Consider the following 72089-nt stretch of genomic DNA (forward strand, 5'->3'; position numbering starts at 1 on the left):
GCATTGTAGTAACAAGGTAACATGTTAATGTTAATGAGAGCTATCCTCAAGCGTGAATGGGAGAAGATACCTCAGTTCTTCCCTGCCTTCGGGACATTTTCAACTGACCTTTCCTGCTGTGTGGAATTACAGACAGTCTTTCCCATTCCTTTTTATTTCTTGTATTATCCAGATATGACACCTATTCCACACTAGAGTTTAAGGCCATGAGAAAAAAATCTATTGGGAAAAACATAAAGGGGAAATGTGAAAATATTTGATTTATTAGGTTAGAGCTGGTATAATGAGATGAGTTTTGTTGGTCTTATGCAAGGGGAAATGGTTAGCCACTTTCTACACCACTTGGATGTGCCCAAGTCTATGGGACCAGATAGGATACATCCCAGGATGCTGAGGGAGCTGGCAGAGGTGATCACTAAGCTACTTTCCATTGTCTGTCAGAAATCCTAGATAACTGGGGAGGTCCTGCTTGACTGGAAGTTGGCAAACATGATGCCCATCTACAAGAAGGGCTGGAAGGACATTTCTGGGGACCTATGGACCTGTCAACCTATCCTCAGTGCCGGGGAAGATCATGGAGCAGATCATCCTGAGTGACAACATACAGCACATACAAGAAAAACATGCAATCAGGCCCAGTCAACATGGTTTTATGAAAGGCAGGTCCTGCTTGACCAACCTGATCTCCTTCTATGTCAAGGTGACCTGTCTAGTGGATGAGAGAAAAGCTGTGAATGTTGTGTACTTAGATTTCAATAAAGCATTTGATACCATAACCCACAGCATTCTCCTGCAGCTCATGGCCTGGTTGAGTGTACCTTTTGATAGATAAAGAACAGATTAGATGGCTGGGCCAAAAGAATTGTGGTGAACAGAGCCAAACCCAGTTGGTGGCCGGTCACGAGTATTTTTCCGCAGGGCTCAGTATCTAGACCAGTTCTATTTAGTCGTTTTATCAATGATCTGGGCAAGGGGATTGAGTGCAACCTTAGTAAGTTTGCACACGACACCAAGCAGAGGAATCTGGACCAGCTGGATCATTGGGCTGAGGCCAATTGTATGAGATTTAACAAGGTCAAGTGCTCAGGGAAGAGTGACTGGAAAACTGCCTGAAAGAAAAGTCTCTAGGGGTATTGATCAACAGCCGACTGAACGTGAGCCAGCAGTGTGCCCAGGTGGTCAAAAAGCCACCAGCATCCTGGCTTGTATCAACAATAGTGTGCCTAGCAGGACTAGAGAAGTGATTGTCCGCCTGTACTCAGCACTGGTGAGGTCACACCTTGAATACTGGGTTCAGTTTTGGGCCACTCACTACAAGAAAGACTTTGAGGTACTATAGAGAGTTCAGAGGAGGGTGATGAGGCTGGTGAGGGGTCTGGAGCACAAGTCTTATGAGGAGCAGTTGAGGGAGCTGGGGCTGTTTAGCCTAGAGAAAAGGAGGCTGAGATTGAGGAGACCTCCTCACTCTCTACATCCACCTGAAAGGAGGTTGTAGCATGGAGGGTGTTGGTCTTTTTGCCTGAGTAGCAAGTGACAGGACAAGAGGAAAGGGCCTCAAGTTGTGCCAGATGAGCTTTAGATTGGATACCAGGAAAAATTTGTTCACAGAAAGACTTGTCAGGCATTGGAACAGGCTGCCCAGGGAAGTGGTGGAGTCACCATTCCTGGAGGTGTTTATAAGGTGTTTAGATGAGGTTCTTAGAGACATGGTTTAGTGCTAGATATTATAGTTATGGTTAGACTCTATGATCTTGAGGGTCTCTTCCAACCAAAATGATTCTGTTAACAAAGAGAACTTCCTTTCTTCAGGCCAGCAGCAATAACAAATGTGATTGTGTGATGGTTTAAATTTAACAAACAAACAAACAAACAAATGGACGAATTAAACTCTTGCATAACCTTGGAATTCCTGACAGAAATGTTGTTCAAGCCAATTGCTGTAACTCTGGAGAAAGGGTATGCATGAAGAATTTATTTATATTTGCATGTTTGAAGCATTTACAACTTTTTTCTTTTGCCATTGAAAACCAAGGAGACAAAAGATACTACATACATTTTTCCTGAATGTGATGTTGGTAATTACAATTAGTGAGCTTTTGCTTTTTATGTAACAGTCAAATATACTGTTTAAAATGAGCATTGTTCAGATCAAATGAAAAGTATGACAAAGCTGAACTGTGTGAACATATTCACATACTATCACAGGCTTAGGCAGTTTCCAGAAATATATTTGGCATACAAAAAATTTCCATTTACTTCAGAAGGGTCAAGTAGTGTTCTACAGAGAAGACACTGCATTTTTATCTTCTTTCTAAATGGTGCAGTTTCAAGGTCGTGATGTAACATAGAGCATTTGATACCTGCTAAAAGAGTAATATGATTACAGTGTGAAACAAAACAAAAAGAAACATAGATTTGTGTGTGATTGTAAATTCTGAATTCATCTGGTGTCATTAAAAATATCTTTAAAGTCGATAAGCCTACAGATACTTTCAAATAAGGGATGATTCATGATTTTATATCAGAACTGATGTTAATAGTTTAATGCAAAATATGGCAAACAACATTATTACTTCACATTCATTGAAAACTGACAAATATTTTTTGAAAAATTAAGTTTTTTCTCTTTACAGCTAAAACCTTTACAAAAGTTCTTTATAAAAAATGAAGTATCTGTTCTCCTAAGTTATTTATAGAGTAATTTTGTTATGTAATTATCATCTTGTAAATGGTTAATAAAGTATGCTGTGTGTTTGATATATAAAACCAAAGGTGCTCTAATTATTTCTTCAGTAATATTTATTAGTTTTTATTTTATGTCTTAGTATTTTCTTTAAAATACTTTCCAGTTATTATTTATGCTTTTTTTTTAAAAAAAAAAAAAAAAGGAAAGTACATAAAATTAATTCCTGCAAAAATTCTAATGGACAGAGATTTTATTAAGCATCTCCCCCATAACTTAGAGATGCTACTGCAATTTCATGTGAAGTGAAACTGAAGAAAATATTCATGTGAAATTTTAAGAGGTGAAAGTAGTATTTCTTATTCTTCTATAATAGATGAAATCCAAATGGTTTAAAAGGTTGTTTCTATTTCAAATCCAACCAGTCTAGGAGTCAGCTGTAGATTCTCTTGGATTATTTTCAAAATTTCCTTATTTTGTCTAGGTTTGAGATATCATTAAAGTAGATTTTCATATGGCAATTTTGCTAACACTTCTTCCTGAATCAAATTAAGATGGAAAATATGAAGATATACAAAGAAAGTATATACTGCCAATAAGGACACACACAAAAAATGAACAATTTATCATGTAAACAATCACAGAATCACAGAATTTTAGGGATTGGAAGGGACCTCAAAAGATCATCTAGTCCAATCCCTCTGCTAGAGCAGGAACACCTAGATGAGGTTACACAGGAATGTGTCCAGGTGGGTTTTTAATGTCTCCTGAGACAGAAACTCCCTGGGCAGCCTGTTCCAGTGTTCTGTCACCCTCACCATGAAGGAGTTTCTTCTCATATTTAAGCGGAACCTCCTGTGTTCCAGTTTGTACCCATTGCCCCTTGTCCTGTCACTGGTTGTCACCGAGAAGAGCCTGGCTCCATTCTGTAGCTTTATGTAGTTTAGGGTAGTAAGCACCATTAGTCTATAAAAGAGTTTTTAGATTAATAAAAAATTAAGAAAATAATTATGAATATTGTCAATATTTAAGTTGGAAAGTTTGAGAGTAATAGAATTTGAACATTAGGGGTTAAACTTTAATCTTTGGGACCCTATTAAAGGCCTGTTGGTGTCTATTCAAAATCCTACAGAATTTGCAAAAGAATGGCCAAGAAAATGCATACTTATGAAGATGTATCTAAATCTGATACTAAATCTGAACAGTAATTTTATATAGGAGGGTCATGTAAGTATATTTAAATCTCTAATATATAATAAATTTTGAAGCAAAAATAACTTCAAAATCACATGCCAATACATCTTAACAGAACTCTAAAAAACACCATGCTACTGGAACAGTGAAATTCAGATAGGCAAGCTGCAAATACCAAATTGAAACAGAGCAAGGTCTCAACTGTTTTTTTCCACTTGGCTGAAACCTCCACTGGAGAGTGTTCGTGCACATGTCAGGTAAACAAATGTTAGCTGATAGGATTTTAAAGTAAACCTGCTTCATAATGATCTCTGTCTCACCAGAGAGCAAGAATGAAATAATGTCTTGCTTTAATTTTCCATCAGAGTATGTAAAGGATCTGTCTCATCTTTTTCATTTAAAGTTTGCCTTCAGTTTCAACTAATTTTTACATTACTGCATTTCTTACAGCAGTGCACAATCCTGTTTGCTTAGAATGCAATTAAAACAAGGAAGGCATTTTGCTAATGGTGCTGTCTTTCCTATTCTTTAGTATTTTACTTCCTGCAACTTAACTATTTTAGTTGTTTCTTCCTTAAACTGGTCTCATGCAGTTGCACATTTGAAAGGACTGAATGGTCACAGCAAAGCTTGGTTTGTGTTTAGATAATAGATTTGGTGTTAACAGTTATTTTGAATACTAAAGTCAATAATACTGCCCCAAGTTTAAGAACTGTGTGGCTAAAGAGTGCTTGTATGAAGATTTGAGATTTTTGCTTCAAGTTTGAAGATGTTGATAAAAGCAATTGTTTATAACCCACAACCATAATTGTAACAAAAAAAAAATATACTTGTAAAAATGTAGCCGACAGAACATCATGGAAATGTGTTCCAATATTATATTATTGAGAATAATCTGAAACTTTACCAGTTTTACACTAAGGGCTGGACATTTTATGTTTCCAGTAAGACAAAGGCAATGCATGTGGATTCTGATACCTGCATTTTGTAGAGAGAACTGGAATGTTGTTATTAAACTATAACATCTGTGTAACGGTCTTCTAAAAGTATGGACATGAATATTATTACCTATATTTAAAATAAAACTGAGAATTATGAAGAAGCATTATAGAGTGTAATTGAATGGATTTACAATACTTAGCAGATTTCCTTTTGCACAGTTTCACATACATGATCATACACATCTATGTATGTGCCTATAGACACAAAATATGATGGTTGGGGAGACTACTACAGATCAGTTTTGTATTGTAAAAGTCCAATTAACAGCATCATTGCCCATATTTGTAGCAGCTTTGGCTGTAATTCAATAATATCTCTGGATTTACTCCCTAAGCGGGGGCGTCATGCCTAGTGAAACTCAAAACAGGAACGAAGACAAGCAATAATTGTATGCATGCCCCAACAGAATTGTTCTTATGCAATAAGTTACCCCAGCAACCTAGTTTATGGTGTTTTCAAGTTCAGTGATTATTTTGCGCGGTGCTTGAGGCAAAGCACTGCCCAAGCAGAGAAGATTCTCAGCAGGCAGCTCTGCAGGTTTGTCTCCAATCTGGGGGTAGGGCTGTATCCTGGTTCTCTAAACATCACTACACTTCTGCGCACTGAGGTCAGTCCTGTATTGCCTGTTGATACCTAAAATACCTTGGAGGCTTCATCTGACTAAATCTGCTTGGTGAAATGGAAAAAGAAGGTTATAATAATTTGCATTTCACAAATGTTTTATACACAGAATGCACCAAAGGCATGGGAGGAAGTGAAATAAAACCAGAATAGGAGGAGTATCATAAATGTAAGTAAGTGTAAGAAGCATTACCTCTTTCTTTATGGAAGAAATATGCTGGTGACTGGGAAGGAAATCAGTGAAGCTGAAAAGTAACTAAAGTCTGAATAAATGTATCTTCCAAGGTGTCAGAAGCAGTGACTTGGGATGTGCACAGATCATATGGGACTTCTTCAAAGGCTGGAGGATAAAAGTTGAAATACAAGAAGTTAATGTAGTAAGTTTTAAGAAACATTTCACATGCCAAGCAAATGTAACCCCTTCATAAAGCCCTCTACATTTTCTCAGAAATATTCCTGAACATGTAACTACAATATTCAATGACAATGATTAAGTAAAAATCTGTTTCTTGAACTATAAATCTAATAAAAACAAACAAGTAAACAAAACAACCAACCAACCAATTAGAAAAAAAAAAAGAACATCAGAGGAAAAATGTCTACAAGATCACCTAGCCGTTGAATAAAGTTAATCCAGAAAGACTCTTTTTGCAAGAATGGAAAAGTGCTGGCACTCCAACTGAGTGGAAACAACAGGCAATGCAATACCAGAAATCAGGTCAGATAAGTATCATAATCAGACTTAGACCAAGACCAATGAATGATGTCGAGCAAAAATCAGAACATGAAGGTCTGAAAAAAATGTGATCCAGAGGTAAAAGCCACAAATTAAGGTTTAGAGCAAATATAATCTCAAGGCCACCTAAAGCCTATTCTCAAAAAAAAAAACCCCTATTATTCAGGAAATCCTCAGTGCTATTGGGCTGAAAATCAGACTAAATTTCAGGAGGTGGAAAACTGGTTGTTAAAATCAGTTTTGAAAATCCTGCTTCAAACATTTTACTGTGTTTTTCTGAGGTGATGACCTGAAAAGATTCCAAACACTGAAATAAAAATAGGAGGTTTAGACATTTTACACATGCAGTTTTGCAAAATGGGATGTAGCACAGGTGACAGAATTACTTGATGAGGTCAATTATACTCACTGGAGTATCATAGCAGAGACACTTGCAATTTCTATTTTTCAAGACAACACTCACTTCCTCATTCAAGGTTCTCTAAGGCACATTACAGTCAGTCTCTATTATATCTAACTAGAGCTGACAACTGTAGCACTAAAGCTACCCACATGCTCTAGTCGCAGGGGTTTTTGTGTAAGGACAATTTTCAAGCAATCAGAAGTTTAATGGAACAGATGTCTGAATTTCTGTGGTATATTGAAGATCATAGGTATTATTCACTGAGAAGATACAATTCATATCTCACCCATTTTTGCCAATTTTACTTGTAATTTGTTGTAGCCAATTTAGAGTGACAACAACCTTCCTTTCCAAAGAAAAATCTTCTCTGTAAAAAGACTGAAGATCTTTTTGTTACCTGTGTTATTATACAAAATTTAACAATAATATGATATAATGAAAAGAAGCCACATGATCAGAGAGGGCAGAAAAGCAAAATGAAAACCCAGTTCTGCTTAAATAAAACTTAGGCCTGGAATGACAGTATCCAGGCAAAATGTAGTGTAAAAAAATAGGCATTAATGAAAACTACCATAAACAGCATAAACATGTTAGTACAACTTTCTATAAGGACTGCTCTGAGGATTGCTTTTTCTACCACAATAAGCCAACTGATGCAAGCATTTTAATGGCATCACACCATGGCATCACATCATGTTTTATGGTCTTCTCTTTCTATTCTGATAATATCCTACAATTTTAAACACACAGGCACTATAACCCTAATAAGATATAAAAATCCAAATAAGGTATCCTAATACCTATATATAGGATATCCTAACACCTGTGTTCTGCAATCCTAATAAGGTATCAAAACTTGCTAGAATCCATCTATACTGGCATCTTGCCTGAGAAAATGTGCAATGTTACCAATAAGAATGAAATAAATCTTCGAACACGGTTGCATTCAGTGCTGAATTTAAACTGATCATGCTAAGATGCAGATTTCTCAACAAAGAACACTTTTCTGTGCATTATTACAACTCCATAACTATTACAGCTTTACAGCTCTACAACTGTAGGTTGGAGGCTATAGTGTGGAGGGTGTTGGTCTCTTCTCCCAAGTAACAAGGGATAGGATAGGGAGGAAATGGCCTCAAGTTGCACCAGGGAAGGTTTAGATTCGATATTAGGAAAAAATTCTTCATGGAACAGGTTGCCAGGCATTAGAACAGGCTGCCCAGGGAAGTGGTTCAGTCACCATCCCCAGAGGTGTTTAAAAGATATGTAGATGAGGTTCTTAAGAACATAGTTTAGTTTCAAAGTCAGGTTAATGGCTGGACCAAATGGTCTTGAGGGTCTTTTCCAATCCAAATGATTCTAAGATTACATTATCTATGTGCCATGGTTTGTAAGAATAAAATGAGAAAAAGTGCCACAGTCCAGGGCTGTATATCTCCTTAAGTTCAAATCAGAACAGAAAACAAAAACTAGCAGCAGACTTTACCACGTACCAGCTGATGACTTCAAGCTTGAAAGAGTTTGGGAAAATTACCAGCAGTAGCCAGCTTAAATCCTATGGTAAAAAATTAGTACACCACCTCCTCTCTCCATTTTGCACAAAACCTCATGTTTCAGAAGCAAATAGCTATGATATTGCATTTGTATATTAACATAGAACAAGCTGAAATTACAACACGTACTATAAAAATAACAAATAAGGAAAATTAGCAACAGTGTCCTCATATGTTGGACAAATTCACTCATATGAATTGTAGAAGTCTTAAATGTTCAATTAGCAATGAGTAACTCTCTAATGACTATGATATCATGCTGTAAACTAGCTAATGGGTCCTAATGAGTGAAAAAGTTCACTGGAGATATATATGTATTAAGAAAATCAATAGAGACTGTGGCACCTAAATGAGTTTCAAAGTACTGCGTTCCAGAAATATGATACTATTAGGAGGAAATCACATTTTAAAAATAGTTAGCAGGGCTTTTTTTAGCCATGTAACTGCTCTATGAATGTTCTGGTCCTGCAGGTCTCTCTGTGGAAAGATGGGGGTGACAGGGCCAGTAACACAGAAGAGGAAGGTCTGAGCCACTGGGTAAGCTGCAAATGTGCAGGATCACAATCATGCTCACGCCCCAGAGCCCTGCCAGTGGAATGCTGCTCCATTTCCCTGGTCCTCATCCAGCCCTCTGGAACAGGGCACAGGTCTTCCCCTCTCTAAGGTGCTTGATGGCATTTGATAAGCCAAACCATGAAACTTGCAGCAGGGTTGAGCTGGTCATGTCCAGAAGTGGTCACACATTTACTGCTTCATTCTTAGAAGGAAAAGGGCACTGCTACAGGATTATTAATTAGCAGCAATAGTCACATTAAAAACGGTCGTCTGATGACCAGTCATAACATCATTATTCACTTTAAATAGAAGAAATATCCATTCAGCCTCTCCAAACATGTATAAATGGGAATATTTCAGGTTTCCCAAGGGTTCCTTTGCTTGCAGCTCTACACAGGCGATGTGGTCAGGATACCTAAAGACCTATACCCAGTGTTAGGCAGCCTCACTTATTACCACCCTTCTATTTGTGAAAAAGTCTCCAGTATTTTGTCCAATGGAACTTGCCAACCCTGTGTTACCCAGCCACTTTTAAGCATTCAGTTTAAAATAAAAATGCTATCGCTCTGTCACCTATATAAACTAAGGGTGGCAGAGACAGTGTATACCTGGGAGGAGTGGCTGACACGCCAGAAGGCTGTGCTGCCATCCAGCGAGACCTAGACAGGCTGGAGAGTTGGGCGGGGAATAACCTAATGAAATTTAACAAGGGAAAGTGTAGAGTCCTGCATCTGGGCAGGAACAACCCCAGGTTCCAGTATCGGTTGGGAAATTACATATTAGAGAGCAGTGTAGGGGAAAGGGACCTGGGGATCCTGGTGGACAACAGGATGACCATGAGCCAGCACTGTGCCCTTGTGGCCAGGAAGGCCAATGGCATCCTGGGATGTATTAGAAGGGGGGTGGTTAGTAGATCGAGAGAGGTCCTCCTTCCCCTCTACTCTGCCCTGGTGAGACCCCATCTGGAATATTGTGTCCAGTTCTGGGCCCCTCAGTTCAAGAAGGACAGGGAACTGCTGGAGAGGGTCCAGCGTAGGGCAACCAAGATGATTAAGGGAGTGGAGCACCTCCCTTATGAAGAAAGGCTGAGGGAGCTGGGTCTCTTTAGTTTGGAGAAGAGGAGACTGAGGGGTGACCTTATTAATGTTTATAAATATATAAAGGGTGAGTGCCATGAGGATGGAGCCAGGCTCTTCTCGTTGGCAAACAATGATAGGACAAGGGGCAATGGGATCAAGCTGGAACACAAGAGGTTCCACTTAAATTTGAGAAAAAACTTCTTCTCAGTAAGGGTGACAGAGCACTGGAACAGGCTGCCCAGGGGGGTTGTGGAGTCTCCTTCTCTGGAGACATTCAAAACCCACCTGGACATGGTCCTGTGCAACCTCACCTAGGCGTTCCTGCTCCAGCAGGGGGATTGGACTAGATGATCTTTTGAGGTCCCTTCCAATCCCAAACATACTGTGATACTGTGATACTGTGATACTGTGATACCTGAATTGTACAAGAGTGTTTATCTTTTGCTTCAGAAGAAGTCCTGCAAATACCCACGTGTCTTACTCCCTCCTTTTAAACATCTGTTCAAGATTATTTGTTGTGTTAAGATCACTATCCCCCCTTTTCCAAAAGTTGCAACTCTCAAGAACAGTACATTTAGAAATAGGCCTTTTAAAATATTCTGAGGAAATTTCTCCCTGAAAACAGTGTAATTTTCATCAGGTATTAGAGAAAGGCAAACAGATGTTCAAAGTATTGTACGGTCTAAGAAAATGTTGAACATATTGATAGATGTAGTAACAAATTCAGCCTTAAATAAGTGGAACCTCCCAAATAATCTTGTTAAACTTCTGTTTTATTCTGGTAGGCAATAACAGGATTTAAATACAGAGTGCTGCTGAAACTGTAAAACACACTTCAGTGCCAGGGGAAGAAAATGTCATTACTACTCAATGCAAATCAAGGGAGAGTATTTAATTAGGATCACTTCATCCTTTAAGGAAATAAAAGAAACTGAGTCTATTTCCTTCTGCATTTCTTCTTTCTGCCTCCCACCATCAATCCTTCAAAACCATTTTTATCAAAAGCGTGGTTTAAATCCACATCGTATGCTTTCACAACACCTACCTTACACTTATCAGCCATTTTTAAGCTTCTTCTAAACAAAATAGGGATGATAATTTCTGACCAGAAATGAGTTCCTTATTAATATGTAATCTTGCTTTCTCTTCTATCTTCTCAATGGTCAACTATCTTGTTTTCTGTTCTGTTATTTCTTTTTCAAGTCACAGCATTTCACAGCCTTGCTCTCAAGGCTATATTCCACACTGTTAAGATCTTATTATATCTTCACACTGCAGATATAGGAGCTCTTCAGATTAGGTGCTATGTGTTAGCCATTACAATAAATTCAGTGCCTACTGCTCTGCACCTTTTGTCACATAAGCTCTTTGTCTTAAAATGGCAGTCATCTTCATAGATCTTTTATTCTTTAACATTTTAGGACTAACACAATAACTAATTATTATGCCACTGCAGGTATTACAACAGTATCAGATATATTTTATAACAGCTAAAGTTATTTATGTATTAATGACTATCAGAAAACACTCACTAGACCTTCAAAGGAATACTATCTCAATACACAGGCATAGGATCGCTGTAAATCTTTTCATATCTCCCTCATTGTAATTATTTATTTTCCTTTTATTCTTTTCCTTTCATGCTTAAGTTCTGATCAGTTCTGAGTAGTTGCTTTCATAATACTCTTTTCTCTCCTTTTCTTCTGTAGAAAGGAAAACAAATAATCCCAGAGGCCAAAATTTCTTTTCATGTTTTCTACATCACAGAATCAAAAAAAAAAAAAAAAAAGAAAAAAAAGAAAGACCATTGCTTTGGTATGTATGAACACTTCTGTTGAACATCTGGGTTGAAGAACACATGACAGAATTTGGGTTGAGGAGAAAATACAGGTCCAGGTTTTGTGCAGTATTGCTAAAACATTCGGTATGGTTTTACCCAAAGGTTGCTTTTTCATAAGCATTGAAGTAACAGCACAGTCACTACCACCAGTTAGTACCATTATTTCCATGTCCAGGAATTCATGAATTCACTGAAGCTTATCTTCCTTAGTAATATGCAGTGCTAAGTATTAATACATGACATCCCAGAACCACCTGAAAGGGAGACTGAATTTAATGTACTTGCCTTTTAAAGTAAAAGAAAAGCAGGAATTAAAACATTCTAATACATCAGAAAAACTCAATATTGTGAAAACTCGGGACACACATGAAGGCTGAAAGCCAATGTCCAAATTACAATAGAAGCCTAATGTGAAGCTGAATTTGTGCAATATTTTTCTAGCCATAAGATATTAAAGCTACTACAAGGACACCAGTGTTTAACTGCTGTCATATTTTGGTTTGCCAGCTGGTTAGCTCAGAAAAAGTTATTTAATATCTGTTTAATCTAGGTGGAGCTGACGAACTTTTTCTAGATTATGCCTGATGTCATCTAGTTTGTCAGGCCTTGGCTAGACACAAGACTATGGCAGTGCTTAAGTAAAAAATTCTGAAAGACCATAACTTCTTTAGTAATCTCTACAGTGGGAACTTCACCTCCAAGGTGGGTGTTGAGGGCACCTGTAGTCAGAGAGAGATCCTTTGGGGCTTGCACTGAGCCTGTGATTTCTGGTTTATATCCAAAGTGAAAGAACAAAAGTTTGAGATGACAACAGTGGTGCCCAGAACTAATTTCACATGCAAGGAAACAGTAGGAATCTCTTCAAGAAGTCAAGACTATGTTCCTGAATACAAACAATAAGAGCAGATGCATATATTTCTCAGGATTCATTTTTGGCTTTGGAGGAATCTTGTTCTGATACAGTATTCCAGGAGCCTTGCTGATGTCCCAAGGGTGCTTGAACAGCATATTTTTTCTGTGTAACACCTTTTCTGCCAAGCTGTGTCGCCTTGTACCTTTTCTTTTCCACAGCACCTTGAGCAAGTGAGGAGCACAGATCCCTTCAGGGCAGTTTATCCTCCTGCCTCACAGTAGCAGGGGCAAAGGACGGTCAATTCTTGGGTATATTTTGTGTCAGCATTTCTTTGCAGTTCAGTATATTCATGCTTTTATGCCATAGTACAATAGCTGGCATCAACAAATGAAATACTATCAGAGTATATATATAAAAGAAAAAATAATTTCAATATCTAGCGCGTAATCTAAATTTTTGCTGAAAATCCTAACAGGTAAAAACCCACTTTTAAAGTAAGCTTTCAAATGGAGATGAGTCTTATAAAAGAACATCAGAGAACAGTGATAGCTCCTTCCTCTTCACTCAGCCATGTGAAAGTATTTTTTAATTATGGAGCAAGTTCAGCCTTTAGCTCCTCAACCAATGTCGGTTATTCTTCCCATTTTCTTCTGTAGGATCATATTGAGCAGAGGTGATGTATAGATAAAATTTTATTTTATTCACCTGCCTATATTATCCAGAGAAGATCAAAAACTATAAAATGGAAGAAGAGGGGAAAAAAAGAACAACCCTTGGAGCTCTTTGAATTAAGTAAAAAGATAGAACAGCAAAAACTGGGTCTAAAACAATAAAGTACAACTCTCTCCAGGCAACAGATCTGAGAAATACAGACAACAGACATTTTTCTTAGGCAGATAAATTTAAAAAAATATAATACTCTGATGAAATTTATAAACGGAACTCTTGTAATTCTAGTGCTTTTATTGTTAATTCAAAGTAACCTGTGTCTAAATGGACCGGTTGTTTTTATTTTTATTATTTTTATGAATAGTGCAAACTAAAGTGCAGCTTGCTTTCTTGTTTATCTTATCTTACGTATCCCATGTAGTGTATATGGCCCTAAAAGGATTATCTGGAACAAGAAACAACTTGTCCCATATAAGTCATTAGGAATATTGTTACTCCTTGAAGAACCGATGGAACAGGGAAAACAAGGAGAGTTTGCAATGGAAGTCCATCTTTTTAACATAATTTCTACACATCTCACTAGCCATCATCTGTGGTTTCAGAGCTTTGCATTTATTGACAGCTCAAGAAATTAATGGGTTTCAATGTGGTATGTCAGTATCACTCCTGTACAAAGTATCTTCTGGATAAAGACACTGCAAGAGCTAAAACTGATACTATGCACTTATCTCTGAACTACATTGATTGCTTTTACCTTACCTGCAGTATTCATTTCCTCTGTGCAAGTGTGGTTCAGTGTGATTTCAGCACGTGTTGATTTCCTATGAGCTGAACTATTTTTAACAAAGTTGTATTGCAAACATATTTTAATTACTATTCTACAAGTGAAAGAAAAGAACAAATTAGGAGCAGTTTCTGCATCATAGCCACAAGCGGCCAAGCAGATGTACCCAGCTGTACTTCTTGAAGAGTTTATGTACCTCTCTGTCATTCTGGAAAGTATTGGTTAGAAAGGAAACTAAACAGCAACAACACAGACTGATCAAATACTAGCCTGTCTACACAGGACAACAGTAACTGTGCCTTTTTATTGCATCAATGTATTATTCTTTGTCTCTCTGTTGGTCCCTTGTGTCATTATATTAGGTTGAAAACTTCTGAAAGATTAAATAAAACCATGACCAAAATGCCTAGCATCAGTGCAACATCCACTGTACAGTGTACACATTCACAATAAAGTATGTGTTAGTAAAACAAGAATTCTTAATTACAGTGATTAGCACAGTATAGCACAGTCAGTCTGTGCTGCAAATCTTGAGGAAAGATTTGCTGAAGGACCAATTTTTTTTTTAACCTGGGATGACATAATTGTATAGTTTAAAGAAGCCCAGATAGCAGCAGCTTCTGCCTTCATCTATAGCCTATATCTGACAAGCCACAATGTGAATGTGGCAGATATCATCAGAGCCTGAGAACATAAATCACTGCTTGAAGCCCTGCATTCAGTGTTAAAAAGTAATGTTCCAGAGATGTCTATCATAGCTGTATACTTTTTCATTAATACCACAAATTTGCAAATCACTCCAAAAGAGAAAATGTTTTACTTTATTGCAGAAAAGCTATTCCGTATTTTATTGTCAACAACAGCAATAACAATTTTGTAAGTTTGTTTTCTATTCTGCTATCACATCCAAAATCGTGACTACACCAGACTAGTCAACACCATCCTAATAGCAGTAAATCCAGGGGTAAAATTTTCACTGCAACGTATAAATCACTTCTTTAACATCCTTATTTTGAGCCTTCCCTCCAAGATGTGGCTACAGTTCACTTTTCCCACCTGTCTGCCACCAGATGTAGTTCAGTTGCTGTGAAATGTGTGTAGCTGAGATTATTGACAGCTAGATCAGTTATTATTTCTTATGCAAAACTCAGTTACCTCAGCAGAAGTACGTGAATAGAGCTAGTTCTTACTAGAAGCTTAAGAGTCTGAATAAATGTTACAGCTTTCTCTGTAAAGATATACTTAGTCCTGTCTTAACATTTCACACAAAACAGCTAGTTCTGTCTCATTTGCCATCCTGACATGCAACCAGTTGGCAAATTAATTGGTATTTAGGGTACATCTATTCTGCAGTCCAAAAGTGTGACTGCTGATGAGGCAGACACATTTGATTTACCTTTTAGAGGGAAGGAAAGCTAAGTGACAAATGTGGCATCAATCTTTAAAGGTGCTTCAAGGGTAACGCCGAAAACCACATACTTGAAAGTCAAACTTCAGGACACTGAAATTCTTTTCCAGAAATATGAAAAAAAAAAAAAAAAAGAAATGAGTTAATGATCACTGGTATCAGTATGACATACTGGGACATAATTACCACTGCTTTTTTAGATGGAAGTCATAGCTAGTATAGCCACCAGAATTTCTGAAGAAATCGCCTTGTACATGTGGGTAAGCATGAGCTAGCTGATACTCTGTAGCTGAACTTTCAGTAAAGTTTTCAGCTTTCATCCTCAAAAAAGGCTGGTTCCAAAGGTGTTACAAGAGAAGAGAGAAGACAAGCCCAAGAAATAATAATGTATAATATCAAAAATGTGAAATAAAATATAGAAAGAAATGGTTATTTTTATCAAAGGGGAGGATGCCACAAGATTGTTACTGAGATCTATGCATTTTACATATTTATAGATAAACAGGAAAATAAGACAATTAGATAGGTGACAAAACTTGCCAAAACTTGGGGCTTACACTTTCCTCACAAGGGGAGGAGGAGGAGCAGGTGCCAAACTCTTCTGTCTGGTGACCAATGACAGAACCTGAAGTAATGGCAGGAGGAGATTTAGGTTGGACATTAGGAAAAGGTTCTTCACCCAGAGGGTGGTGGAGCACTGGAACAGGCTCCCCAGGGAGGTGTCATGGCCCCAAGCCTGACAGTGTTCAAGAAGAGACTGGACAACACCCTTAGACACATGATGTCAATTTTAGGGTTGTCCTACGCAAGGACAGGAGTTGGACTCGATAATCCTTGTGGGTCCCTTTCAACTCAGGACATTCTATGATTCTATGAAATATCAAAGGCATGAAATGGATTCCATAGAAAAAGAAAAAATGCACCAGGATACTTTATCGAGAAAATATTATGACTGAAGAAATACAGCTGCAAGGTAATAAAATTACAAATCAGGAAATATTCCAACGAAGTTATCAAGAAGCAAGTTTAACAACCACCTAACCAGGCGTACATACATGAATGCACTCAAGTTTTGCCTGTAAAAGCAAGATTCTCGCTTGCAGATTCAGTCAAAGTCGTAGATAAAAGTTCCTTAGGTGAGGAAGCTAGAAAGAAAATCTAGGGTTTTATTCACCTGATTAGATACAAAGAAAGAAGCTGCAATTACCATGGGGAGTACTGCAGGGCTTCTGTGATTTCCCCCCAGTGAGTAGCTGTGATCCTGCAGGAGTAACCCTGCCAAAGTACACCTGTGGCACTGGCTGCATCAGCACTTCTTCCAGGCACTTCACTCTGCATCCTGCCCTGTGCTTTTAAAGAGCAGGGTAAATGTGTGCTTTGCCAGACTGCTTGCTTAGCTGGGCTGAGACATGTTTGGCATTGCTGATTTACCCAAATAGTGTTTCCAGTGCCAAACCCCAGAGCTCAGCTTCCACCAGCTGAATTCAAGCAATGAATCAAGCCTATTAAGTCTCTCCAATACAACCAGAAAAAAGAGTAAGAAAGTGGGTTAAATACCCAGTAATGCCATGGAGAAATAAGAACTCAGCGCTGAAGCAAGTTGTTGCAACTCATGGGAACATTTTGCATTAATATGTGGCCTTAATGTCTTGTTTTGTAGTCCAATACTGTAAAAGAACTGTATCACCCTCTATTGAACAGTAGCTACAGAAAATAACAAAATACAAATGTTTCTCTATACACTACACAAGAACCATCTGTAAGTCATATCAGCTATTTCCTTTCCTGGATATTACAGGCTCTACTAAGAAGGGCTAAGAGCTCAATCTTTCCCTTTCAGCTTCCTTTAGAGCAAGCCAGCTGCCTCATGGAGCTATCAGCAGGGTTTATTTTTGCTGGCTTGGATGCAAACCTCTAGTTATTAATACGGGAGTGAGCTCTGCTAGCTGACAATTTAAGATAAAGTAAATTGGAAGTGACATAAAGGAGCATGTGGGTGATAATGTGCGTCACCGAGGTTCTTTTCTGACATCCTGAAAGGTCTCTTCTGTATGGTCGACACTAGCAACCTTTACCAGTGACCCTGTGCTATTAAAGGGTAGGCACTCTCATTGATTTGTAAAAGTGACAGATGCGGCATGTGGTTGTAAATTAGCCATGTGAAGTCAGTCTCCAGAGATTTCCAAGCTGCTTTTTCCTTTGCAATGATTTGTGTTCTTCCATTTGCCAAGCTGCATGAAGTGGAGCACTTAACTCTTTTTCACTAGTCATTTTGTTGTACTTTTTTTTTGTTTGTTTTTTTGAGTGCAGGTTTTTATGTTTTCCTTCTCCCACTCTCCCTAAGCTGTCGTGATCCATAGAGATAAACTTCTGCTCCATTATTTTTTAAGATGCTCTTATTTTTCTTATCACAGTATTTCTGAAGAAGGTGAGCCAAGTCATATTAGGATAAGCTGAAATTTCATTCAAATCCTTAAACCCTAGTTTTTATTTCAAATGTGTATATATGTATGTATGCATAAATATGTTCATCAGTTTTGCATATAATAGAATGTCTGTTCTGGGGAAGACTTAAGCAAAGGTTTTGTTAACAACTGAATTATAGCTGTTGCTCACATACACTGCAAACACAGACTGTGTGAGCTTCCAAGTATCTTCATCTCTCACACAGAAACCCAGCTGTGACAGAATTGCCCAACTCAAGATAGGGCTAGGTCATCTTATATAGTAACAATTGCATAATGTGAAGGATAACAGGAAATAAATGTTATTTTCTAGGTTCAATCACATGATTTGCTTCTGTCTTCTAAAACGTATCTACAGTGATCACATGAAATTAAGACCTATGGGTGACCTGCAACCATCACATGGGCCATCCCCACCAGGCAGACATTAGTTAGAGCACATGATCTGCCTTCTCTCTTTAGTCTGCTTGAGAATTTCTTTCCATGGAAATTCAATCATGCCTTTTTAATGCTGATTTTAGATATGCAATTGCATTGTAATTTATCTTCTACAACAAACCAGAATTTCATTTATGTAAAGATTAGCTAGATAATCAACCTCCTAATAATTAAATTTAGGGCATCCAAACACTTATCACAAAAAGTATCTATGTTCCACTGCTACAAAACCAAACCCAAAGTAAAACAAAAACATGTCAAGACAAATTATTCCCTGGACTAAATGTCACCAGCTGTAAAAAGCACCATGACAAAATGTGCAGGTTAAAATGTCATGACCCCATAAAACTACTATTCTAGCTCCTTATCCTAAATCACTTCCAATTATGTATGGTAAGTTCTTTCCATTTTGAAGTAGAAAATACTTTTTCTGAGAACTTCAAGCTAGGCATTCAGCATAGATCCAGAGGTTAAATGTTCAAAGTTTTAGCTGCTAAGCCACCAAATCTCTGTCCTCTCCTCTGCTGTATTTCCTTTTGAAGCTATTTGCCACAGTCATTTCCAGTGAATATTCACTTCATGGGGAGGTCTTGTGCAGCAGTCATGATAGACTCTTTCAAACCATCTTCCAGGCTCTTTAGGTTTCTACCCATTCACAACACTGCCATTCTTTCTTACAGCCTTAGCCAAACACATATAAGCACCCCTTCAAGACAGTTTGAGGCTGAAATGTTGGTTCCTGAAGTGGATTTGGGTGGGAAAGAAATAAAACATCTATTAAATTTACAAACTTTTTTCCATAGAACTCCAGTGCCTGCCCAGATCATTTCAATGCTATCATATGCAACTCCATCGCAGACATTGCTGGGGCAAGATCAGTTCCTGAGAAAAAGAGGAACATTTGCAGAAATGACAAGACTCTTTAATGTTAAAATTTAGAACCAAGCTATACTACCATAATCTGCACAGCAGAAACCATTGTCTCAACAAGCTGCCAGTCTCAGGTCACAATGTTAATGATTTATGTGTTAAGAACTGCTGTTTGGGGTGGTTTTGGAAGGCTGGGTTAACACTGTGAAGGGCTGGAAAGGGTTTAAGGTTTTTTAGTGATTTTTTTTTTTTTTCCTGGTAGGCTCTAAATGTTTTATAATTGTTCATTTTAAACCCATTTCCTGGTCAATCACTCTCAAGCTACTCATTCCCACCCTTTAGTAAAGTCCAAAATTGACTGTTACTATGGAAACTGCTACAGATGTAACAGCTGCAATTCACAAGAAAGAGAAAGAAGAGGAAAATGGATCAAGAAGTGTCACTTGCATTATGCAAAATTTCATAGCTATGTATGAATTGCATGCTGTGAATAACGTCATTTGTGAACCCAAAAAGTTAGAAAGGTCACCCTAGCATTAGAGGAAATTATTCCTAAGTCGGCAAATGAATTGTTTTCAAAATTCCTATGTGGAAAAAAAAAAAAAAGAACTATTTATAATCTCCTTCTAAAATCCATCCGCCTTTCATAAAATAAAAATATGTTTCTTTTTTCTCTTTTAAGTGTTCTTAGCTTGTAACCTGATTTTGTGCTTACCTTTTTTAAAATTTTTTTTGTAGTGGTGGCGGAAAAGTTAATCCTAGATTTCTTTAGGCATTAAGCTGCTTTAAGCACAACAGACATACCAGCAGTGTTTGTTACAAAGTTGACAGTTATGTCTTTTATTTGCATACTTGAAGGTATTTTTCCCTTACTTTCTTGAACAGATCTGTGTATTCAGCAAAAGAAAACAGAGCTATGAAAACTCAAAAGAATAGAAATACTGTAGTAAACAAAAGCTGTGCAGCCTGTTTTTTTTATCAGCTACAATAGCTTTACACCCCCATAAATTCCACTGGCTGCAGGCAGGTTTCTGCAGATGTGGCCTGAAGAGCCTTAGAGAGGCGAGGGAGAATCAGGCCTTTTGTCTAGTGCTCAGCCACCATCAATTATTTAGCAGCAAAATTATGTGACATTTTTCTTTCAATTATGCTGTTTAACAAGGCTTGGGAGTTAATACTGACCAGAAGATGTTTTATCTGAGATAGGCTGTAAAATATTCTGCTCTCTGTAGAACAGATCTCCCTTGGCTCTCAATTAATGACTGCAGCCATGCAGCCACACTAAACTGACTAATCTCACTTGACTGGAGCTGAGAGCACCTCTGTGTTTTTTAAAAGATTTTTTGCTATTCTCTAGGTATATAGAGAAGAACTGTTTGTGCTGGACATACAGTAATAAAAATTTGTCAAAACCGTCAGAAGACTTAGCTCTTAAGTACAATTCTCCAAAGGGAGAAGTGTGTAAAAAAGCAGAAGGCATGCTGCTTTATTACTGTGAGGACTGTGTGATCTGCCTAACAAAGATCTGTTTAAGATGTATGAGCGATTCTGTGAGTCTGTATCCAACACCATCCTCATTGTTTTTCATCCAGCAGTTTAATCTTCAGCCTGGAAACTCACTCTTTCCTTTTGCCCTTGACTTCACAGTTCTGCACAAGTGACTAAGTACATTCCCAAGCTGTGCATTTTACACACTCTGAACAGTAAGCAACCATTTAAATATTATGACATCCACTGAGGCATGAATCAGATATGAAGAGGAAATGCTTAACAAGTATATTTTTAAAAAAGTCAGATTTCCACGTGAAGCTCTGCCTGGCATCACAGCTTCTGAAAAACTGTAATGACTCACTGACTGGAAAATTCAGTGGAAATGCAAATATAGTTTCTGGATTTGACAACCACCTGCCCCCTTTACAGCTCTATTACTTGACATTTGCTAACTTGATCATAAATTGTGAGGCTCTTTTGAGAAATAAGCCTGTTCCTTCTATTCAAAACTTACTTCTTGTTTTTGTGTCCAACTATCGTTTTCTTTTCACATGTGCAAACAGCATCCCTACACATATCTGACTGGTTTTGATGCCTGTTTTTCACCCCAAGGAGCAGGAGAATGTGTAGCCTAAGAGTTGCAAAGCTGTCCACTTGCATGTCATTGTCTATTGTTCACTTATGTTCTACCACAGAGTTGAGATCAGCACTGAAAAATCAATTCTGATACCAGCCAACCTTGTACTTCTTGACATTTTGGTAAACATAGAGGCTACAATTTCGGGGAAGCCTTAAAATCTGTGAAGAAAATATGTCTGCAATTCTGTTCAAACCATCTGTCTTTTGCAGATATAGTCTGGCCAATTTAAAAATACTTCAGAAAGTCTCAGATCTATATTAGCTAGTTTTTTTTCTGTTCTTTCATCACTTGGAGTCCTTAATAGCCAGAGTGGTTGCTTTAAAATGTTCCTTTACCTTTGAGTCATCATGCTTCACACATACTGGTTAAATCTCAGATTACTGGCAAAATGGAGGAAGTAGAGTGATTAATGTGATTCAGCAAAGCCAGAGAAACTTCATTCCATAAAAACTGGGTGTCCCCTCATCAAACAGATTCAAAGTTGTTTAAAACATGAACTACAACATAAGGAACTGAGATCACAGGAAGAATTATTTGCTCTAAAGGACTGATTCATATAGCATTTGGGGTTCCCCACATTAGCAATTTGTGCACGTGGTTTGTTCTGGTGCTTTGTCACAGACTGCATCCCACCACCTCCTGTGCTTCAACCAGAGAGGGACTCCTCATGTGCATGTAAAATTTTCTGCTTCCTGTAGTCACTTAAGGCTGGGTGGTGCCACAGATCACAGAATTGAACTCTGCAACCACGTCTTGTAGAGGTGCAGCACAGAGCTTGCAGTTAAAAGAAGAAAGAGTCAAGTGGACAGTTTCCATCCACAGCTTGCTGGTCCAGGAACTGCAGAGGTCCTTGGCATATCTATAATGGTCCTAAAAGCCTGTCTATCTTCCATCAGACTATACATGTGGTGATTCACTCTGCTGCTTAACAGAGTCAACATGGCCCTTCCTGCTTGCAGCCTGACTCTAAGAAAGCCCTTTTCACTAGAGATTGCCTGCCACAAGGAACTCCTTTGCAATCTATAAAGAGGGGTTTTAGGATCCTTTCATGGTGTTCCAGCCCTTTCATCTTTTAGAAAAGAGACCAATGTGGAATGAGGATTTTGCCTAACATGTCATGACATCCTCCCCACACACAGTCCAATGCAAAAATTCTCATCTCACAAACAGGAACAGGGAGTCAGCTCTTTCAAGACTTACATACAGAAAGTAAAACACTTAGAAATGAAAGCTGCACTCCATTTCTCTTTCTCAGCTGAAATCACAGTACATCCCTTTCTCAGGCCTAAGGAATTTATCAGCAGCTTGTGCTGTGGCAGACGATCTATCAGCAGACAAGGCTCTGTGAAATCATCTGACTCCCTTTACAAATATGTCATACATTAAGGCTCTCTTGGAGTATGAAGAGCACTGTTTCCTTTCCTTAAGAAAGAAGGATTTTTATTTTTTCAGTCCTGTAGCAAATTAGAAATACATAAGAACATTTCAACAGCCAACTGCTCCAGATAATGATCTCTTCTTCCATTTTACTGATATCTTTCTTCAAAAGACAAATGTAAAATGTGGCCACAGTTCCTCTTATGTGTCTGATCAGAACTGCAGAGCATGACATTTCACACAGAACTGGCTTTTCAAACATTCATATGATTCAATGTGAAAAATTTCCATTATCCCAGAGGAATTTTATGGAAGAGTGAAATCTCAGGTGCATGAAATCACCAAAAATGGAATGGAAATTTTTCTGCCAGTAAATTTGCCACAAGAAAGTATCCTCTCTCCTTTAAAGGCCTCTATTAAAAGCAAACTGTAATAAAGACAGAAATAAACCCATGTGTAATAGTCATAGCTTGGGCATTTAGCACACCTTATATTTATGAATTGTTGAGCTATTTTATTTTCTAATAAATGGTGAAGAATTGATTTATCTCCATGCTTCCAGTAATTTGTTCCACATTCTGTGTGCTTGCTATTGTATTTCCTTTTCAAAGAAAAGCCAGTGAGGAATTGATTGACATACTTTGGCTATGGATACACAAAGCTTTATCTAGGATGGATTTCAGAGACCACACACTTTTTTGTTTTGAAAGGTTGTGTTTCTATTTGAAAAATAATGTACATTATTGTACATGTGCCTTTTTTCATTAAGACCATTCTTTTCTGTATCATTACCATTGATTTCACCCATTGATTGGTGAAAAGCACTCTACAGCACCTATTAATACAAAATTTGCTTACCTTCACATATACAAGAAGAAATACTTATGCTGTCTCACATGGTGTGACAGCCCGGAGAAATGGAAGTTTGCATAGTCGACGCAGCTGAGTTATGGATACATATCCATTCCATGAAATAAGCCTTAAAATGAGAAAAAATGTCTATTTTGATGATGCTGGCTTGAGGATGGCCTTACTGCTTTTCAGTCTCCTCTTATTCTGCTTCATATCAAGGGTAAACTCCAAATATTATTGATAGTTGTTACAGAAACTGTATCACTATCAGAAACATCCAAATACATCCCGTGTACAAAAATAAAGATGATGTGCAAGACCCTATAGATATCCAGCATATGGAATATGTAATTCATCAGAAATAATGGCAAAACAAGATTAGAGTGTCCAGGAAAAATATAATCTGAAACTAAAAGTAATGCTTTGATTTTCAACTGGGCTATGCTTTACAATACCAAGATTTCTTTGTCCATCCTCTAGAGTTTTCCCGGTAAATTAAACTCCATAAATAAAAATAAATTTAAAAAATGAAAAGGCTACACATGTGGCCTTTCTTATATGATTAAGAAAGTCAAGTGACTGAGCAGAATGCCATTCAACTACAAAACAGAATAACATATGATACGACCCAACCTAAAGAGCATAAGCGGGAAATGACAAGTTAGAGAAATCTGGTGCAATTTTTGAGGAAGGAAGATAATCTGTGGAAGAGAAACAGAACAACTGTAGGAATAACACATGAAGCCCTGATGAGAGAATTAAAATTTGGCAGCAAAGGCTGATGTATATCGCAACTCTGATATCACTTGATGCTTGACTTAGTATCACAGGAAGTACAAATTTCCTAAAGAGAATACCTTGGTGACTCCCCAGATTTTATAAAGGCAACCTCCTATGGAAACAGCTGATCATGTGACAGATACTCCAGTAAATGTCTATCTTCACAAGACAAAAAAGGTTTTGGAGAGCATGTTTTTTAAAGACAATAATATGGCTCTTTCAATCACAAGGCAATCCATTATTACATCTGATTTAGATTCCAGTGCTGTCTTCAAGAAGTTACAGCATTGGTATAAAATTTGAGGTAATGTAACCATTGAAAGCTGCCTTTTATGAGTCAGAGGAACAAGTGTTTAAAGGATGTAAATGTTTAGAATGAATATTTAGAGGAACAAATTATAACGTAAATTCAAAATTCCATTAAAGAAATATTTTTTCTTGCCACAAAAGTAGTGCACAGTATTAGTATGCATGACTACCTGATGCTAATGGTTAATAATTTAACAGAAATGTGTATTATTTTGTTCTATTGACCAGAAGCTTAATTTAGTCATTGAAAGCCCATCATCCCCAAAGCAAAGTTAGTATTAGAACCTCAGCAGAGTCAGTTTTGAAACACTACTTAACTACCAAAACACTAAATTTTTATCTATTTAATCATTGCTTCACACATAGAACATAAATTGAATTCCAGGTAGGAATTATCATTCATTTATAATGAAAAGAACCAAATAGGAGAACCTGGGAAATATGGACATCATGTTTTTTAAAAAACAATGGAAAACATTTTCCGTAGCTGCCTCTGTGTGACTGGAAGAGCTGACAACCACAGAATTATAATGGCATAGTTCCCTTATGGATAAAGAAAATACCCCTATCTGCTTGCGTGCAATGTTATGAAGCCTATTACCCATAGTTGTCAGACATCATGATTCATGACAGACAGCAGAAGGGATGCGTGTGTGATGTGTTATTGTCGGCTGAGAACAGATTACAGTATTTAGATAGCTTTTATGTCCAGTTACATACTGGCAACACTATATATCAATGCCAGGTTTAGGACACTGTAGAGGTGCTCTGTCGGACTCAGGGAGAAATCTCTAAGGATAAAAAGCTGTTCCTATAACTGTAATAATCATGAAAGTGACAGATAATCTGCACTTGGGTTTGATCCACCTTAGACAGAAAATATAGGGTTAGTCCCAGAAGTTTTATATGTCCATTAAGAAGGGAACGGACAGGTTCTCTATAAAATAGAGATTTCCTCTCTTTAGTAGTATGCTACAAAAATTCCCTGTTTGGCAGCTCTGATTTTTTTTCCCTACTATATCCATGGAGGTTCAGCACCTTGAGCGTATATAATGCTGGACACAGCAGGGTGGGAACATGGCCTCCTGGAGGCAAGCTATCAAGGCAGGGCACACCAGCTCCTGCTCAAGATGGGGCTGCAGCCAGCGTCCGGCTCGCTGCATTTGTGAGGCACCTCCTCCTCTAGACATTGCTTGGCCTTGGCCATGTGGTGCTCTGAATAGCTGCCTTGTGGACCCCTGCATTTCCCTCTGGGTTCTTCAGCTCTGTGTGGAAAGGCATTTCCCAATCAGGGCAGGTGAAAGGAAATCAAAATCTGTCCCCAGCTCCTCCTAATTTATTTTCTAGCCTAAAAAGGGCTCTGGGATTTCAGTAGCACTCCTTCTGTCCTGGGCAGTGCCTGCACCTGGGTGATGCTACCAGATTTCATCAGTCTCCCACGTCTACCCTGTAGGAGTAACCAGAAATAAAACACTAAATGCATTTTGCTAACTATGAAAACAGGAGATACAAAACTGCCCCTGTTCCTTTAAATAGGTTGCTATGCTTTTGATATTCAAAATTCAGAAAGCAAATTAACAAAATCAATAATTTTATGTCAACCTTGGAAGTCAACACTCTCTCTACTGGTTCAAATATTTTTCTGCAAAGGACAGATTTGACGTAGAGCCAGTAGGAATCAGCAATTTTGTTTCCTTCACTTGGATCAGGCTCATGGAGGTTTACGAAAGCCTGGCGTAAATATGAAGACAATGCAGAGGAGGACAATAAGACTTGGGAACCTGTGGGCAGAGCTAAGTGATGGGAGTCTGGGCAGAGCAAGGGCGGTCTCCTTCAAGTGCCAGAGCATCCCTGAAGTTCTGGCCTGTGCAGATGCAAGTTGCAAATCATCTGGCCTTTGCTTTTACCATGCAGTGCTGTTCAACTCAATAGCATGGCAAAGAAAGACTGTGTCTGTGGGCTGAGAAAGTGTGGGTGGCCAAGCCAAGAGGTCACAGCTAGGAACAGGTTTGTACCAACTACCGCAACAGTACAAGGCCTATATGAAAATAATAGCTACTACCAAACAACTTGTGTAGTTTATTTGCTTTACTAAAGTTCTCCATGCAAATGTGACTACCTAAGAGCAATGATGAGGACAAGGCTTTGGCCATGGTCTGGGAGAACATATCTTCTCCAGTATGTCTTTCCTGTGGTGGCCCACCTCACAAGAAAGTAATTCTTAGTGTATTTCCTCATTAAAGAAGAATCTGGCAAAAACCGTGAGCGTGTTAGAAATAGAGGTACTTTCAGCCAGATGTGTAGCCAGCCTCCCAGACTGCATCGTTTGCTCTGATACTTGTTCCTTCCAATTTGCAGCAATGTTTTCTAGGCAGCTTCCAGCACTCCTGTCATTATTAAGTATGAAACCTCAAAAAAGCTACAAGACATTTATTGTTAAGGTCACTAAAATGTTGTAAATGTCACTTTCACTGTATTTCCTGATGCTCAGAGGGAACTTCCTGTGTTTCAGAGTGTGCACCTTGCCTCTGATCCTGTCACTGGACACCACTGGAACGTGCCTGGCTCTGTCCTCTTTGCATCCTCCCTTCAGGTATTTATATACATTGATGAGATCCGCCGAGCTGAACCAACCCAGGTATCTTAGCGTTTCTTCATAGGAGAGATGCTACAGTCCATTCATCATCTTTGTGACCCTTCATTGAACTCTCTCCAGTATGTCCATGGCTCTCTTGAGCTGGAGAGTCTAGCACTGGACACAGTACTCTAGGTCTGGCATCTTCAGCGCTGAACAGAGAGGAAGGATCGTTTCCCTTAACCTGCTGACAATACATTGTTTAATGCAGCCTGGGACGCTGTCAGTCAGGCTTGTTTACAGCAAGGGCACATTGCTGCCCCATGTTCTACTTGGTGTCCACCAGGATTCCCAGGGCATTTCTGCAAGGCTACTTTCCATCTGGGCAGTTCCAAGCCTCTGCTGGTGCCTAGGGTTGTTCCTGCCTAGCTGCAGGACTTTACACTTCTCCTTATTGAATTGTATGAAGTTCCTGTCAGACCATTTCTTCAGCAATTTCTCTTGGTACTAAGTCCTAGTACTATAACATTTTAAAATTGAACTGAAATCGGAAGAATTTCAGTAAACTCAGTCTCTCAGCTTGGTATAGAGAGTACAGTGTTGTTTGAAAGATCAAAATCATGTTATGGCTCATCTTTGTAGGATTTTTATTACAATAAATTGTTAGCATATTTTGCCTCACTTTCCTTAGTAATGACATTTTATTTGTGCACTATAACTTTTAAACATCATGCTGTTAACATACAGCAAACAAATTATTGCTTTTCTTAAGAGCTCTTTTTCTCACCTCTCAGGCCTTCACAAATCACAACAAATACCTATCTGACATTAATATTTTTCTTACCTAGAAAAGTTATCAAGTTGATCTGAGAACCTTTTAAGCATTTCAAAGTCATCCTCCATCTATGTGTTTGGCAGCACAGTATCACAGTACAAAGTACAAAGTACAAAGGTTTCTTTTCAATTTGCAGTTACACTGGGGAAGTGTTTTGATTTTTGATTTAGACTGTGATCTCCTAGAGGTTCCAGGATTTCTGGCTGAAAGATAAAGCTTCATGCTTTATGATTCCTCGTAGCAGAGCAGTAATATGCACCATACACTATGTAAGTCCAGCATTTATTTTGTGGGTCTTCTGACACTTGAGCACGGTTTCCTGAGGGAACAAGTCAAGCTGTATGCATTTTCAGCTTCTCTTTGTTGCATAAACTATGTGGCACTCTCAGGGAATACTTGCAGAAGCGAAAGGTGATGGACTGGAGTGTCTGTATAAAAATATGTGAATATTTGGCAGCTGGTGTCACAGGCTGCAATGTGAAGCCATGCTTGCATTGAAACAAATCCTGTAGTCTCTAGCATAACCTGCCCAACATTGGGTGCAGAATTAAATAACATCCTTCAAATTAGGAACCACCATTTGTTCTTTCCTGTGTAAAGTCAATTATAAATGAACATTAATCTGAAATAATATTTTAACCTTAATAACTCTCTCATACTCTGGTGTATCATGAATTCATTGTTTCAAATAACAGGCTATAGCCTATGCCATGTGGGAGGCATGGAGCCAGCACAGACAGTTGCAAGCAGATCAACCTGTTCACCGTTCATCTGGAAACTTTATGCAAGCACCGACCCAAATGAAATTACATGTATATTAAGTCTCATTTAATAAAATGCATAATTTGGAAATTATCACCACCACGGCCTTTGCCATATTTGAAAATATACAGTGATAACACAGTATATGCAAACCTAAAGCTACTTAAAAAATTCACAGATTTAAAATTACAGATTAATGGTTGCAAGCACGGAAGTATTAACCCTGCTCTAGTCTTCAGACCTGGAGAAGGTCTACATTTTATGTGCCTTTGCCTCCATCCACCCCACTGCATGATTGGTAGATATGCGGAAATATTCTTTCTGTCTTTCTTTTTCCCTTTGCTATTCAGAGGCCTGCTAGGTTCTCTTTGTGTGTGTGTCAGTTCAGGCTATAACCCTGCAGTTTGAGTTTATCTTGACTGTAAAACGCAACAGTAATTTATATGCTCCCTTACTCAGCGCTCCTCTGGGGCACTGCCAGCTGTCTAGCCAGCAGTTTAAAGAAAGAGCTGTAATGAGCACGAGCATGCAGGGGGTAAAGGGAAGGTGCACACAGATCACAGCCATGTTGCTGTTTCCTTAGCTGGTGGTGGTTATGTTTAAATGGCATTACAGCAAGCTGTCAGCATGGTGAGATTCTCTGCACAGGCACCGCACACCTCCTCCTGTGGATTTCTCATTCCTTTCTTTCATTCCTCAGTAAAGAATAGACTTAAAGGATGAGACAAAGCCCAGAGCAGCTGTTATGTGATACAGAATGTGAGTTATGATTGTAAAACCTTGCTCCCTCCTGCCTTTTTCCCCTTTATCAAGAGTACGCTCTTTGAGCAGGCAGACAAAGCCTGATGGTGATCTTGATGTACTTGACATGGACTTTGATTTTAGCTTGCCTGAGCTCCAGTTTTTGATGTAATACAGTTGTGAGTTTTATTTCTTCTATAGCTGTGCAGTAGGCTTATTTAAACTCAACCATCACTGTAGTGCTAAAAAAAAAAAAGAAAGAAAAAAAGAAAAATAGAAGTATTTTGCCTGTAATTCACCTCTGTCAAGGACTTCTTTCCTGCTGTTTTCTCTAAAATGTTGTCACATGTATATGCAAAGCAAAAATCACATGTTCATGCAGTCCCTGTGTGTTGCAGAAATCCTTCAAATAGCCTTAATACTTTCCCTAAAGTCCATTAAAAATAGTAGGTTAGACACTGATCTCAGTGAGGCCAGTGTGAATCCAAAGAAAAATCCCATGTCATCCCTCTAGGATCAGTAAAATTCATTTAGCATTTCACTGATGCAACAGATGAAAACCTGGCTCAGTGCAACCCTTTCACTTATACGGCAAAATACTTTCTTTTCCTGGAAACTTTCTATAAAAATCAAGTCATTCAATTTTTAACTGGAGGTTTGGGGCTCTTCAACATACCAACAGAAAAATATGGCTTTGATTCTTACAATGTTCTTGAATGAGCTGAGAGTTATGGTCTGACAAAAGACACTTTCAGTGCAGGAATCCAGTTCCCCCTCAACTCCCACCAATATTGGATAACCTCTAATTTGCCTTAAGCTAGAGTTTCCCTGTGCAGTACAGCAGGACAAAAACTAGAACTTCTTAAAAAAGGTATACTCCTGGAATATGCTGGAATCATCTTAATCATGGCAGAACACAGGGTGCAAGTTAAATCTTTCTTACATTATATTTTTAATTATTGGCCTCACACAAGGTACCTTGAAAAGGGAAACTCCTCCTCAGTTGCCACACTTAACCCAACCAAATCCATGATTTTTAAAATGTTTTAGAATAACTGAACCCACAATAATGAGCTATGCTATGATCTATGCTGATCTAAGCTTTATTAACCAGAGAAATTATATGTAGATAACCCATAAGTCCACATATACTTTGAAGCACAACTTAGAGTAAGATTTCATCTGGAAGGTCTTGACTTCTACACTGTTTATTTCAGTAAATCCTGACTAAGTAGTTAAATGTAATAAAGCCCTCCCTCAAGGTGCAATTTTCACTATGATTCAATAAAAATAAACCTACAAATGCACGATCTCTTCTTTCATGGAGCCCATGAAGAGGTTTGTTTAATCATAAAATGAAGTGTCCTAGAGGGTTCAGAAATATAGGCAGGAAGTAACAAAATGAGATTCAACATGAAAAAGTCAGCTTAAGGTGACTGAGGGAAAATAAATTGAAACAGATATTCAGCAGAAGGGAGGCACTTGCTAAACAATGAAGGTAAAAAAGCTCAGTAAGACTAATAAATAAATCAAAATTAATAAAGAACTTGAAATAGAAAAGTGGTAGTAAAAGAGACAGATACACTTTATGAAACTGTACAAAAACCACATCATTTCTTATCTGCAAGAGGTGACAGTCCTCTGTATAGCAGCAGTGTCACTGAGCTAAAATGTCAATATTCATTTCTTGGCAGATAAAATAGAAAGTTGCTAACATGTCAGAGAAAGCACAGAGAACTTCCTTCAATAAAGGATTGTGTAGCATGATCAAAACAGAGGTCCTGAGCTTTCTTCTATGGAAATCAATTTCAGTGTTTCCATGGACTTAAAATACAGAGAGATCAGCTAAATACCAATTAATGGCTGCTATGATTAACTGCAGGATGCAGGCACCAGGGACACATCAGGATTACCCAGGTCAAGGACTGACTATGAGTGATCATCTGAGTCCCTCTTCCTCTTCATCATTCACAGAAGGAAACAAGCTTGGATCTACAGGAAACTACGTGGTGGTCTGTAGTGTGGAGCTGCAGAGATTTCTTGGTCCTAGAAGGTATAACTGAGTCAGAAGATGGAAGAAAGCCAAAATAAATGTAGATTGAATATCAGAAAAAAACATCCCTGCTCTGAAATCGAAGTCTATCGTCCCTGAAGACTTGGAAGAAGTATGACCATCTGTTGGACCATTTAAAACAAAGGAGTGTAACACACTACAAAATACATATTTTAGTAATTTAAATGGTGGTTCGCTCCCAGCACATCTCACACTATACTTGTTGTTTAGGTTTGTGTCGTACAAGCTGTGGCCATGCAGCTCCCTGTTTTGGCTGTAACTGCCTAGCAGCCTGCCTTGGACTTCAAAGAACCAAGTAAATCTCCCCACAAATTTTCCTCAGTAAAATGACTGGGCAAAAGCCCCCTTCACACTCCTTCTGTCCATAGACTTATCCATACAGGGTACTTCCAGTAAGCAGCCAGTGCCTCCTTCCCAAGCTGACATGAATAGAAGAAATCAACCAATTCCTCTCTGCTGAGCCAAGGTTCGCTTCATTCACCAGTATAACATGTGAGAAATTTCATATAAACAAATGGCAGATCATATTTTGGATTCAGAGTTCAGGAGTATGTGCATCCTGCGTAGGCTAAAACTGTCTCAGCTTCCATGGGCTGCCTGAAACAATCACATACTCTGGGGCTAATTGAGATATTTGCATTTCATCTGAAACCACTTTAACTTGCTGCTTGATTTATGGGAAGATGCCTGTGTGAAAATGAAGAAAAATGTCTTTCATTCCATCTTTCCCACAGTTAAGGTTTTATTTACCTGATATAATTACTTTCTTCTTTGTCACCAAGAAAGCAGCAAATGGCAGGACATAGCTCTTAATGGAGCAGCACACAAAAGGACAAGCCATGGGCTTAAAAGGCTGCTGTGCAGATAAAGCAGCTTCATTAGCATTTCCTCCCTCCTTCCTAAAAATTGAACAGCCAAAGATAGGATTGAACTTCAAAATAAGAATATGGCTTTTCCCCTCCCCACTTAGGTTCATAGTCTAGATTTTCTCTGTGGATCTGCCCTCAAATCACATTGATTTCTTAAACTTGACATCTTTCTGGATTTCCTCGGGCTCTTTGGATTCAGTTCCAAAGAAATAATGACAAAATTGCTGGAAACACATCTGGCTTCTTTGGATGGATTCAGAAGTACCTCAAGCTTTGCTCTATCTTTACAGATTTTGCCTGTATGGTTTCCAATTAAGAAATAACAAAAATGATGATTCTAAGTGCCAGCTGCGTGCTTTAAAAAATTCCAACATCAGTTCAGGACAATAATGTATTATATTCTTTCTCCTATTCTGTGTGCCTCTTTTAAATCATGAATGAGTAGATAAAACAAGTATTTAAATTATCTTTGTTGGGATGGCCATAATTCATTGAACAGGAAGGTGGCAATTCTAGAAATGACAAGAGATTTTTTTTTCGTGTCCTTGGCAAATACAAGGCATAAATCACTGGTTTACTTGAGAAGATCTCTTTGATATTTTGAAGATTTTTATTCAGTGGATTCAGAATTTCTAACTTTCAGATACCAACAATGCATTGTGAGAGTTTTAGATGTCTACTTTTTATAATCAATATTCTTTATGTCAAGAAATTAAAGGAAAAAAAAAAAACATTGAGAAAGCTCTTCTTGATTTTTTGATCACAAATCTGATTAGAACGTTGCTGGGTTTGAGATTTTTTTTTTCTTTTAAATGGAAACTGATTTATAGAGTAGATTGCAGTCAGCAAAGAAAGTAATGACTCACAGAGCCTTTGAAAGAAAGTCCCTTTCATGCCCTACAAGTGCATAGTCAAAATGAGTAATTGGATGAAGAGCAAATGTCAAAACTAAAAACACCAAAGTCATGGCAGCAGGCAGAGAACAAAAGAGGGAGAGGTATTTTTAAAAGCATCAGCCACTTTTCAGACAGCCACCTGCTAAGTAAGCTCCTGTCCCATGATAGCTGAGACAATCCACACAAAGACTCCTGACCGGTTTCTGAAACAAAAACCCACAAAAGATGCAGAACTGCCATTAGCCATCCCTGACTGGAAGCAGATTGTGGCCTTGCTCTCCTCTTCCCCCTGTTGGATTTTGCAGTTGGATCTTGCATCTTCCACTGTGAGTCATCCCCTCTTGACTCTTTCTCTCCAGGACAGCTTTCATGAGCACTGGGAAACCTGCACTTGCTCACAGTACTCTGCTACACTGAGAATGATTTTTGGTCCTTCTGAAATCCCTAGAGTTTTTTCAATGGATACTGGAGCCCTTGCATGGCAAATTTAAGCTATTGCCAACAGTTTTGCCTTTCACATCTACCTTTGATTCAATTCTGTGTTTATCAATACCTGCAGATAAGAAGTTGAAGGCTGTTACAAAGGTGCATTTCAGACTCCTGTGCTCTCAACACCCACCTCCCATCAGATTTACACAAATGCTTGGTATAAAAGCCAGCAAACGGGAGTTGAACCTGGCTACTCTGTTACTGCACCAGAGGCAAAAAAAACAAAGGCAGTGGAGAAATCAGGGTGAGGGAGAGACAGATTAAGTTACCAGAGACTCTGACTCCAAAGGCTCAAGAAGTCAGGGAAAGCAGAGCTATTAGTAAGTTGGAAATTCCTTTGAATTCCTTTAATCCCTCAGGTCAGTTTAAAGGGAAATGATCTGACTGTTTTGCATCTGCTAGTGATTGAAGGCAAATAAGGAGCATTGTGTGATTTCCAGTTCAAGAAGTATATAGTACACACAGCTTTTATGAAAGCAAATACAGCAAATCTCTGTTGACCTAGGCTGACTAATAAATCGTGAGATGCCTCTAACATATGGTAAGCTGATGCTGGTACAGACTCCCTAGAATTAGAAAAAAAAATAATAATATAAAGAGAAAAAAAAACAAACAAAACCACAAAAAAACCCCACAAACAAACAAACAAAAACAAAACAAAAAACCACCTCCAAGTGTCTAAAGTGAAGGAAGGAAAAAAGGGAAATAATTTATTGCAAGGAATTATTTTTGGCTGAAACACTGTAGTCCCCACATCTGCCTCAATATTTAGTCTGCTATTATGTAGATAGAAAAAAAAACCAAACCCACACTAAAATCACACCCTTTTGGGCCTCTTAGATTAAGTCTTCTGCTACACGTCTGTAACTGGAAACAACTTTCCAAGACTTGTTCATGTAATGACACTATGCAATATGAGGAATGCTTTATTGGACCATCTAATAAATATTATTAGTGTGTAACACGGGAAGTGATCCCATTTGGGCTTGTAATGTGCGGTGATTAAGGGCTAGATTATGTCTGTAAAGCAATAGCTTGGCCATGGGTTTCAATTAACATAAAGGCATGCTTTCAAGAGACACCACTTGTTGAACCATCCTCCCCAGACTCACTACCCATTTCTCTACCATTCCACTTACATCGCCACAGGCACCAGGCATGGCAGCTCAACAGTGACAAACCTCCCCCCTCTGCACTCTGCCCAGTCTCAAGAGATTCATTTTCTAGGGCCTGGTGCTCAGGAAATCTCCAACTGAGATTAACCTCTATGCAAAGGGTCAGAGGAAAGGCTTTTCTTGCCTCCTCACTATCTAAATCTGTATCAACACATGGAAAATAAAAAGCATAGCTGCAAACTAGCAAAAATCACAGTGCATAGATCAGACAGTTGCTGGAATACACATGAGCATGTATGCAATCCTCGTAAATTATTTTTGATGCTTGATAAAGAATATGAAACCGAGCCCATTTCACGAAAGATCTGACTCCTCCAGGTTACCAGTTTTAGCTCAGTCCCCTGAAAACTTCTGAAATACACCAGAACAGACTGCAAAAGTTCTGCTCCCTGCTTCTATCTGATCTTCTTCTTGTTATTAGCTACATTTTGAGCCTAAGAAAGTAGGCAATATTTTCCCTTGACTGTAGTTACAAAATTCCTTCCTTCTACATATATGTGTGTGCACTTTCATGTAGCACATTATGGAGCACCATCATTCAGGTCCATTCAAGCTCTGCACCCTGTGTGAGGCTGGACAGAGTTCGACTGTGTTGCACAGCAGAAGAAATTTGAAAAATATTTACGTTTTAATTAATAATAACTTTCTGTACTTTATTTTCTATTGATACAGTTCTTAAAATATTTAACAATTTTAAGAAAGAGGGATTTTATAACAGAGTTGTTCTGCAACAAGATTGCCTGAGTGCCTCTTCTAAATACATGATTTCTCATTCTTTAAGCCAAATGTTGAATTCTAAAGAATTTCTTTGGTTACTCCTGGAATAAATTTCTCCATTCCATTTTTGCAAGTTGAATTATTTTAGTAAGAAAGTAATAGTAACAGAAATAATAACACTAATAATAGGAAAAATATTCATAATGTTAATTTTAAATGTTGCATTCCAAGACATGCTGAATTATTTTTCCTGGGATTCCAAAAGCTGTACTAGTTCTTGTTAAGGCTCAAAAGTATCCCCTTATTACTTCATGCTGCTTCGTTTCCTACAAATCTGCTGACAACTTCTTTCCAAACTGTGCCAAAGGAAACAAAACAGCATTTTTGCAAGTTTAGCCTGTTTTAAAAGTGGCTTTTAAGTGTAGAGCAAGATGATATGCAGCAACATACTCCCCTGAAACAATATAGAAGAAAAGGAATTCACATTCAAAGTGAAAAAGCGACATAGTACTCCACAAAATCAATAGGACAAAAGTGTAATTTACAGACAGTTCTAAGTGCCAATAATGCTTCCTAATGAGATGCCATCTTGTTATTGAGGTCAAAAGTATATTATAAATATAACAAAAAAAAAAAAAAAAAGCCACCCAAAAAAAAAAAAAAAAAACCCAAGCAAAAAACTCCAAAACAAACAGAAAAAAACTTTCTGTACTGGAAGGGTCTTAATTTTAAACCTTTTTATTAAGCAAGCAAAATTAACCTTTTTGCAAAAAACCTGAATAAATGTGTTTATCTGAATGCTAATTAGTGTAATACACTGATCGCATCAATTACATAACTTACCAACAGAGGAATACAAATTTATAAGATATGCTTAGTATAGACTTATGTCTAGAAATATAGGGAAATGTATTTTAAGGATGTACTTATTGAACAGAGTGTGAATATGTGAAGAAAAGAATGAAGCTTGAAATATCCCACTGTCATGGTGCTCTTTCTCTCTTTGTACTTGGAAACACTGAACATGGGGTCAACAATGAGCCAGCTCCTGCAGGTGCGTGAAATCAGAAACTAAATATGTGGAGAGGGAGACAAGAAAAAACAACACACCAACAATAATTATGGCAGTATGCCAAATTCCTTTCTCACGAGCAGATGGACACATCACGAGCAGATGGACATAGGAGAGGATGTGTTTTGCAACTGGACATTCTTTAGATGACAATGGGAAAAATCTGAAATTGCAGCAGAGCTCAATACAAAGCCAAGCCAAGCAAGCACAACTGGAAGAGTTGCTACAGACAGCAAAGACAGCAATGTAGTCCTTTGTTATTTAAGTCAGTTGATAACAAAATGGAGTGGCAGATGAAAAATTCAGAAAGTGCACAAATAGTTTCACTGTTTCCAAAAGTCCATCCTGAATTATATCTTTAAAAAGGACAGGATCAAAAGCCTAGAAAAAAATGTCTGAATAAGCTGTGTGGTGTGACTGACTCATGTAGTTATGAAGCTACTCTTCACCTCTAATTTGTGATTGAAATATCATTAGAAATCACAGAGGATGGATAAGGAGGAAACATGACTGTCTGGGCTTAGCTTGTTTGTAACCCCAGCCATGTGACCTAGCAAGGTTCCAACTTGTAAATCTTCTTTATCTTGTTAATTCTATTCTGGGTTTTGAAATTTTCTCACTAAAGACTTCTGCATCTTTGCTTTTGTGCATCGCCTCTGTTACAGTAAGGAACAGCAAGCAAGCTGTTTGAAAATTCTGAGATTTTTGCGAAGGGGAATATTTTCCCATGCTTGTGTCTCCTCCTTTCAGCTTGCACAATTTATATACATGTTTCTTGAACAATGGGAAGCTGGACACAAACAGCTGCTATATATCGTTTTTACTCACAAAATGTATTTTTAAGCTCGGCTTCCTGTGAAAGACCTTTTTATATTCATCATAAATTATATTCTTAAATGTTTGACTACATATGTACACTGATGTTCATCTTCCTAGGAGCACAGGTAGCTTAATCGATCTATAATATTCATCCTCTTCTGCCAAATAGTTGTGTTAAGAGGGGCAGGAGTTAGCAGGGCTCATTGAAAGAACTTTAAACTAGATTTGAAGGGGGTAAGGGAGAAAACCAGATGTGGCAGAAGCAAACCCAAGGGTAATATGCCAGTATTTGAGGGAAGAGGTGCTAGCGAGGCCCTTCGGTCTGCTGTCACAGTGGAGGCAGGGGATGAAGACCTGTGAAGTCAAAGAGACGCAAGAGTTATACATGTGTTGGAAACCACGGAAGCACCTGAGGATGGCCACAAAGAATTTAGGCCTTCCCACCAGCAAAAGGTGGTAGGATCAATGGCCTGGATGAGGTGTGTCAATACCAATGCCCACAGCATGGGCAACAACAGGAGGAGCTGGAAGCCATTGTGCAGCAGAAAAACTATGATATAGTTGCCATCACAGAAACATGACAACTTTCACAACTGAAGTGCTGCATTGGATGGCTATAAACTCTTCAGAAGGGATAGGCAAAGAAGGAGAGGAGGTGGTGTAGCCATGTATGTTTGGGACAGTTTTGATTGTCTGGAGCTTGAGGAGACTGATGACAGGTTTGAGTGTCCATGGGTGAGAATCAAGGGGAAGGGCAACAAGGCATCCTGGTGGGGTTCTGTTACTAGAGGCCTTCTTTGCCTCCGTCTGTAATAGTAAGACCAGTTGTGCTCCAGGTACCCAGCCCGCAGACCCAGAAGACAGGACCATGGAGCAGAATGAAGACCCAGTTATCCAAGGAGAAATGGTTGGTAACCTGCTACACCACTTAGACATCCACAAGTCTGTAGGGCCAGATGGAATTCATCCAAGATTGCTAAGGGAGCTGGTGGAGGTGTTCACTAAGCCATTTTCCATTGTCTGTCAGAAATCCTGGTTAACTGGGGGGGTCCCAGTTGACTGGAAGTTGGCAAACATGACACCCATCTACAAGAAGGGCTGGAGGGAAATTTCTGGGGACCTATGGACCTGTTAACCTATCCTCAGTGCCAGGGAAGATCGTGGAACAGATCATCCTGAGTGACAACATATGGCATATACAAGAAAAGCATGCAATCAGGCCCAATCAACATGGTTTTATGAAAGGCAGGTCCTGCTTGACCAACCTGATCTCCTTCTATGTCAAGGTGACCTGTCTAGTGGATGAGAGAAAAGCTGTGAATGTTGTGTACTTAGACTTCAGTAAAGCCTTTGACTTCTACAGCATTCTACTGCAGGTCATGGCCTGGATAGGTGTACCTTTGATGAATAAAGAACTGGCTAGATGACTGGAGTCAAAGAGTAGTGATGAACAGAGCCAAATCCAGTTGGCAGCCAGTCACAAGTGGTGTTCCCCAGGGCTCAGTATCTAGACCAGTTCTATTTAGTCTCTTCATCAGTTATCTGGACAAGGGGATTGAGGGCATCCTCAGTAAGCTTGCAGACAACACTGAATTGGATGGGAGTGTTGATCTGCTGGAGGGCAGGAAGGCCATACAGAGTGAGCTGGACCAGCTGGATCATTGGGCTGAGGCCAATTGTGTGAGATTTAACAAGGCCAGGTGCTGATTCCTGCACTTGAGTCACAACAACCCCATGCAATGCTTCAGGCTCAGGGAAGAGTGGCTGGAAAGCTGCCTGGCAGAAAAGGATCTGGGGGTGTTGGTCAACAGCCAGCTGAACATGAGCCAGCAGTGTACCCGGGTGGCCAAAAAGGCCAACAGCATCCTGGCTTGTATCAACAATAGTGTGCCTAGCAGGACTAGAGAAGTGATTGTCCACCTGTACTCAGCAATGGTGGGGCCACACCTTGAATACTGGGTTCAGTTTTGGGCCACTCACTACAAGAAAGACTTTGAGGTACTATAGAGAGTTCAGAGGAGGGTGATGAGGCTGGTGAGGGTTCTGGAGCACGTCTTATGAGGAGCGGTTGAGGGAGCTGGGGCTGTTTAGCCTGGAGAAAAGGAGGCTGAGGGGAGACCTTATCACTGTCTACAACTACCTGAAAGGAGGTTGTAGCATGGAGGGTGTTGGTCTCTTTTCCCAAGTAGCAAGTAATAAGACAAGAGGAAATGACCTCAAGTTGTGCCAGGGGAGGTTTAGATTGGATAGTAAGAAAAATTTGTTCACAGAAAGACTTGTCAGGTGTTGGAACAGGCTGCCCAGAGAAGTGGTGGAGTTACTATCCCTGGAGGTGTGTAAAAGGTGTTTAGACAAGGTTCTTAGGGACATGGTTTAGTGCTAGAGTTAGGTTAGGTTATGGTTAGACTCTGTGGTCTTGAGGGTTTCTTCCAACCAAAATGATTTTATATACTGTGATTCTTAGTGGTCATTTTAACACTCATGGTTGGTAAACATATTCTTCGTCACAAATAAAACAGTGAAGAACAGGATTTATTTTTTTTTTTAAAAAGGAAAAAAAAAGAAAATAAAAATCATTTTAAAAAGAAAAAAGTAAAAAGAATAAAGAAAATAGAAAAAACTGTTTGTTTTTTTTTTTCCAATAAAAAAACCTCTCTCTTCCAAAACACTGGATTAAGAATTTCCTCATTTGTGTATTCCATTCCTTTTATTCTTTATTCTTTCTTTACTACTTATTCATGTAATGTAACCAAAGGGTCTTTTATTTGACTGTTGTATCTTCCTACGAATAGGGAAAACCAGTTTTAATGGATTAGAGAGGTCACCAGCTAGCTTCTTTACAGCGATCGTGTTTTGAATACTTAAAAACTCTTCATATAATTTAGACCTGATGATTTAACTGTTTAACATCCTTCAGAGTTACCTATAGAATGGGAAAAAAATTTGTCATTACCACTACTACCACCAAATGTACAATATCTGATTGCAATATAAGAACTTCTATTGAACACTTCCTCTACTTTATTACTGACAATCTCATTATTTCCATGTGATAATAAATAAATACAATTTTTAGCCTCCATTTTGATCCTTGTAATATTAAAATGCACCTTTTGATTTTATTTCAACTTTTGTTCCAATAAACTTTTGTAATTCCCTCTACTAGTTTCTGGATATTTTGATTACTTTTTGTATTTTGTTTGAATATTTAATGATCAACAGTCACTGATACTTTTATTGTCTCTTATTAGTTTGTAGCTTAAACAGTCTTGCTCTTTGTTTCATTACCAGAAATTTAGTTTGGGAGCTTGTAGAATGATATTTCTGTTGGAGGATCCAGTTATCATTCATATTTTTCCTCTTCAAAACAGATATTTTAGTCAAAAAAAATACTGGCATTCAGTCATCATTGTGTTTGCACAGCAGAAATGCAGCAATGTTTAAACAAGGACTATTTTCAAAAATCATGATCTCTACCTGCTAAGCTGAACAATAAGTTCCCATTTATTGAAAGCAACTATTTTCAGATTAGCAGATTGTCATTAAGAACTTTTAGACCTTTTTGGGATACTTCTACTCTGGCACCCTGAGACCCTAGATGTCAATCAGACTGAAATTTTCTCCCTAGTAATGCAGGTTGATTTCCTCCTTCCATATCCAGATAGACAGCTCAAATGCTGCCATCTTGTTCTTGAGTGCACTTTGGTGACTTGCAGCATACATCCTGGTTTCTGCTCTTTAGTATTCTGTCATGATTTGCTTCATAGCTGTTCAGTATCACCTGTGACAAACAAGCAATGCTATTTCTGACAGATATCTGTTGGCTTTCCCTTCTTGTCAATCCAGTTACAGTGACCAGAGCCCCTGGTCTCTGTCCTTCAGACCTCTTCACCATGTTTCAGAAACAACAGGATGAACTTTTTCTGAGAAAACATAGGTTGTTCAGAATTGAGCTATCTCAGTCACTGACCTTCAGTTTCATTTCTTCCTAGTTTCATGTCTTCTCGACCTAGCACAATTGGTTTCTCTTCTCACAAACACAGAGAATCACATAACCTAACTAAAACCCTTCTTCCAACAGAACACCCTAAAAAATCAAACCCTTCTACTCCACGTCTTATAACCAGTCTCTAGATCCCCTTTGACATACGAACATTAAAGATCTCTATTATAGTAACTTGGACTTCCTTTTGCTTCTGCATTCTTCAGTATCATAACTTGTCTGCAATTTGTAATTTCATTAAGAAGGAATGAAATTTTATCTGGCTCAGGACTAAATTATCCATTTTGCTTAATATTTTAAACTACATTGAAATTAAAAATACCATAGTAAATCTTTAAAAAAAAACCCCTTCATTGTAGTATTTCAAATAAAAATATTGGAACTTTTGAAATAGATTGTTTCATTTGGAAAATGTTGAAAAAATGTCTAAACCATCAAGTAGAAATTCTTCCTTTTGATCCAGGAATCTCCTTAAATTAATTCAATCTTAACCATTAACTACTTTATGTATTCCATCCCTACTCCCTGATATCCTTATTACCACTGGAGAAAAAATCACACACATTCTCATTCTATATACTTAATACCAAAGAAAAATATTGGCAAAAAATAGTAACTAAAAAACACAGCAACAGATGCCTTACAGTATAAAGATACTTGCAGCCAGGTACATCTTTTTCTGAAACCTACAGCCAAATTTTGCTTGTCAACAAGCAGTAACAATATGATTTGCATAAGCCAGCATTGTAACCAAACATACTGGGATCATGCCTGCGAATAGAATGTGATACCAGCCATGTCATAGCATGGCCATTCCCACACTTGCTTGCTATAGCCAGGAAATAGATAAGAAATTGATTTAAAACAAGAACAAAATGCTAAAAGTAAATGCAATATTATCCTTGGGTCACTTTATGACTTCTCTGTTTTGACTTCACTCCTGATACCCATCTCCATGAAAGCAAACTAAGTGATTATCAAGTTTTAGAAATGTCCCAAATATAGAGCTGACCTACTTACCATAGCACTGATCACAGTCACATCTTGATATTTCATGATGTAAACAAGCCAGCTGTCAGGTATTGACAGCGAGGAACTACTGAGGAACAACTACTAGAGCACAGACAGTCTTGGGTCTTTAAAGGACTCTTGCATCAACAAAGCAGGAACTTATCCAGACTGTAAAATAATACCTTACAATAGTGTTTGCATGTAAAAAGTTTCTGCAGTGTACCAAAGAGCAGATAATTACTTGCACAAACACTAATGACAAATTATCTTAGAGACCTTCCAAAACGGTCATTCAAGGGAATATGCCATTGAAGTTAATACAATATAACAAAGGACCTGAATGCTAACAATACTGCCAAGAATGCCTCTAAACAGATCAAAAGTGACAATGAAGCTCAGAGCAAGGGTGAAGGAGTCAGAGGCTCAGATGGTATTTTCATTAATCCTTCCATCAAGGGTCAAAGGATCAGACCAGGACAGATTCAGCCTACAGATGAAAGTAAAGCTGCACAGATGGTTCTCCAGAAGGGTTGACTTGACTTTGGGAAGATGCTCCATAAACCACTGGTGGAGCATGGTTTCTATATTATGAAAAGGGTTTACATATCTTTACATGACATTCACTGGCTTTACAGAAGGAATTCTTCAGGTCTGCCTGACTGGGAACATGGAAGTGTTACAGTCTGGGTAAAGTCCCTTAAAATGAGAAGGATAACGTTATTTGTAGCAGCATCACGGAAAGGAAATAAGTTCAGTGAACCTGTTGTATGTTTGTGATTTCTATGTGGTGATACAAAAAAACTGCAAAAAAATTGACAAGAGACCTAAGTATTAACTCAAGATGAAAGCTGTGATTTAACTTATACAAGAGTTGTTTGTTAGGAAGAGTGATATGTTTAGAAGGAAAGATTTAGAATATGTTGATATGTCTCTGAAGAAGCAAACAAGTCCTAGCTATGAGGGAGCACAGACCTTCTGAAAGACTTTGATCATGATTAAGGCCAAACATGGAAACCCCATAATCAACACATTCAGCTGAATGATCTGCAGGATTTAAAAAAAAAAAAAAAAAAAAAAAAGAGGAGGCAATTATAGCAGAAAAGATCACAGATTAGCTGAAAATTTAAATACTTCTCATTATATAGTCATGATGTGCTTCATCCTTCTGGGTTGTCAGGGAAGCAGCATAATCTGGTATCTTCAAGAAATCACAGAAAACAGAAAAGGCTTCAGCAAAGTCGCAATGAGATATTTTGCCAGCATCATCATTAAAAAACAAAACAAAACAAAACAAAACAAAAAACACCACAAAACAAACAAAAAAACCCCCAGCAGTCAGCAAGGATTTGTCGGGAACAAATTAAGTCAAGCCAATTTAGTTTATTTTTGTGATAGAATAACATACCTTATGAATACAGCAGAAGAAAATGTCATCTTTTGAATCTAGTAAGGCTTTTGACTGTCTCATATAACATGTTCATAAGCAAGCTAGCAAAACTTGTAGAGATGAAATTGCTTAAGATGGTCCCAAAAATTATTAGTAAACTGTATTCAGAGAGCAGTTGTTTTCCTCTGACTTAAAGAAGGAATTTACCAAAGCTGAAGGTATATATTCTGGTCCTGTAGTATCAACTTTTTTTTAACGATTTAGATGGGACAGCATTCTTTTTAAATTTGTCATATGCTAAGCAAGCTGGTAGGGGCTGCAAATATTCCTAAGGCCAGGCCTGAAATTTGAAGGGATTCTCACAAACTGAAAAAAGAAAAAGGGAAAAAAGAACGCAAAATAGCCAGAAAACGGTTAAGTAGGAATAGTCATCTGAATAAAGAGAGAATTAAAAGCCTCCTGGAAGTCCTACTGGTCAGTCTGGAGGCTACAATAAAATCATGAGGGGATCTGCAGTCAATAACGTTGAAAAAAAAAGCATGGGGATACATGACAAGACTGAAATTTATAACTACAGAATTAATCCCTTCACCTTATACCTCTATGGCATTACTGATGCACAGTGTAACATGATCTGTTTTAGGCAACACAGATTGACAGAATTATTTAATCTGGAAAGGACCTCTCAAGGTCATCTAGGCAAACACTCTACTCAAAGCAACACTAGTTTCCACGCTAGGTCAGATTGCCTAAGATCCTGATCAGATGAGTTTTGAAAATCTCCAAGGATGGAGATTTCATAACATCTCAAAGCCTTTGTTTCCTTGATTGACTACTCTGACTCCTGGTATTCAGGAAAAATTTCCAATGTTGCAACCTGTGACCATTGCCTCACATGCTTTCACTAGGCACCTTAGAAGAATTTAGCTGTCTTTTCTATATAGTGTTAGGCCACTGAAGACAAAAACTAGTTCCCTCCAGCTTTCTTTTATCCAAGATAAACAAATCCAGTTCCCTTGGTGTATGTGTATGTTGGGGAAAGGGGGTGGAAGTGAGGGGTGGAAGAAAGCAAATCCACAAAAAGTCCAGAGAAGAGCAATGGAGAATAATCAGATCTCTAGGAAACATGACCCATAGGGAAAGATTAAAATAAATAGCGTTGCTTAGCTCAAATAAGATAAAAGTGATAGAAGAACATGGTAGCAGTTTTCAAATACACAAAAAAGAAGTAGAGAAAGAAAATGGATAATACCTTGTTCTCCACATCAATAGCAGTTAGAAAAAGAGACAATGGGTTTAAATTGCATAAGGAAGCATAGGATTAGATTAAGAAACATTTCCTAAGGGTAAGGAAGGTGAAGCACTAGAAGAGATTGCCCAGGGAGATTGTCAAATATTCATCACTGGAGGCTTTTCAAAACAGATTGGTATAGTTTGTCCTGACACGGGGCACAGAACAGAACAGTCCTCTTTTTTTTTTCCTTTTGTGTTCATAGATGACTGAAAAACAGTTTTGCAGGCCAGAAATATGGCAACTGAACAAGAATAAAGCATCCTTAATCTGATAAAAAGCATTAATTAAAGAACTAGTGTGCCACTTCAAGGCAGGTACTAGAAACAATTTGAAGGGAAATAAAACATCAAAGTGTACTTCCTATCTTAAAAAAATACAGTACATTCATGATAAAATTCTCACTTCCATCATTCTGTCAGAAGTGGCAGATACTACTGGAGGACCTGCATCCACTTCATCAATGCAATGATGCTATTAAGATTAAATGAGTGTACAGAAGAGTATCATATATACATATACATATATACATATATATATATATATATGCATATCACACAGACAGAGAGATTTCACTGAGAGCACAAACTCTCTCAGAAAATATGCCAAATCCGTTCTGGAGTATGAACCTGTAACTGGAATGCTACAGACTCTGTACAGGGGCCAAACACAATCAAAGACACCAAACAGCTAGGGAGAAATTAAAATTCATGTGGGAGACTGTGAAAAAAGCAGAAATTCAGTCACATCACCCTGCCATGTTACCATACCAATCAACTGATGCTAAAAATCCTCCACAAAAGTAAAAGTTAAACTTGGTGGGATTATTTTAAAGCCATGGGAGACTTCAACAGGCTAGTATATCACTTGCACACATCGCAGATGTATGAGACTTACATTTACCTCCAGGACTACCTACCAGAAATATTGCAAATAGCAGAGACAGAAGGACTAACAAGACTGAAAAAAAAAAGAATGGGATGGAGAGAGAGGGAGATACTTGACTAGAACTACAATCCAGATACCTTAACACGCTTAACAAACTATTTCTTTCTGAACACATCTGTATGCTCAGAAGACAATATTGTGTGCTGAGCAGATCCCTCCTGGTTGGACATATGTATTTCAGCAAACCCACACCTCCTTTTATACAGTTGTCATGGTTTCAGCTGGGATAGGGTAATTTTCTTCCCAGCATCTGGTATGGTGCAGTGTTTTTGATTTAGTATGAGAATAGCATTGAGAACATATTTATATTTTTAGTTGTTGCTAAGCAGTTAAAGACTTTTCAGCTTCCCATGCTCTGCCAACAAGGAAGAGCACAAGAAGCTGGGAGAGGGCATAGGCAGGGCAATTGACCCAAAAGGGCCAAAGGGATATTCCATACCATGCTCAATGTATCAACTGGGGCACTGATCTCAGGTGATGAGCAATTGCATTGTGCATCACTTGCTTTGTATACTCTTTTTAGCATTGTTATTATTATTATTTTCTTTCCTTTACTGTCCTATTAAGCTATCTTTATCTCAACCCATGAGTCTGTTGGTTTTCTTATTTTTTTATGATTATTTCCCTTGTCACACGAGGGCAGAGGAGGTCTGAATGAGTTGCTGTGTGGGCTTTGTCGCTGGCTGGTGTTAAACCACAACACCAGTACAAACACATGTCATGAACTATTGCTATAGTGGACTCTGAGTTCTCAATTTGCAGAGAATTATTCACAACCTTAGGGAAGAAAAAGGAAAATAAAAACCAGAGGTATAAGAACAGGCCCCTGAAACATCACTACCTCTGCCAAACTAGAGGCAAAGCAATCTCCTGTGATGGCAGGAGTTATACTTGCCCCACCTGCAGTGTCCATTGAGTGCTTTACTCAATATATCAATGTGTACTACAATAGCCTCCTAAAATCCCGAAGAAAATCTCTTCTTTATCAGAAAGGGTTACTTAGCAACACACTTTTTATAAAAGGCAGGCTAAAATACACACAGATATTTTTCATCACACGTACGTGCGTATGTTGGATAAGAATCAACACATGTTCAACAGACACCCACAGATGCCTTCACCCAAACTGTAAAGACTGGGAGTTGTCCCCTGCTCACCAGCCGTCACTGAGAGGAGAACATCACAGCCTTCACACCAAATCTGTGCCTTGTGCAAGTACTGTTTAGAGGAGAAGTTTTCAAAGTTTGTCAAGGCCATAACACCAGCTATGTAAAACTCTGTGTGTTTTCAAGAATTTTATCTTGCAGAGATATGAGAGTCACTGTACAGCAATAAACAGTCATTCAAATTTATCATTGTAGACCAACGCTAGGCAAGCATAAACATCTAATTTTAAAGCAATTGCTGTTTCCCTTTGTTAGGCAGTTTCAATTGCTTTTCTTTTTTCCATAGCCTCTTGAGACAAGACTTTATCACAGGCATTTTTTAAATTTCTTTTTCCTTCACAGATAGAATCATGCCAAAGGAGTGCAACATTACTTCTGCCACAATAGAGAGGATTTATTGATTATTTATTTTAGACAGATATTTCTTGGTCATCTACACTAACTTAAAAACCTGAGAACTGTGCAGTTTAACACAGTTATTTGGGTTAGAACAAGACAGTGATAGGCAGCATCTATTTAAGTGTATGATAAAAAAAGTATGAACATCAGAATTTGGTGCATCTCAGCTTCAGCTATTAAAATCTTCATAACATGAACACTGTGTCAGCCACTGCTTTATTTTTTTTTTTTTTTTTTTCCCCAAGTTTGGGGAAAAAGCAAAACAATTCTAGTTGTTTACCATCATCGTGTTTTCTCATACTGATCACACAGTGATACAACATGTTTTTAAAGTACTAGTATATGCTTCAAGGTTAGGCACCATCACTGTCTTGCCCTCATTGCCCACCCACTTCTACATCTGGTAGATATGACCATTCCAATCCACTGAATTGTATGATTCTTACACTCTTAGTTTCTAATATAAATTACTCACCTGAATAAAAAAACAAAGTGCTTGGGTTCCTGGGTGGGAGCCTAAAATCCTGCCTTAAGTTACAACTAGAAAATGTAAGCCTCTGTTTCTTTTCTGCATTCTCCTTATGCCATGACTTTTTTTTCCCTGCTGTATTTCAGAGACTGTAAGGATGAGACATCCAAGCGCAAGTGGAAAAAAAAATCCCTTCTGTATTTAAACTGATGATACACAAAAAACAGCCTAGGAAATGATGTAATTAACGTACTCGATCCTCTTACACCTTTTAATTATGCTTATTTAAAATGCAATAATACACTTACCATTTTTTGTTTATAGGTGGATTTAAAAAGATGTCAAAATATATTTTTTAATGATTTGTTTTAGAAGAACTTCATTAAACCACAATGATTTTTATTTTCATTTTGTCCCTGAATTTTAACATGTTTGTTGGGGGACCTAGAAAAAAAAAATCTAAGTAAAACACTGTGAAAACCCAAGAAGGGTGAATAAATTGATATGTTTGTTCTGAATAACTAATGTGACAAGAAACATTAGATACCATAGGCAGCAAAAAATATGGTAGACAGAGTTGGTGTGTAAGATAACAGTGGTTAAAATGAAGAAGTTAGTGGAGCAGAACCTTGTTAGGCGTCGATCAAGTGGCACGGCATTAAGAAGCCATTGATCAAAGGAGCATGAAGGTGTTGCATGTCAATATACTCATTCTAGATATGGACTGATGTGAGAACATCTGGTGCTTCGTATTCTCGGTTGAGTTACATTGTGCCTCATTAATGGTGTATCTATTCTGTTTTATTTTCCTCAACAAAACACTAAAAATGCAACATGAGAGCATGATATTAATTTGCAGAGGGAAAAAAAAAAAAAAGGAAACAGAACATGCCAAATGATACTCTTGAAAGAAATTTTAATTAGACCATCTGTATGATAAATGTACTGGAAAGGGTATGGCCCTCTGGAAAGAATTGGTGTTTATGACAAATAAAAATCTGATCACTTCTACATTAAGCATCTGAAGAACTTACCACTGTAAACAAATGTCACACTGAAGTCTGTTAACAAATTGAACTGATAGTAAACCAGATATCCCTTGTATACACACATACCAAGATCATGAGGTCTTCTGCAGTAAAGGTGCACTAAATGCCATCTATCTTACATAAAGTTTCACAGAATCTGTTTAAGCAGGAAAGTAACAAAATGTTGTTGAGAGCAGATATTTGCATTTGATGACAATCAGTTAGGATTGTGGTCAGTGGCTTTTCTTGCTATTACAAAGAAGAGTCTCAATATCAGAATGAATGAAATTTCTGGACACTGAAGAACACAGAGAGTTGGCAACATACTGTGTTTTTTTTCTGCTGTGGAACTTCAGCTAGCAGTGGTGAAGAAACCATGCCATGTTTTGATATTTTTTATTCCTGTATAAATTTGGAAAGATGCTTGCTCTAAGCTTTCGATACCATAGGTGACTCATCAAGGATACAATACATTTAAGCTCAAATTAATTTGCCTAAGATAAACATATAAGAGTTATGAACAGGGTGAAATATTTTGATGCTCATAGACTAATTCACTAAATCATTAAAATTATTCCAGGGCTAAACATGTGTTTTCAAGAACTATTATTATTTCACTTCTAATGAAAACCATGCAAGGTTTTTGGATGCCTTTTCCCTTTGTTTTGCATTACCTTGCAGTACAAGAAAGTGAACTCAATTCAGCCAAAATAGTAACAGAAAAAAAAAAAAAAGTTTTCTTTCCTTAAAAACCCTCTAAAAACTCCAAATAAAGGTTTCCTGCAGCTTTCCAGCAAATGGGTCCTCACTGTGGGACCCCTTTGGCTTTTTGTATGAGTGTGGCCTCCTTCTTTTTCAACAGACAGTAAGATAACGAGTTCATTGTTACAGAAATAAGCTCATTGCTGGTAATATGCTTCAACTCCTGTTCACTTTACAGAATACATCTTAATTTTTGTAAAAGTTTTCAGCTATAGGAAGGAAAAAAAGAGATGACAAATTAGTAACTCTTCCATCAGATTTTTGATCTAGTCACCTCATATGAAATTGGAGTTACAAAGCATGCCTAAGATGTGGAAATCAAACAGATTGCTAAAAGTCTTTTGTATTAAGTAAATGGATTCAGACATCTTGTGCCACTGTATGGGATTTGTTAATTCCTGTTTTACACTGTCATTTTCAGATCATTTGAGGCAGTTAGTGCCATGATCTAGTAAATGGACTGAAGCTGGACCAAGAGTTGAACTTAATGACCTCTGAGGTCTTTTCCAACCTAGTCGATTCTGTGATTTCCGTACAACTTTTCTTCCTTTATAAAGAGGCAGAGCTGATTTCTGGAATTCATCTACACTAAATTCAAAGGTGTTAATAAGACCCAGTCCTTGCAAGCAAGTCCTTTCTCTTTGTTCTAAACAGCCCATGACAAGCTATCCTCATAGAATGTGAAAGTAGCTGAAGAAGTCCTTTCCTGCTGAATCTTTCTGATCAGTTTCACCTGATATGGGAGTGTGATGGACATGAATGTCAATGCAAGTGCTATGGAATCCCATGCTGACAGATTACAGAGAACACAGACTCACAGAATCATAGAATGTTAGGGATTGGAAGGGACCTCAAAAAATCACCTAATCCAATCCCCCTGCCAGAGCAGGAACGCCTAGATGAGGGTACACAGGAATGTGTCCAGGCAAGTTTTGAATGTCTCCAGAGAAGGGGACTCCACAACCTCCCTGGGCAGCCTGTTCCAGTGCTCTGTCACCCTCACCATGAAGGAGTTTTTTCTCATATTTAAGTGGAACCTCCTGTGTTCCAGTTTGTATCCATTGCCCCTTGTCTTATCATTGGCTGTCACCGAGAAGAGCGTGGCTTCATCCTCGTGCCACTCACCCTTTATATATTTATAAACATTAACAAAGTCACCCCTCAGTTTCCTCTTCTCCAAGCTAAAGAGACCCATCTCCCTCAGCCTTTCCTCATAAGTGGGATGCTCCACTCCCTTCATCATCTTTGTGGCTCTGCGCTGGACTCTCTCCAGCAGTTCCCTGTCCTTCTTGAACTGAGGGGCCCAGAACTGGACACAATATTCCAGATGCAGTCTCACCAGGGCAGAGTAGAGCGGGAGGAGAACCTCCCTCAACCTACTAACTGTGGAGGGGTCTTGATAGATAATTCTGTTGCTGAATTAGTCAGGCTCAAAGGAACCTCAAGGCCACTTCGGGGAGCTGAGGACAGAGTCTGCTGTGAGAAAGAGGGGCGTTCCTCAATCACTGGGGTCCTGGCGTGGCATGAATCATCGGACGTATCATCAGTAAGACTCCAGCACACGGACAGCCCACGATACTCATTTAACGAATCCATGCTTGGAGCGTGGACGCGTGATTAGAATATAGTTACATATATAAGGAGGCTTGTTTCTGTAATAAATGGCTTAGCATGATTCACATTGAATTGACTTGTTTTGCTGAGTCCTTATCTCGCTCTAACAACTAACCGCCCTGCTTCTAATACACCCAGGATGCCATTGGCCTTCCTGGCCACGAGGGCACAGTGCTGGCTGATGGTCATCCTGTTGTCCACCAGTATCCCCAAGTCCCTCTTCCCTACCCTGCTCTCTAACAGGTCGTTCCTCAACTTATACTAGTACCTGGGGTTGTTCTTGCCCAGATGCAAGACTCTACACTTGCCCTTGTTACATTTCATTGAGTTTTTCCCCACCCAACTCTCCAGCCTGTCCAGGTCTCTGGATGGCAGCACAACCTTCTGGCATGTCAGCCACTCCTCCCAGCTTGGTGTCATCAGCAAACTTGCTGACAGTGCACTCTATTCCCTCATCCAAGTCATTGATTAATATATTGAACTGTACTGGTCCCAGTACTGGCGCTTGAGGCACTCCACTAGATACAGGCCTCCAACCAGACTCTGCTCCATTGAGCACAACTCTCTGGCTTACTTCCTTCAGCCAGTTCACAGTCCACCTCACTACCTGATCATCCAGACTACACTTCCTCAGTTTAGCTGCGAGGGTGCTGTGGGAGACTGTGTCAGATGCTTTACTGAAATCAAGATAGACCACATCCACTGCTTTACCATCATGTATCCACCTGGTTATGCCTTCCTAAGAGGCTATGACACCAGTTAAGCATGACTTCCCCTTGGTGAAGCCATGTTGACTGCCCCCGATGACCCTCTTCTCCTTGATATTTCTTGAGATGGCGCCAAGGATAAGTTGTCCCATCACCTGTCCAGGGATGGAGGTGAGGCTGACCAGTCTATAGTTACCCAGGTCCTCCTTGTTGCTCTTTTTGAAGACTGGAGTGACATTTGCTTTCCTCCAGTCCTCAGGCACCTCTCCCATTTCCCACAACTCAGCAAAGATGATGGAGAGTGGCCTAGCAGTGACTTCAGCCAGCTCCTTCAGCACCCACGGGTGCATCCCATCAAGACCCATCGATTTATGGGTGTCCAGATTGCTTAATTGCTCCCTAACCCAGTCCTCATCAACTGAGGCAAACTCCTCCATTGTCCTGACTTCCTCTGGGGCCTCAGGGGTATGGGGCTCCTCAGGACAGGCTCCGGCAGTGTAAGCAGAGACAAAGGCGGCATTCAGTAGCTCTGACTTCTCTGTATCTTCGGTCACCAGGCACCCACCTCATTCACTAGTGGGCCTACGTTGCCTCTAGTGTTAGTTTTATCTGCCATGTGTTTGAAGAAGCTCTTTCTGTTGCCCTTGATCCCTCTCACGAGATTTATAATTCTAAGGACGCCTTAGCTTTCCTAGTTGCCTCCCTACATCCTCTGACAACAGCCTTATATTCTTCCCAAGTGGCCAGCCCCTCCTTCCATGATCTGTAAACGCTCCTCTTCCACTTGAGTTTGCCCAGCAGTTCCCAGTTTAACCAAGCCGGTCTCCCGGCTCCCTTCCTTGACTTCCTACATGTCAGGATGCTCTGATCTTGAGCTTGGAAGAAGCAGTCCCTGAATGCTAACCAACTATCTTGGGCCCCTTTACCTTCAAGTACCCTTGGCCATGGGATTTCCCCTAGCAATTGCTTGAAAAGGCCAAAGTTGGCCCTACTGAAGTCCAGGGTTGCGATTCCGCTTGCTATTCTGTTCCTGCCACGTGAGATCCAGAACTCCGCCATCTCATGGTTGCTGCAGCCAAGGCAGCTCTCAACCTTTACCGCTTCAACCAGAGCTCCTTGTTAGTGAGGATGAGATCCAGCAGCACTCCTCTCCTCGTCGGCTCCTCCACCATTGGCATCAGAAAGTTATCATCAAGGCACTGGAGGAGCCTCCTGGCCTGTGGCTGACTGGCTTCCAGCAAACATCAGGGTAGTTAAAATCCCCCACAACAACCAGGGCCTGTAATTCAGAGGCTGCTCTCAGCTGCCTGTAGGGTGCCTCGTCAACTTCCTCATCCTGATCTGGTGGCCTGTAATAGACACCCATAACAGTGTCACCCCTGCCAGCCTGCCCCTTAATTCTCACCCACAGACTCTCAGCTCGCTCCTCGTCTGCCCCTGGACACTACTCAATACATTGTAGTTGCTCTCTCACTTAAAGAGAAACTCCACCACCTTGCTTTGCTGGCCTATCTTTCCTGACAAGGGCATAGCCATCCATGACCACATTGCAGTTGTGTGAGTTATCCCACCCTGTATCTGTAAATGCCACCGGATCATAATCTCCTGCCCAAGCACAGGTTTCTAACTCCTCCTGTTATTCCCCGCACTGCATGCGTTGGTGCACCCTTGGACGAACCCCCGTCAGGCCCCATCGACTTGTAGACCTGCAGCTGGAGTAGCGAATCCTGTGCAAGTTCCGGATTGATTGCGAGTCAATCGTTCTCGCAGCCATGGTTCTCTAACCCAGGGCTATGGAGGCCCCAAGTCCATCTTTGGTGTTGAAGACCGACGCAAAGAAAGCATTAAACATTTTGGCTTTGTCTGTGTCCCTGTTAATAAGGTGACCATGCTAATGGAGTAATAGGCAAAGGTTATTTCTAGTTTGCCTTTTGCTGTTAATACATTTTCAAAAGCCGTTGTTGTTGTCCCGGACACTACTGGCCAGCTGCAATTCTAATTGAGCTGTGGCTGCACGAATTTCCTCCCTGCAGAGGTGAGCAGCACCTCTGTACTCCTCCCATGGCGCCTGACCTGTCGTCCACGGACCACACTGTGGGGGACTACAGTGGGTGTGTGGACTCCCTGACGGAGGGCATGGGAACAGGAATTACCCTTGAAGATATTAAGGCCTGCCCGTGAGAAAGACGGGAGTAAAGGAGTGTCCGGAGATATTAAGGTGTACCCGTGAGAGAGAAGGGAGTAGAAGAGTAACCTTGATGACAGCAAAATTAGCCAATGAGATGTTACTGCTGTAACTTGTCACCAATAATGAAGAGACACATGAACTGGTCAAACTGTATAAAAATGCACTTGTGGCAATAAACGGCACCTACTACTTTCATCCTGGAAGAACTTGGTCTATGTCGTTTGTCCGTCTCAGCCACGACACCATAACGTTTATTTTTTTTGCCACATTTCAAGGAGGAGATCCCCGCTTGACCAAGCTGGCTTTTTGCCACCCCTGCTAGAATTTTAGCATTTTGGAATTGCCCAGTCCTGTGCTTTCAGTAGGTGGCAATTAAAAAGCATTCCAACGCCTTCAAAAGCCTCTTCCCAGGGACTCTTACTGAGTAGTTCTCTGAGCAACGTGAAGTCTGCTCTGTTCTTATGCAGAGTTGAGGTCTTGGTGCCTCTTTTCCTCCCCTTAGCACTGGCTGCCAAGGAGGAAGGCCCTGTTGGCTGGAGGCCGGAGCGACGCGGGCTGTACCTGCTGAATGCAGCGCCGCTGCACGCAGCCGCTGGCAGGGCCGCAGCTGAAGCACGGGGTTCCCTGCCTGCCTGCCGGCTGCCCCCGCCTTCCTCCTGCCGTCCCCCCGCGGGCAGCGGCTGCGGCTCTCCGAGCGAGAGAGAAACCCCCAGAGCACAGGCTCTGTGCACGCGGGAGAAGAGGCCCCCACTCTTGATTTTCCCCTTCCTGAGCTGTAGTTCCCTCCTGGGGCTGGATGCTTGAGCCCTGCGCTGGAGCCCACACGGGGTGGTCGTCCATGCACGTGTGCACGCACGTGTGTGTGAGCGTCTGCAGGTGCCGGCTGGGAGCACATGCGCAGCCTGGCTCCTGCTTGATCCTGGGCTGGGGAGCTGAGGCGGCCGGCTGGTCAAGGAACAGGCAAAGCCCACAGGGAGACGCCGACACGTGGCGCCCGCACTCGCTCCCGCCTGTGTGCTAAGAGTGGGTGCTGCGGGGGAAGCCCTGCTCCTCCTGCGGCCGCAGCTGGAGCCCAAATCTGCTCCTGGCACCAGCCCCGCGGAGGGGAGGGCCATGTCACAATGGGCAGCGCTGGCCGTGTCATCGCGATCACACTGTGGGTTTGTGACATGGGCACCCTGGCGGCAATAAAAGGGGCTGCTCCCCGAGGCGGGGAAGCATCCGGAGGAGAACTTCGGTGCTGCGGGGCAGGAGATTGGAGACTAGTCGCCAACGACCTGTCCCGTGTTCGCTGTGCAGTGGAAGGCCCTGGGCTTCCCTGACTGTGCAACGTGTGTGGCCGTGTCCTGTGCGCGAGAGAGCGCGGCTGCGGGTGCTCTTGGGAAGCGTCCCCAACTGCGTCTGTGCCCAACAGTGCCCACAGCCGTGTCCCTCAGACCTTGCAGTGTCAGGACACACAAGTGAGGAAATCAAGATGAACATGTTGGAGGAAGACCTTTACATGTTCGAGGAGTGCCTGTTTCAGGGTTCTCCCATGACTCAAAGGCCAAGGGGGACACTGGTAGGTGTGGAGTTGTCCTCTTGTCGCCGCGGGCTGGGGCTGTGAGATTTCAGCCCCTGACTCCTCCTTTCCCCATGCAGGCAAAGCAGGAGGAGCTGAAGCAAAGCAAGGGGCTGCTGAGCAACGAGGTCAGTGTCCCCTCCTCTGCCCATGTTCCCCCAGCTGCCCCAGCTCAGGCTGTGTCAGGGGCTCAGTGACTCCATGCGGCTCCTCTTTGCAGAACTCTGCTGTGGCGGCATCTTACCAGAACTGCCAGCAGGTGCTCCAGCAGCTGGAGGTTCTGCTGGCCCAGTGTGAGGTGAGGTTGCAGAATCGCAGGCTGGTTGAGCTTGGAATGTAGCTCTGGAGATGGTGGTGTCTCATCTCGTGCCCCTGCTCAAGCAGGCTCCCCTAGAGCCAGTTGCTCAGGACTGTGTCCAGACATGGACTGCGTCCCGAGTTGGGCATGGGGGTCCCTCTGTCTGCCCACAGTGGCTGCAGGGCTGGGAAGGAGAGGGGACGCGAGGGGGGCAAAGACGGTGCCTGAAGGGAGCTGGGAGAGGGGATAATGGCGAGGGGAGTGCCCTCGTGGGGCTGTCCCCGTGCCCCGACTGATGGCTGCTCCTCATGCCCTCCTCTCCCACAGGAGCAGTGCGAGGCAGCATGTCTGGAGGGAGGCGCGACAGGAGAAGAGACGCAGCAGGTAGAGGGGAGAAGGAGGCCCGAGTGGGCACGGCCGTGGGGCAGGAGAGGGCCGGGGGTGTCCATGTCCCAGCCCAGCCACCCGCATGAAGTACCCGTTGTTTAGCAGGAGGAAAGGCGCTATGCAAAGACTGTTGACTTGCTGCACCAGGCTATAAAGGAGACCGAGGTAAAGCCGAAAGGGCTGGGGGAAAAGGGGTGGGTGCCCACAGGCCCTGGGGTGGGGGATCTGGCGGGGGGCCACAGCGGGCTCAGGCACTCGCAACTCTTCTGACTCCCAGGCGCTGCGTCGGGAAATACGTGATTTTGAAGAGGAGGTGGAGGAGGAAGAGGCCTGGTGAGTTGGGCCCCTCAGCCCATACGGGTCTCCAGGGAGTCTCTGCAGCACCCGCAAGGATGGGGCTGCCAGTGCTGGTGCCAGGCAATGGAGTGGGGGTGTGACAGGGGAGCCCAGTCCCTGCCTGGGGTGGCGTATGTTTGGAAGGGGAACCCCTGCGTGGCCATGGAGGTCGTCCAACCAAGCCCTGTTGCCCCCAGCTATCTGCAGAAGATGAAGGAGGCTGAGATGCCAGAGACTGCGCTGCCAGAGGTGGTGGAAGAACAGATGGTAAGCAGGAGAGCGTGTGCCAGCCCCTGCCCCCCGGCCAGCGGGGGTCTCCCTGGGGAGAGGGCTCCATGGAGGTCACAGCCACCATGGGCTACGCTCCTGCTCAAGGCGGAGGTCGGGGGCACCGTGTAACTCCGTCTGTCCCGACCGTGCGTCAGTGCTTGACAAGTGTCCTTGCTCTGTGTTGACCTGCAGGAGAAGGACTTGCTGGCGAGGAGACGCGGTTTCCTTTACTGGCTGCAGTGAGTGTCCCCACTGGGTCCCCCGTGTCCTGGGGCCCGCTCCTGGGCAGAGGCTGGCATGGTGGGCTAGACACCTGCTCCAACCAGTGGGGCTCACACGCCAGGCTGCTGGCAAGCTGCTGGCCGGCTGTTGCCTTTGCAGCTGAGAAGTGCTCAGCGTCACTTTTCCCTGGGCCGGGATGTCTTCCCAGGCTTGCGGAGTCTCGTGTCCCAGCTTGCCCAAGGGAGCAAGGAGAAATGGCCAGGGAGGTGGCCTGTGGAGCTCCTAGAAGGGTTCCCTCTATCCCATATCTAGAAGGGCTTGCAAGGCGTCCACCCTGCCCAGTCTCCCATGTCTCTTCTGCCCCACAGGATGCTCTGCGTGCTCTTCGTCATCCCGGAGCTGGTTGTCCTCTTCTTTCTGGCGGCTGCAGTGCTCTACGCCTCCTGCTCCGACACTGAGCTCCTCTACCGCCTCCTGCTGCACATGCTGAATGAGGAGACCTACTGCAACGTGGCGTATGCAGTGGGAAGGATCCTCACTGTGGTCAGCGAGGGGTCGCTGCCCTTTTGACTGCTCCCCCCAATAAAGCCTTTTTGATCCACACCTCCATGTGCTCGGGCAGGTTTGTTGGGGTGTAGGGAGAAGGTCTTGCCCTGCGTGCCGGTCCCTGCAGCCCCCCGCGGCCAGGCCCAGTCTCATCTGCTGGGCACTGGGCACGGCCACCCTGCCTGCTGCAAGCCAGGTCTCTGCCTGCCTGCCTCACCTGCTCAGCTGCTAGCATAGCTAAGGAAACAGAGACACAAGAAAGAGAGGTTAACAGATTGCCTTAATTCAACCATCAGACATACGGCACTGCAAGAAATACAGGCCTTGGTCATGGAAATATTGAGTATTTACTCACGTTTATTTCATTGAAGGGGTAATGCTGTGCACAAAAGCACAAAATCACAGAATCACAGAATGTTAGGGACTGGAAGGGACCTCAAAAGATTATCTAGTCCAATCCCCCTGCCAGAGCAGGAACACCTAGATGAGGTTACACAGGAATGTGTCCAGGCAGGTCTTGAATGCCTCCAGAGTAGGAGACTCCACAACCTCCCTGGGCAGCCTGTTCCAGTCTTCTGTCACCCTCACTGAGAAGAAGTTTCCTCTCAAATTTAAGTGGAACCTCTTGTGTTCCATTTTGCACCCATTACTCCTTGTCTTACCGTTGGTTGTCACTGAGAAGAACCTTGCTCCATCCTCATGACACTCACCCTTTACATAGTTATAAACATTAATGAGGTCACCCTTCAGTCTCTTCTTCTCCAAACTAAAGAGACCCAGCTCCCTCAGCCTTTCCTCATAAGGGAGATGCTCCACTCAATCACCTTTGTTGCTCTCTGCTGGACATTCTCAGTTCCCTGTCCTTCTTGAACTGAGGGGCCTAGAACTGGACACAACAGAATCACAGAATGTTAGGGATAACAGGGATAACATAGGGAACGAGTTGAGAATAAAAGATTTAGTACCAAGTTGATGTCATGCCTGATCAGTAATCCATGAAAAGATATCCTGACATCATATTTTATCTGGTTACATACTGACTTTTCAACCAACAGTTAGTACTTGCCATTTTTTTATCTAACACTATTCTGGCTCTCTTCTGTTGGCTTTTTTCCTAGTAGTCTAGCAAATTTATTGGCAATAATATTAATTAAAGATGTAGTCAATGAATTAGATGAATTCATTTTCAGAGGGCCAAGAATAAACCTATTAGACACCCAAATAGGCTTCCAACTTGAAGAACCTATGAACTTTGCATAAAATATAACTTCTGTTTCCCAGTCTGGGAAGTAGATCCGCATATCACAACTAGGTCATTTTAGTATGATGACAAAACCAAACCTCACTCTGTGGAGATAACAGAAAAATTTGTGAGAGCTAGAAAACAAAGGCCTGTTTAATTTGTCAATATACATATAACAAGTTCAGAATATCTATTAGAAGTGTTTTGAGTTAAAACTATGGAATTCTGCCTGAAGACTTCAGACTACTGGGCCCACTATAATTCCCTGAAAAGGAATTGCACAGAATTGGTTTTACACATTCCTTTTCAGTTGAACTGTGAGAGACTTTACTATACACACATTTTTTTTCTTTCCTGAAATTAACCTTAGTCTTGTTGCAACAGTTGTCTGCAAACAGTCAAGTCTGCAGTAGCAGGGTACATCAGCAGGAAATAAAATGCTTTGGCCTTGTTCCACCAGCATTGCAGACTAGGCTGTGACAGCTGCAAAGGAATGGTTGGTGGGGTGCTTCATCCCTCAGAAATACTGGGATTTTCATCCTGATGTGTGTCATCTATTTGGTTGGTTGGTTCTGCTGTTCTCTCAAGTAGTGGTGGATAGTGAACGGGAAAAATGTGAGAAGAGTAAAGGGAAATCCCAGCACTATACTACCAGACTCTGTAAAATGCCCACCTAGGAAAGTACAAAACTTCAGACTCTGTCAAGTGTTTAGGGAATAAAAAGTAATTTGATTACAGGTGCTCAAGTAGCATTCATTTTATTCTTGTTAGCTGAGAAATGTCTCTAGAGATTGCATGCTAATCTTCTCAAAATCAGATAAATGGCTCTATTAAAACTGGAATACTTTGTTCACAGCTCTGTAGCATCAGACTATTTTATGAACCCAAGGAAACTAAATAGAAAACAAGAGAGAGGAAACATCTTCCTCAGATCTCGTATAGATGACTATATTTGTTTTTGGTGATTTGTAATTGTGAAAGGAAGAATAGAAAGTATATTGAGGAATTGTGACAATATGTTTGACTTATTTGCTTTAAAGGGCAGACATACTAAAAAGTCTAATATGAAGCATCTTTTTTTTAAGATTAAAGGGAATGAAAAACTGAAACCTATACTTTATAGTTTGATTTATGCTCTCTAAAACCTAAAAAAAAAAAAAAGCCTACAATGTTAACTTAAAGATCAAAAAGTCTACACAAGAAAAAAAGTTCTTTTTTTTGTAGCTATGCATGGTGAATTGTATAATTTAGATTTTTCTCTAGTCAACCAAAATAATATTTTTAAAAGAAACTTAGGAAAAATAGATACATAATTTTGTAACAGTGTACAGTACACAAATGACATATGCTGCATAGTGATGGAAAAAGTAAACCCTATTTTGAATACAGAGCACTGACTTCAATATATGCGCACTTATGGATTGTATTGAACTTAGATAACAAGCCATAAAACCCTGGTCAGTGTAATGCCTTTAGACATGTGTGCACAACTGCCATGAAAATTAATGAAAACAAAGTATAGGCATCTAAAGCTAAAACTATGTTTTAAAGGTCAGATATAAACCTTGCTGAAGCCAGTGGAAGCCTTGACTTAAATGAGCTTTGGATCAATGCCAAGAGTTTACTTTGTAAACATTTCTCCAAGCAGTATTCAGGGTACAAAATAAGCATTTCCATACTATTTTTTTTGTAATAAACAATTACAAAATTAAACTGAGAAGATATCACTATTATTCAGATGGAAATAGCTTTGTATGGAATTTCCTTTCCTTTAAGGAAAATACAGGTTTGGTTCTGTAGAAATGTCATTTCATCAGTTTTGAATACCAGTTATACACAAAACACTATCTGATGGCTGAAGAAACTAAGCCAAGAACATAGATCAAGGAGAGATCTGTTGAAGCAGTTATTTCACAGACTCACAAAACGGTAAGTGGAGAAATGCCAAAACCACAAAGCTGCAATCAGGCTATGAACTTCTCTGAAGTTCAAGGTCACTTCAGCTGGAAGGTTCAACTAAGCCCAGCTCTACAAGTAGCTCATTTGTTTCTCACACAATATTTGGAGGCCTCCTCCCAGTCATCAGCCATTTTAGGGACCTAACAGTAAGCAAAATGAGCATCGGTCCTTGTGTGCCAGCATGGCTCAAGCACAGTGATCGAAAGTCTGTGGCTGCCCCTCCCCACCCCCATCTTGTGTGTCTGTGGATGGTTGTGATTACGTATCAGCACAGCTGCATATTATTTTTTTTTAAATACTTCCCTGTCTGCTGCCAGTGACTGTAAATTTAATGAGAGCACCTGCTGCCCTCTTGCCTAGTTAATTCATAGCGATCTGCCTGAACTAAAGGAAATTTTTTAAAAGTCTCTGTTCTTCAGTAATAAATTACCAGTCTATATCATGGCCTAAAGGGCCTTTGATTCATGTAATATTACACTTACACTAAGCTCTGCTGGCAGCGGGGACATTTAGTTTCCCTAAGTAGACTGGGGGAAGGGGAAAGAGGCAGGGAGGGCAGGGAGAGGAAAGGAAGGGAAGTGGCTGGTGAGATTAAATAAAACTAAAAGATCAATTGCCTGAATATTGACAGCTGAGGGAGGTCTTTGTCCTTGAGGCATTTATTCACTACTGGTAAAAGCCCTGGCTACTAAAAATCCAGTCTCCACTGACAAGCTACAGTGTGGACTTTAAAAAATCTTTTTCTCAAACAAAAATGTAACGACTTCTTTATTCTGAATTTTTGATTTAGCTCAAATTTATCAGTGAAGTCTTTCTAGTTAGAGAGCACAATTGTAAACGGAAAGCAGTAATGCCTGAACCAATTATCATTTTATGCATTTCCCTAAAACAGAAACAATAAATCAGGAAGCTTCTGAGAAAATAATTCTGTAATAAAGAATTTATTGGGGTGGAGGAACAAAGGCAGGCAGCTGAAATGAATACAAAATAAAGAACATTACAAAAGGGAATAGATCAATTATATTCCCCTGGAAAAGCATGTGCTGCAAATGAAAAGTTACAACCACATTAAAAAAACCTGAAAACTAAAACATAAGCAATATCCAAAGAAGATTTATGTGAAAGTAGAAACTGTGGAAGTGCAAAGCATTTCAAATAGAATAATGTGTATCGTACAGTTTCTGACTCCCTCAAAAATTGTCTTTGAGGGATTGTGAGGTTCCATCTTCCACAATTTGCATGACTAGTTTATTTCACATGCATAAGGCATTTTGTTACATAACTGGTAGGTAAAATACAGCTCCTGCGCTCTTTACTCACACCAAGTGGTATCTCCACACCTAGTAACCTAGTAACATGTGCATATACCTTAACTTTAAACACATGCGGAAGGATTTTCAGAACTGACTGGAGCCCAGCTGGGTGATCTCAAACAAACGCTGAGTATGGAACTAAGCCACGTACAGAAAGCTGGTAGAAACAGAGACAAATTAAAACAAAAATGTGTAAAATGAAACAATGGGAATTTCATTCAATAACTTGCTTTTAATTGCTTCAGGCTCATATTTTATGCATTACAAGTATCCATAATAAAGAATAAATCCAAAGGAGCATTTTATCCTTTGAATAAATTGTTAATGTTAAATTAATCATATAGTTAGATGATATTGGATTGTGTGCAGCCTGAAAGAGATCTGAATATAAACTTCATGCCTGTTTCTAGTACCTGCTTTCAAGCATGTTTCTATAATAATAAGTTTTTTAAAGTTTTCCTGAATAAAAGCCAAGTTTTTCACTTTTAGCATTATAAGAACCAAAAAATAGTGTGAAACTCACAATTACATTACAAGAATTGGCAACACTACAACATTTTACTTTCTGATGTTCATCAGTGCATACATTGTTACAATGCAGGAATAAAATATTACCAGTCTGGGCTGATAACACACTAAATCTACTTCATACTCAGAACACAGAGGTGCAAGTGGCCACAGCAGCACATAGACTCATTTTTCATAGCATGCAAATATCTCATGCTCTTGACATAGAATAAAATGCAAATAAATACTGCAAAATTTTCAAGCTGCTCTAAACCATGCCCTGCACTACTCTCAAACTTGTTTTTGAGGTCTGGGATTTTTCTTTTTAATGAAGCTTGCTAGAATATTAGGTCTCTTTTCAAATAAGAATGAAGAGGCCATTTGCAAATAGCCATGTGAGGGCGAGAGGGTTCAGACAATTCCTGTAGTAACTGCAGTAACTGTAATCCAGTGCACATAGTTACTGTCATGTACGTCATCATCAGTAGATGAGGGTCTAGATGTTAAAACCCTTCATTTTACTTAAAGTAAAAGACTGAAAACACCCTCTTACTTGTTTTAGGTAGCAGTAGCAGCCTTGAGTACCCTTGGCCCCTTTTTCATGTTGGACACACTTCTCAACTGATAAGACACCAGCTCCCTTTCCTTTGTATGGCATTAGTATGCTCACTGATTTTAATGGGGTCATTTCTGAAGTAAACTGGGAACTCAAGTATTGATACTGACCTCATAGACCACACAATGTGGCTATGAATGCAAATAAAGAAGTTACCCACCTTGAACTTATACTCATTCATCCATCTATAACTGCCTTTTGTGGAGAACAAACACCTGGACACGCAGAGATGAAATGTTATGTAGATTAGATCTTGGTGTAGACACCAACCTCCACAGAACATTTGGCACAGCTTGATAAAACATGCTCCACTCCCTTCTTTTTACACTGACTTCTACTATCATACCTGTTCAGCATCTTGTTTTATAATCATTCTTATACTATGAATGCAGCATAACAGTGGCTGTGGTTTTTTATTTGTTTCAGTGATACCACCTGGGTGAAGCTTATCTGTGCAGGAAATGATTATTTTATTGAAGCCATCTCAAGACTTTCTCAATTTTTTGTCCAAACTGCCGTGTTGCCCTATACGCAACTGACTCCCTGGCTGGAAGGTAGCCCATGTGCACCACAGTGACAAACACCTCTCTAGAGCAAATGTCCTACTGCAAGACTCCAGCAAAGTTTGTAAGGATGATATAACACAGGGACTGTTATGGAAAGAGTCAAGATTTAAAGAAATTTAAATCTCTGAGGTGACTGCTGTTCCCCTATTGTGCTCATCATACAGCATAGGCTTTACATAGCAGTATTTTCCGAGTGCTAAACCTCTGGCATTTTTCCTTTTGAAATAAAATATATCGAAATAGCTGTCATAAAGCCACCAACCCCAGCCTAATCTGCTTTCTGTACACAAGCAGTCCTCTCTCATTGTTACTAGGTGACTAGGTTTTATGTATACAGTTTTTCTTCTTAAATGAATAAATCCCCAAAGGACTAGGTTGCTACATACTCTGTAATTCCACTAAGATGATATATTGTAGAATTCATGGCTTGGTTCCTGCATTGTGCAAAGTCATATGGTGCATATAGAATTGGGCTGAAAATTGGAGAGATTCTCAGGAGACCTCCAGTCTGGTTGACTCTATTAGAGTAACTCCCTTTAAATATGTAATAAATTCATTCAGATCACATAAAAGGTACCTGAACTCATTAAAATCTTGCCTTGGCTGCTGGATGATGTCTAATTTCTGTGCTTCCCAGGTATAGGTTTCTATGATTGTATCCCCACTCTCTAAAAATGTTTCACTAGGAGCTCCTTTCCTTTCCTTTCCTTTCCTTTCCTTTCCTTTCCTTTCCTTTCCTTTCCTTTCCTTTCCTTTCCTTTCCTTTCCTTTCCTTTCCTTTCCTTTCCTTTCCTTTCCTTTCCTTTCCTTTCCTTTCCTTTCCTTTCCTTTCCTTTCCTTTCCTTTCCTTTCCTTTCCTTTCCTTTCCTTTCCTTTCCTTTCCTTTCCTTTCCTTTCCTTCTAAAAACCAGTGGCAATTGTGCTGTATTTACAGAACTACCATCATTCTCTCAGACTCTGGAAACCATTAATTAAATAATCAAATTAGAAACTAGAAACCAAGAATTAGTCACAGTACCTAAACAGAAAGCCAATAAATAGGAACTTAATACAAAGAAAGAAAAGAATACTAAGACAAATGATAGACAAAAGCAAAACACTCATTAGGAAAACAGGTTATATCAACATCAGCATGTATTTACTGAGTATGAAAACACACAAAGGACATCCTTGTTGCAATACATTGCAAAGGTTACTTTCCATTCAAAGGAAAATGAAAAGATCAGCTGCCCTTCCACAATATTCCTCTTCTATTATACTAAGACATTAAACACAAACCTCACTTCCCAGTGGTTTCAAGAAACAGAAGCCATTCCTCTCTAAATGAGTGAGAAGAGCCAGCTCTTCAGGTCATTCAATTAAAGTGAAAAAATATCTCAAAACAGAGAAATTATGTGAAAGAGTTCAACCTCAAACTTTCAGCATGAGAACTCAATCTTTAGGGGACTGAAACTGACTTAATATTTTTTTGCCACACTGGGTTTCACCTGAAGCTAGCAATATGTGCACATGCATATGCACACACAGATATAAACAAATTCCATTTCTCTTTCTGATGGAAGCTGGTGTCTTATGATACAAGTTCTGTTTACATCACAAGGACTGATGTCAGTTGTGCTCTGTAGTACTAACAGTCTCCAACTTAATTTTTCAAGGTACTTCACAGACACACAGCGATGTAACCCCCAGTCTGAAAAAAACTATAGTTTAAACAAAACTGGTCATACCTCCTTCCTCCTTGAACCACTACTGACATCTTTGCAAAGCATACAAACTCTTGAAAATTTAAGCTGTAAATTGCTACATAAACCAATCCTGTCATGTAAATTGTTGCAGTGTGTACTTCCTGTATTTGTGAATTGTTTGTTCTTAGAGATGTAAGCATCTGCTCAGCATGCTGAAGAAGTTAATAGCTGAAGGGCTTCTCACCAGACCAAAGAAAAGACATATGGCATAGCTCTCTCCAAAGAAAATAATGCATCTACTGAAGAACAAAGAATCTGCACTGACCCTTCTGGTTCATAGTACGTCTTTATTCTAAGTCTTTCCATCTTTTCCTAATTTTTTCTGACACGATCAGAATATGCATATACTGCATTTTATTTAATTTAAAAGACAATTTATAAATCCAAACTTAAAAAATAAATATTTATAAGCTGTCTTTGAAATTTTTCACCTTTTAATTTTTTAAGTAATTTCCACAGACCAGAGTTTAGACCTAAACCAAAGGTTACCTATTTAATGGGTCAAAATAGTTAACTAATGTGGGTGGACTTTTTGCTGTTACTTTTTCATCCCTTGTATTAATCACCAAATAATTTGGAATAGAATCTGCCAGCTACATGACCTCATCCAACACAATTGCTTGGGAAAAAATGATAGATGGCTGCTTGCAGCAGCAATCAAAGAGCTTTGACTTTTTTTAGTTGCCAAAGAATACCATTCCAGAAGGTGTCCAATTTTTTTTGTGGACTTTGATTAATGGTTTGGGGTGAAATAGAGACACTTTTGTGGGACTTAGCTTACAAAGAGTATTGAGCACTGCAGCTTTAAAAATAAAACCCCTTTTCAGATGATTAAAATTGCTTCCTCAAAAGCCTGTGTTAGCATCTGAAAAATGTATCTGCTGCTGCTAAGATATTTTGACATCAAACAAAGAATTGCTACAAATTTTTCCTCCTGCAGTGTATGAGAGAACATTAGTATTGCTAACATTGGACTGTAATTACAGCTCCCACTCATGTCTCTTTGGCATTCCAAAAATGTACATCTACAACAGAAAATCCCACACCACCACTCTTCCAAGAGCATACCATCCTGACTAAAAGCTTTTTAAATAGACCCAGTGATAGAACAAATGGAATCCAAAGCATGTTTTCACAATGCTATAGAAAACATTTAGCTCGTGTAATGAACAACAATAGAAGCAGCAATCAAAGAAAACCATGATTGTCAACAATGAGAAATAATGTCTCTTAGCAACCAAGTTTCAATTACTCTTTGTTTGCTAACATGCACCAAGATATTTAAGGCTGGTAGCTGTAATACAGTAAGTAATGTATTATCAAAGACTATGACAAAGAGCTCCTATTTTAACCAGCTCTAGTTTCCAATCAAACATCTTGCAATTAATTTTATTAGTGTTTTAGAACTAATTTACTTTGAATAAGCCATAACTATGATTTGTTATTGTCATACAGTAAATGGAATTGTAATGCGTAATAATTATTTGTTTAAATAATAGAATCATTGGCATACAGATAATAATTCAAGTAAGAAAAAATTATTACCATTAATAATAAGATTAAACAAAATTGTATCCAAGAATAGATCTCAGGAGAACCCTTCAGCTATTTTAGGTGAAGTAGAAATAATACTACTAATTAAGACAGAACACCGGCTGTCATAAAGACAGTTGCAAACACGGCTTCCTAGCGAAACAATGAGACTTCATCTGATTGATAAAAATGACCTGCCTTCAATCTCCTGTGCCAGTGGATGTTATCAAGTCTCTGAAAACAGTTACCATAATTAGATGGCCTGATCACTTTCTTATACTCCCCATCATGACAACCAAAACATCAAAATTGTGTTATTTTTGAATTAAATATATAATTTTGTGTTTCTTTCTTCCTTCTCCCAAATGGGGTTTTAACCAAACATTCACCAGGCTGGAGTGAGACACAGGTATCTCAGAGCTGGAGCCAGCTGGTCTTTTTACTCTGTTTGCTATGCCTGTGCCTGTCATGGCAAGGAAGGGGTTGTCACTCTCCCATTTTTTCCTGAGCAGCACAATTTTTTTATTCAGAAGTCAAATATTTGAGCAGTACTGTGTAAAGAATTTTAAGAACATCAGAAGCCAGAGTAGAAAGAAGTACCAGTGTTGGATGGAGTGTGCAGGTTAAACATTCACCATCCTCAGCTTGTGGCATGGGGGTGCAGCTCCCACTTTGGAAGAGGCTCAGGCTCTAAACAGCTCAATGCTTCCCAAACACAGCCATGTCAGCAGCGGAACTGCATGGCACAGTGTGAGTGATGCTGAGGGACGAGTACAGGACCCAACGTCCCATGTGACAGAGGCCATTTTACCATGGATACCTCAAGGCAGCCATTCCCAGTGGGTGCTGTAATGCCCCTGTCCCTGCTGCAGGCCAACTATTCTTTCTTCCCTGTCCCCAGACCCTAAAATGGACTATTCCTTTTTTCAGTTCTTCAAATATATTCATTTTTAAAGCTTCTCTTCTGTAACCTGAAGACATAATAATTTGTTTTGCTAGTATTTTCACACAGCATTAAGGCCCGGAAATCACAAGGCATTATAAAGACCATCCTAACAAGCTGCAAGAATTGGCAACATTTAAATTCAACTTCTGCAGCTCACATTTTCATACTATAGGAGTGGATTAGACCTTATTCTACCCTGAGAAAAACATAACTTTAGATAGTCTGAGGAAAAAATTGTTTTAATTGCAAACTCTGCTCCTAAGAGGTGGCTGTTTCAGGCTCTTTTCTTCAATAAGAACAAAATAAGCAAAGCAGTTATACTTTGTGTATTGATTGTTTTTTTCTGAAACTTTATCAAGCATCCCCTTCAAAATTAAATTACATTCAATGAATTTACATACCTGTATGCCTGCCAAGTATACAGCACAAGATGCCTTTATGCTTCTTCCAACATAAGACAGAGGAAGTCCATTATACAATCAGTGATAGTATATATCTCTTTTAATTACTCTGTTTACACGTTTCAGTCAATCTAGAGTTAACAATTCTAACATGTTCAATTAATTCTTTGTTTGAGAGGAAGAAGGTTCTTTAATAGCACCAATTAAAGAGGTGATTTGACCCTCAGGACTGCAGAGGGACTGAAATGCTGTCAGTACGGGACATCTAACAGCAGACAGCTCGAAAGTAGTGTTTTATGAATAATGATGACTCAGACAATCCATATTGAATAGTGTTAGTACCATGGACCTATTTTCTTGTAAGCTCTGTGCCATAGCAAGCCAAAGTTTTGAGAGAGTGCTTTAATGACCTTTTCCTGGGGAAACAGTAAGACCTATGACCATGTAATGAACCAAACCAAGGACCACGCATTTCCAGTCCACTCTCTGAGCTACCCTCAGATATAATCAAATTCATGATGTAAATTTAGACACTTGCTGTTTTTCATGTAGAGAAGGTACCACATACTTATTTCCAGATTTGTAAGGAAAGACTACTTCCCCTAACCCCCTCAGAAATTACACTGATCTAAGGTTTAGCTCACAGAATAGCCATTTCTCTATTAGTGCAATCTCATACCTCAGATCTGCAGCTTGTGGTGAGACTAATACCCTTCAGAAAGCAGAGAGGCACCTTTTCAATTTAATGGGATTTTGAATCAGATGCTGAGGAGCTAAGGATCCCTGCTATCCAAATCACATGGATCATTCTCTGCTGTCCCTGCCAATTCCTGTTGTATTATTTTTGCTTTAACCCACCTTCAGTGTCTTCCAGCTGTTCTCTCAGTGCTTTAGGGGTCTTGAACTTTTGACAGTGAGTGAGATGTGCCAAGCTAGGAGCAATTACTTTATTGATGTCACTTCAGCTTTCAATCTACTTTTAACCAAGATTCTACTGCTTGAAACAGTAGGTCATTTGTAGCACATTATGCAAATGTTAAAACTAACCTTTTGCATAATACATAAGAGCTCAGTTTGTGCATTAACTAATTTATCTGACTACACAGGAGCTATGAATGCTGATTTTTATTAAGCTCTTCATTAAGTCAAAGTATAGCTGAAGTATGTGCACATATGTATATGTATTTATATAGTCATAAAATGAAAATTACTACAAAGGTAGAAACAATCACTTGATACATGGTCTTTGTAAATTCCACCAGTAAATGAGGACTCCTTTCACAGGAGGTAAGCATAATCTGGAAGCAAATGGATTCTACCTTCAAAATACACAGATAAATGAATGAAGGCATGCATATCCTTTCAAGAAGTTCTGAAATTATATTTGTATAAGATGCAAACAATGTATACAGATTGTCGGCTGTGGTACAGCCAATCCCTCAATTAAGTCATTGCAAATTGGATTAAATCTCATCCATCTCATCCGTTGGGTATTTTTCAGCATGGGAGAAGTAGAGGAAATTATGAGGGAATTATTTTTAATTTACACTTATTTCCTTAGAAATAACATAAACAAATAGCAAATTCAATTATTATTTATAAGTGCTATATTATCAACAAATGCAGTTATCACACTACACACAACTCTGTACTCATAGTTATTTCACTGATGGATAGCAATGTCATTGATCCTGATGGGACAGAGTTGCATGTTTAGGAACTGGTGATGCACATAATGGCCAACATAGGAAGGTGCAGGACTGCTCTGCACTGTGCTGTACTGTGCTACACATGCTGTGTGGTCTTCAGGTTTGTGTTGTGCAGCACAAACTCCTTGGCTGCAGCATATATTCAGCAGACCACCACAAGAGAGAATCCCATAGACAACTCCCACTGGGTACTGATGATTGCTCCACCTTCACGGCCTTCTCTTTATCTAAAAGAGCAGCTAGAAGTTTTCATGAGAACATCCTTTTAGGATTAGAGTTGTGTTCTTGTAAAGAAGTTATATGACCAAAAGGGAGAGCTTCTTTCTGCAGACAGCATCTGCTCTCCAGAGCGTGTTGTGAAAAACTCTACCGGAGCTCCAGCTGACACTGCACAAATCCAGTGTGTTCTGCAGCTGAAGGGATGCTAGATTTTCTGAGTATCTATATTCTTATTAAAACAGTTATATTTTAAAACAATTTCTTACTGGGTCTTATTGAGATCCAGAAAGAGTCCTGCACTGACTCTGTCTCACTGCAATGCTCACACCATTCAGTGAAGGACAGATACTGTTGGAGACCTTTTAGATCTTCCATTACATTACACTCTACTGGCAGGATACAGTTTACGAAGTTCATGTGCAAAAGAAAACCCCAGATAATTGATGACACTGATTTCAGATATGATCAAAGTCAGCTAGCGTTCTAAATTGCAATTCTGCCAAAAAACAAACCAAACCAAACAACCAAAAAAACCACATACACACACAAAAACATTCCCAAAACAAATGCAGCAGCAGCTTTCCCAATCTATTCAGTCTCCTACGCCTTCATGTGAAATAAATTCACATTTTGCCTATCTTGTCCTTCTGGGCAAGCACTGAGAGATGAATAACCACCTTCTGCCCCCCATTAAGATGTATATTGACATTGTAGTCACTTTGCCAAGTGCCTAAAAGGTCAGCATGCTTCAAGAGAGGTAATAAGTGATGCTCCCTCCTTATATTCAACAGCAGTATCTAACAGCCTGCAACAGATGGGGAAAGAGGAGGGGGATGTCAGCTATCCTGCTGACTCCTGCAAGTTCTCAGATGTGGTTCATTAAAATTAATGACCAATCACTACGTGTTATGCATAAGAACAGGTCACTTTTCCATTAGCCAGGTAAACAAAAAACATTACATTACTATTATGATACTCTGTACACAAATGGCTCTGGGATTTGGCCACATGCTTCACTTTATGGTAGAATATTTATTAAATTATTGAAATTTATAGGTTGATAGTGCTCAAGGAATTTATGGTAGCTGTAAAACATTTTTAAGTTTTGAAAAT

Source organism: Nesoenas mayeri, assembly GCF_963082525.1.
Source record: "Nesoenas mayeri genome assembly, chromosome: Z".
Classification (NCBI taxonomy): Eukaryota; Metazoa; Chordata; class Aves; order Columbiformes; family Columbidae; genus Nesoenas; species Nesoenas mayeri.